We start from the raw sequence: 67344 nt of genomic DNA on the forward strand, positions 1-67344 counted from the left end.
TCCTGCAAATCACCTAGAGGGCTGGTTTAGTGGGTCTGGGGAGGGCCTAAAAATCTGCATTTCTAGTAAGTTCCGAAGGCATGCTGCTGATGTGGGGACCACACTTTGAGAACCACCACCCTAGGGCATCTGGTGTATGCAACATTTTATGTGATCTCTTACGCATCTAGAATTGTTATCCACCATCCTAGGGAGAATTGTGAAAATATTTACTATCACCATTTTGTGTTCTGTGGAACTTCAGGTAAAAGAAGCTGTGAAAGAGCTTCAGGACTCACTCTCTCTTTGTTCAAGTGTCAACTCCTTTGTGAGATCTGCCCAGATGACCCCATTTATTGGTGTGATCTGCCCATCTCCATTTTCTCGTTTTCTTACTTTTCTCTTTTTCCTCCCATAGCACTTAGGGCCTAACATACTGTGATTTACTTACTTGATTATGGTTTATTGTCTCTCCCCCTAATTAGACTGTAAAATCTTGAACAAAAAGCAAAAATCCCTGCATTTTAAAGACTGAACAGACATTTTTAAATATAAATGAAACATGTGAATTGAAAATGAGTTGAATCCTTTAATTTCCTCAGTAGGATATAAACGTTTTTTTAAAAAATGTATTAACTACACGTGTTCATTGGAAGAAAGCATAGTAGTGGGAAAAACAGACTTTTGAGATCAGGTAAACCTGGGTTCTGAAGTCAGCCTCACTATTCCCTACCTAGTATGTTCACAGGTTAATGTCACATCTCTCGGGCTCACTGTCTTTACTTTTAAACTGGTGATAACATAGATGATTGTTAGAATTAGACAAATGTATACAAAATATCTAGCACAGTCTTGTCACTAAAGAAGTGCTTCATAAATACTTTCTCTGTGATATCTCTCCTTTTCTAGCTCACATTTCATTTAAAGTACAAGCTACTTTAAACCCAGTCTTTTAGTTTTAGATAGGATTATATATAAAGGCACATTTTTAAAAAAATGAAAATCTCCAATGACTTTAGGTAGAACTCTTTTTAAACTTTACACTAAAACCTCTGCATAACCTTTCCATGATTATACTTTCAGGTGAAAAGTTTTCCAACAGATAATATTTTGCTATTTTATTGAAACTGAGAAAGTATTTCAAGTTCAACCTCCATAAAATGTTAAAATCTCCCCTGTCAGTGTTCATCCACAAATGTGTTTCTGGGCAACATGCTACTTGAGTCCTAGTAGCCCTTCTAAATGGGACTAAAACTAAACCTTCCAAGTATTTTAAAGAAAAAATTTTTTTTCACAAATGTGGATATTCTGTCTTCCTGCTTTAGCTGTAAATGCCTGCGTGAGAACGTAGCAACAATGACCACTTCCACGACTGTAGCGAGACATATACAGGGTGTTCATACATTTATGCTGCACATTCATGCATGACCTGATATTGCTGAAATAGTCTTTATTTCTGAACATTCCAAAACAGCAGTGTACACAGTAACAAATATTAAGTCATATACCATAAGAAAAGCATTCATTAGTGCAAATGGGTTTTGTAAAAGGTCTATCAAAAAGATTTATTTGCTTTAAAATGCATTCATCTCCAGAAGCATTGTTAATAAAACATTACAGTTTCATCCTCTGTAATAAAGTACTGAAAATCAGTGGTGGTACAGTAGCAAACATTGCCGGTAGTAAGTGCAATGAGCTTGTGACGCCTTTGTAAATATGAAACCCATGTATGACAATAAATTAACAATGAAAAAGACGAGACCATTTAACTTGCTGTCTGGCTACCTCCTTGCAATGCTTCAGATTACGCTGTGCTCATTCAACACAAAATTATGTCTCTGAAATTGTATGGTGGATTTTTGCTGATATATCCCTAGAGCTAAAAAAATAGTACCTTACCACAAAAATATTTTTATGGCACAAAATTTAAGTTGTTCCATAGTGGTTCACATAGGTGTATAAAGAAATAGGCACAAAAAATAAAATTCCTGTAAACTATAAAAAAAGTAAATTTCAAAGAATACATTGATCGAACATATTTGTAAGTGTGTAATGTATTAAAATACAGACCATGTAACGGGAAGATGTTTAGAACACATAAGTAAATTGAACAAGTTACTTTAAAAACTCATATGGCAAAGAAAGCATTATTGATATATCTCAGTTCTCTCAAAAAGGGTTCAGGTACATAGCAGTTCTACAAAAACTTCCTAGATCTAAGTGTCACAATACTGCAACCATGAATTTGAGAATGCTGCAGTATCCCAGGCAAATATTTAAGTGCAATAATTAGTCTCTGGTGATTGGTCCACTGAAAAACAATGCAGTAAGTGTGTTAAAATGCAAGGGAAAGAATATCCTGACATCCACTGTTACCCAGCCAGCTGGGTAATACAACCCTCATTTCCACTCTTTCCCATTCTCCCAGGGTACATAAAACTGCGTCAGTAGCAACCATCTCTCCAGTTTCCGTCCCTCAGGGTGCTGAGTGAAGACAGAGGCTTTGGAGGCTGAAGGAAACTAGAAAGGTAAGAAAAAGGAAACAGTGTTAAGAACCTTATGGGTCACATCACTTCCTTCCTTCTCCCCCACTCCAGTGGTTGGCATTTCCCCAGGTGACCCACACCCTGGAGCTTTGCAACATGCTCATTGGCTAGACACCCAGTGCTCAGCACAGCGCCATGCAGTGTGGGGTAAGTGAAAAGTGATCAATACCCTTAAAGTATAAAAAATATTTTTAATCAGAAAGAAAAAGGTAAACTCAATATAAAAATGGCCCCCAAACAGTTACTTCATTGACTATAAACAACAAATTAACTTGATCTTTTAAAAAATGTTCTTACTGATTTTTTAGAGAGAGGAACATTACCTGGCTGCCTCCTGTCCGCACCCCCACTGGGGACTGAACCTGGGCATGTGCCCTGATTGGGAATCAAACCGGGGATCTTTTGCTGTACAGGACGACTATCCAACCAACCGAGCCACACCGGCCAGGGTAACATGAAGAAATTTTAAACCTTATGAATATTCAAAGATTTGCCTATCAGATCGGCAAAGAATTTTAAGAGTATTTCCCAGTGTCTGGGTGTTTCAATAGTTTCTGAATTTCTGATCTGAGCACTGAGCAACTATTCTAATCAGAAAATTAAAAAGAAAAACGATTTATACATACCAATGCATAAAGAAAAATTGCTTGTTCCCACATCCCTTTCAAATTTTTGATTCCCTCCTTCATATCTCCATTTCTTGTAAGAGTTGTCTATATTTTCTGCCTCCACTGTCTCATCTTCCAAGCTCTCCCCAACCCACTTTTACAGATTTTTTTTTTTTTTAACCATGAAACACTCTAGGATATCTAGGTTCAAGCATGGTACCTCATGACCATAAGCTCATCTAAAATGTGCCCTGCGAGTAACCTAGAACTTTGCAGGGGGAAATAAAAATGTCACCTGGACCATAGCGAACTTTCCAACACCCAGCTGAGTATCACTAAGATGCTTTTTAACCGTCAATGTGAGGGGAAGGTGCATGTGTGCACCTGTGCCTAACATAGTTGAGCTCATTTTGATAGAAAAATTATAGGTTCTAAACACATTTACAGTCCTACTCTGTGCTGAACACAACTCTTGGCATTAGGGACATAGAGCAATGAGGCAAAGATCAACTACCCCACTTCAGGACGCCTGCATTCTAGTGGAGAGGCAGAGCCCATGAACTAAAGCAGGCTGTCTAGTCCAACAGAGGACGACAGCTGCTCCCAGGAGAAGTGGAGAAGCAGAAGGAGGGTGAGGGAGGCTGTAGGCCATGCAAGTAACTTGGGGGAAGGAAAACAAAAGGGTTCTGGAGGTGGGGCTTTCCTGGTAAATTAAAGCGAAAGCAAACGGCACCAGGAGTGAAGTGACGAGGGGGGAGGGAAGAAGATGAGATCAGAGAGGGGGACCTGACCACACAGGGACACCCACACCCATCACTTTCCAGAGAAAGCGGACACAAGTCAGGCCATAGAGGGCACTGTGACCTATTAGGGTTAGGCTGAGACCAAAGAAAAGGCAAGATGGTGCCAGGAGCAGTTTCTAATTTCAAACTGCAAATGAAGTCACGTAGACCAAGGAACAAAGATTCTTACCTTCTAACCGGCTGTGCAATTTTGCTTCGAGGCAGGTTACTCCCATTTATTGCCAGTGAAGGTCTTGGAAGTGCACTGCGGCCCATTATCCCAGGAGCGGGAGCTTTGTTTGGCGTGGGGATCCCAGTGTTGGAATACAGCTGCAAGCCATTGGAGAGAGGCACGTTACTGCCGCCTTGGACGGTCGGGCTCACGTAGGCTGTCGCCTTGAGGGGCTGTCGGACAGACACAGGGAAATGCCCCACGCTGTGGATTCTGTGCTGGAGCTGTCCCGGTGACGGAACTAGGAGAGAAAATGGTGATCATGTGAGAAAATTTCCATTTCCTATCCAACTTAGGAAATGTTATATTTTTTTAAAAAGCCTATGTTGTCTGACATTTGTATATATAAAATGAAAATTTTAATATATAATATATATAATTGTATTTCATTATACAGTGTTGCCTATTGACAGAATAGATGACTATTAGTATTGGAAAACCTAATTTTTATTGATTGATTTTGTGAGAGAAACATTGATTTGTTGTTCCACTTATTTATGCTTTAAGTGGTGGATTCTTGTATGTGCCTTGACTAGGGATTGAACCCACAACCTTGGTGTATGCGGATGATGCTCTAACCAACTGAGCTACCAGATAAAGGCCAGAAAATTCTAATTCTTGACAAGAGAGTCTTCTATTCTGTCAATCGGCAACATTTTTGAGTGTCTAATTATATTATTATAATATATTCTAAGAACCTCCATTACTTTAACAATCTGAGTTCTCACAGGACAATTTCTTCCTTGCTTGCTTGGAAGACATTAGGATTTCTACATGGTTACTTTGGGGATGATTTCATGAAAATAAAACAATTTAGCTGTAATTATAGAAAGAAAGACAGAAGTTGACATCAGTAAGTACAAAGTACAGCTAATTACAGATATACTTGTTTGTTTTAATATATTTTTATTGATTTCGGAGAGGAAGGGGGGGAGATAGAAACATCAATGATGAGAGAGTCAGTGATCGGCTGCCTCCTGCACGTCCCCCCACTGGAGATCGAGCCCACAACCCAGACATGTGCCCTGAATGGGAATCGAACTGCGATCTCCTAGATCCTAGGTCAGTGCTCAACCGCTGAGCCACTCCAGCCGGGCATTCTTCCTAGTTTTCATCATGACTTAATCTGCATGAAGCCTTACAGTGGCACCTGGCATGTCACAGCCACGCAGCAGGCGCTGATTGTCATTACTTTGATAATGACAGCAAAATCTATAAAACGAAGGGGCCTCTCTGGGGAGACTCAAACTGCACCAATGGACTGGCCCAACGTTGTGTATCATTTCACATTAAGAAACAACAAACGCTTTGGCAGGAAGTTTTAAATTTTACAATCCTTTCCTCCAAGGAAAAACCGAATCATAAATTTAACGGAAACTTATGCACACAACTCTGCCTGTTGTTTGTAACTGCACCAAGCCCTTGCTGCCTCGTACTTGCCATTCAGTTAAACAGGGACATGCCTCTGTTTTCTAAAAGAGTTTAGCTGATTTTGAAGTTAAGCATAGAATATACAATAAATATTTTTGAAATAAAAATGGGAATGTCTATAATTTTATTTAATACCTCTTGAAAATATTAAATTAGTTTTGCTCAAGAACATAGTAAGTGAAATCTACATCTAGGAATGCTGATGTCGTGTATAGTAGTCAAATTCAATAAAAAAGGTCTATAAGATTCTGCTGTAGTTCTGTTCCCATCAAGTTTTGGGGGCAGTAATCCTGTGTTGGTTGACAAATCATCTCTAAGATCCTTTCCAACCAATTCTACAATTCCTTAATTTAGTAGCTTCTAACCATGAATATTTCAATACACTGGCTTATTATTGTAATAAACAAAGCACTAATGCAAGATATTAATGGGAAACTGGCAAGGTAGGTAAGGGGGCATGTGAAGATATGTGGGAACTCTATACTTCTTGCTCAATTTTTCCGTAAACCTAAAACAGCTCAAAAAATAGTTTTAATTTTTTTTTAATTCAATATATGAATTTGTCCCTGTCTCTTATAAAACAAAATATAAAGTACATAAATGTTAAGTACAATGAAATTTCAAAGTGAACACACTAATGTAACCACTAACCATGTCAAGATATAAAACGTTACCAGCACCTCAGAGGCTCTCTCATGCCCATTTACTACTTCCCCCCAAAGGTAACTATTATTGTCACTTTAGTCACCACAGATGGGATTTTCCTATTTTGAACCTCATAAATGGAATTATATAGTATGTTCTCTTTTGTCTCTGGCTTCTCTCACTCAGTATGTTTTTGAGATTCACCCATGCTGTTGCATTGCTCTGTACTAGTCTATTACATGAATGTTACAATCTATTTTTCTGATGATGAAAGCTGGGTTATTTCTAGTTTGTAGTTTTATGAACATCTGTGAATATGTATTGGTGTTTATATGCATTCATTATATATTTCAAATTTGATAACTGTCAGGATAAATGAAGTTAGCAAAGTCATTAAATACAACAAAAAATGCATAAAGCAACTGTACTTCTAAATACCAGCGAACTAGTAGAAACTAAAATTTGAAAAAAATTTGAAAAATCAAATACTTAGGAATAAATTTAACTATAGATTTATAAAACCTCTATACAAAAAGCCACAAGACTTTGCTAAGAGACATGAAAGAAAATAGAAATAAATGATGGTATCCTACAAGACTTAATATTGTTAAGATACCAGTTCTACTGAAATTTATCTACAGAGTCAATGAAATCCCAATCAGTGCCCAGTTGGTGTGGCTCAGTGGTTGAGCAATGACCCATGCACCAAGAGGTCACCAGTTTGATTCCCTGTCAGGGCAAATGGCCGAGTTTCGAGCTTGATCCCCAGCAGGGAGAATGCAGGAGGCAGTGATCAATATTGATGTTTCTCTCTCTCTCTCCTCTAAAATAGAAATCAATAAAAACATTTAAAAAATCCCAATCGGTATCATTTGAAATATTACAAGTCCTATTAATTCTCCAATACATAATAACCAGTACTCAACCTATAAGATATCACAAAGAAACTGAAGATACAAATAAATGGAAGGCTATAACATGTTCATGAATAGGAAGAATTAACATCATTATGATGTCCATACTACCCAAAGAAATCTACATTTTCAATGCAATCCCTATGAAAATACCAAGGGCATTTTTCACACACCTAGAATAAGCCTAAAATTTAAATGGAACCACAAAAGACGCCAAAGAGCTAAAGCAATCTTGATAAAGTTGGCGGGATCACCCTACTTGATATTAAACTACACTAAAAGGCTATCATAATCAAAACAGCATAGTACTGGAATAAAAAGATCCATAGATCAGTTGAGCAGAACAAAGCCTAGAAATAAATGCATGCCTCGGGAGGAAAGAATATACAATGGAATAAGGACAGTCTCTTTAATAAATGGTGCTGGAAAAACTGGACAGATATATGCAAAAGAACAAAACTGATCACTTTCTTACACCACATACAAGAATAAACTCAAAATGGATTGAAGACTCAAAACCATAAAACTCCTAGAAGAAAACATAGGCAGTAAACTGTGTGATATTGCTTTTAGCAATTTTTTAAAAATTTATCTTTATTGTTGAAAGTATTACAGATGTCCCCTTTATTTCCCCACACCTGCCTGCCACCCCTCACATTTTTTTAAAAAATATATCTTTATTGATTTCAGAGAGAGGAAGGGAGAGGGAGAAACATCGATGATGAGAGAGTCATTAATCGGCTGCCTCCTGCACACCCCCCACTGGGGATGGAGCCCGCAGCCCGGGCATGTGCCCCGACCGGGAACTGAACCCTGATCACCTGGATCCTAGGTCGATGCTCAACTGCTGAGCCACACCCGGGTACCACATTTTTTATATGTCGTCTCAGGCAAGGGAAACAAATAAGTAACTGGGACTACATCAAACTAAAGAGTTTTTGCACAGCAAAGGAAACCAAGAAAACAAAAAGATAACATACTGAATAGGAGAAGATATTCACCAATGACATATCTGATAAAAGAATATCCAAAATATATAAAGAACTTATACAACTGAACATCAAAAAAACGAACAATCTGATTTTAAAACTGGGCAGAGGACCTGAATAGACATTTCTCCAAAGAGGACATACAAATGACAAACAGACATCTGAAAAGATGCTCAACTTCACTAATAATCAGGGAGATGCAAATTAAAACCACAATGAGATATCACCTCACACCTGTCAGAATGGCCACCATCAGAAAACCAAGTACTAGTGAGAATGTGGGGAAAACGGAGCCCTCGTGCACTGTCGGTGGGACTGTAAACTGGTGCAGCCACAATGGAAAACAGCACGAAAGTTCCTCAAAAAATTAAACCTAGAACTACCTTATGACTCAGCAATTCCACTTCTGGGTATTTATTTTTTTAAAATCCAACACGCTAATTCGAAAAGATAGGTGCCCCGCTCTGTTCTTTGCGGCATTATTTACAACAACAAAGATATGGAAGCAACCTGAATGTCCAATAGACAAGTGGATAAAGAAGATGGTACATATATACAATGGAATATTACTTAGCCATAAAAAAAAATGAAATCTTGCCATTTGAGACAACATGGGTGGACCTAGAGGATATTATGCTAAATGAAGTAAGACAGAGGAAAAACAAATACATGATTTCACTTATTTGTGGCATCTAAAAAAACAAATGAACAATCAAACATCAAAAAACACACAACTTATACAGAGAACAAACTGATGGTGGGGGATGCGTGACAAACATGAAGGGATTAAGAAATACAATTGCCAATTATAAAAATAGTCATGGGGATGTAAAACAGCATGGGAATATAGTCAATATTGTAATAACTATGTGTGGTGTCAGATGGGTACCAGATTTGTCGAGGGAATCACTTCATCAGTTATTTAAATGTCTAATCACTATGTTATACATCTGAAACTATATAAACTAGTTAATAGAGATAATCCTAATTTTACAAGTGTGAAAACAAGAATCAGAAAGAATACATAACTTGCCCAGGAGCTTCTGATTAAGCTCAAAGCTCAAATGTCGAACACTACAACCCAGCGTTATTCCTTCTGTATCATGCTTCCTTTCCAACCTTTCTGTCCTACTCCCTTCTTTCCAGGAGGTAAAATGGTCCAGAACTAGGAATCTTTATTCTGTAAACTCAGAATGTGTAAAGAATATTTGCTTTGGATGCTTAGGAATAAAAGTAAATGAGAGCAGAATCCTAAGATCTGAATCAAGTTTATGACTGACCTCCTATTATATATTAATACTTTTCGGTATTTTCCCCTCTCATTATGATACTTGGCTTACAAACAATGACTTTCCTATTTTCATTTTTTTTTAAACCTTTATTAATTGGAATTGTAAAGAATTTCCCCTATTCTCCATTTATTTAATTAAATATAGACCCATGGTTCTTATTTTAAGCTGTGGGTTATAATCCTTTAATGTAGTCATTCTACGCTCCAATTGTCCCAGGTTCTGTCATTGGGAGCTTCTTCAGGTGGTTTCCTACATCCTTTTGACATTTTCTCATTTGATCACTTCCATCAAAACTGGCCATTCTTTGTGGTGCACATTCTATTCTATTTTGGGTTACATACATTTTCCTGGCACTCCAATAGTGCCATTAGCCCACACTGAGTGAGAGTTAACAAGAATTCCTACTCATTACCATATCTGCTACTGTCAAACCATATTTCCCCATTCTACATTTATACAATTTACTGATGCACTTAAGTATAGGGCTGTATATTTATACCATCATGGTCTACCTGGCCCATGGTCCTAACCTCCTGCCATAACATTCGTTAGTAGTCCTTTCTGTTTCCCACCATTAGCAAATTTCACAGATTCTCTTCAGTGTCTTCACACAAGTCATTAGTTCAAATACTAAATCAAGCCAGAAGATAAAACCCAATATCGTTCATTTATTCATTCATTCAAACATTTACTAAGAACTCATTATGTACCAGGCAACATACCAGGCCCTGGGGACAGAAAATCAGGTAAACTACAGTCCAAGCCCAGAGGGAGGTGATGATCAGAATGAAAGATAAAAATAATGACAGTAAAGTACGACTCACTAAATAATAGGGGCAAGCACCAAACATCTCCAATCTAGATATGTTGCGGGGGCACATGGGACAGTCTATTAGGGTCCTCAGTGGGACCTTTTCAAAGTGAGTGGCATTCGGGCTGTATTATAAAGGCAAAGAGGAGCAAACTAGTTGAAGGGGAGAGAAGAACAGCATGTGGGAGTCAGAATAATAGAGTAGTCAAAGCATAAACTTGGGGGTAATCGGCACTGCTTCCATCTCTGCTCCTTCACCTGCATGGCCTTGGGCAAACTTACTGAACCTCATCTACAAAAATGGGAACAACAGAAACTACCTCATCTAGTTGGCAGGACTAAATAAAATAATGACTATAAGCCAGTTAAGCACAGTTCCTGGTGCACAGTAAATGTCATTTTGTCTTTAGGAATTAATCCAAAGAAATGAAAGACCAGCATGTGTTGGGGAAATACCACTTGAGCCCCAAAACTGGATGTGAGGGAAAAGGGCTATGAAACACCCTGGTTGGTGACTCCTGACCAGCACACCCTGAAGACACTCCAGGCCTCCCAGGTTTGGGCATATCAATACCCTGGCCAAGTCTGCTTCCCAGGAGCCAAGCTCAGACTTAACCACAACTACCCATCTAGACAACATGAACCCTAGGCTGAATGCTCACTGCTCTGTTTGTTGCTGGGTAAAACATAGAAAATGAATGTCAGACTGTGGTAAGCTGAAATAGAGTAGATAAATACTACTTTAGACACACTAAAATAAAACTTCATTTTAGAGGGGAAAAAAGCTGTGGACATGAAAAACACCACCAAAGTAACAGCTGGACTGAAGAGGCGTGCTTTCTTCAGAGAAAAGATATCAAATAGAAAGAGGCAGACCTATAAAGAAAACAGATTTTGTATAAGGCAAATTAATCACAATTTAGTGCTTCTACTGCTACTCTTGGATATAAAGGATTACATATAATTTACTAATTTTTAATTGGTAACAGGCGCTGATAAAAATACAACTCAATTTTAATGATGGGGGGGAAAGGTCACAAGAGAAGAAGTTTCCTGGAGCGTTTCCGAGAGAGAAAAAATAAATGGAAAAGATTTTTGCTTTATGGTGTTACAACTAATTTAAAATTATAAAAAAGATTTGTTCTACTTACTACAAGACTGTATTCTTGAAATCCCATTTCCAGCTCCATGCAAGCTTGAGTCGAAGCTCTGACTATTTCGCACGGTGACTGGAGAACTAACATTGCTACTAACAGCCGTGGTACTTGGCATCCGAGCTAGGTTAGGCATACTTCTTCGGAGCTTGTCTAGAAGGGAGAAAAATTTTACTGAGTTAAAAATAAACTTTATGCCTACTAAAACACCAGTTTTCAAAAGTATATACAAATATATATCATATTTTTCTCTAACAAAATTATGTACATTATAAATTATAAAAAGCTAGTGGAATTAACCTTCTGTATAGGAAAACAATATCTCCAGAAAGGTTCAACCACACAGACTGTTAAAAGAAACATGAGTTCTATAAAAAGAGGTAGGGATTAATCAATTATCTATTTGTTCATATACAATAAGTGAATAAAATTGTATCTAAGTGAGGTTACAAAATCTTAAAGCCATTTGTTTTCTGAAAACACTAGCAATTGTTACATGTTAACAAAAACCTAAAAGGGTGAAAACCAACACTGGATCTTTTGCTAGCATATAAAATAGAAGAAATTATTAAAATTCAAACGAGATATTTTGAGAAATCCACTGATCACATCAATATAACTATATATCTTATGAAAAGTTAATTATCATGAATACGCCACCAAACCTTTGGAGGCTTGAAAAAGAAAAGGCTTCCATTTCTTTCTCCTTGCTAAGTACATCTTCTGCCACTTAGGGGCAGCAGAGGCTCATGCAGAGATTTCAGTGTTGCTGAGATGAGCCACAAGACTGCATCGCTACAAGATAGTCTTCTCTTTATTAACAGACTCCTCCCCTCCCCCCAAAAAACACAAATACATATATCAGGTCACTCAAGCTCAGATAAAAGGCTATATTTAAATACTAAGCCAAAACCCGTTCAAGTACAAAACCGGATTTATTTCTCTGTGTTTCGCACACAGGTCCTTCTACATTACTTAGGTCTGTTGATTGTAGCCCTGTTCGGAGTCACTTAATCCAGAAGTCTGGAGATGGCCTCCTTTCTCCACCAAGTCCTCGTAGTTCTGCCTCATAAATATTTAATGAGTCTTCCATTACTACCACCTAGTTTGGGCCTCATTATTTATCACTCACTTTTTTTTTTTAAATCCTCACCGGAGGATTTATTTATATTGATTTGAGAGAGAATGGAAAGGGGGGGGGGCATCCATTGGTGTCCTCCCGTACCCATCCCCACCTGGGATCGAACCCGCAACCTAGGTATGTGTCCTGACCAGGAATCAAATCCGAGCAACCTTTTGGTGTACAGGATGACGGCCCAATCAACGGAGCCACCCAGGGCCAGCACTTATCACTCACATTTTCACAAAACCCTCTCGTTTCCATGGACCCTGTCTTGTTCCTCCGACCTGTCTCCCATATGGCCACTTCCATTCTTCCTCTTCCTCTCCCTCACCTTCATCTGCAAGTCCAAGCTCCTAGGCACGGTCTAGAAGAGACTCTATAAGGTATCAACTCTACATACATATTTCTCCAGCCTTATCTCCTGTTACTCCTGTCTCAGCCCACTGTCCAACCACAGTGGGTGAAGGAAGCTCCCAAACACTCCACACATTCTTGTGCCTGTGAGCATGCTGGTCCCTCCACTTGGACACCCTTCCCCACTTTGAATGAATGAATGAATGAACGAACGAACAAGTACTTATTGTGCATATACTACATGCCAGGAACTCCAGATGCTGGGGATACCACAGTGTATTAGACAGATACAGTCCCAATTTGCACTGACTTTATTGTCTAGACCAGTGTCTCTCAATCTATTTTTCTAATATAGATCCTAAGGAGGAAAACTAAAATACGTTTATCATTAAATTTAGTTTCTCCAAAATAAGAAATTAAATAATTTAAAAACAACATTTTGAAAGATGGGGTTGAATTCTGGAGAACCACAGACAATTATAACATCTCATGTTTTTCCTACATCTCTATTAGATATTTTTATCTTTACTAATACCTTAAAAACACTACTCGGGACACTCAAGTTTGTGGTCATTTTCTTTCAAGCTAAATCAGAAAACAAATGACACCCATGAACAGTAATCCAAAATGTGCTCAAGGGCAACACTAAACTCTTCTTTGCCCCCTTTCGCACTCTGCTTGTGGCAGGCTGCTGATACCATTCACCACAGCCCCTGCCCAGCAACTCTGCCTCCTTGGGTGGTCTAGGGAAAAGACAGAAAATTAAACAAGAATATACTTACATACGTATAAAAGTATAATAAACTGGAAAGAGCACTACAATAGAAGACCAGAAAAAGAGTATTATATCCAACTAATTATTAAAGAATTGGAAATGATTTTCCAAATACCGCCTAGCTGAGGTAGCTCCCCCTCACACATTTCCTCACTTCCTTGTGCGTATTTCTAGTGTAAAAATGCTCAAATACTGCTAATGACTATTATATTTCTTGGCCATTTTCCTTGTCTCCTTGAGGCCTATTTTAACAACCATATGCCTTGTATTCCTACATTCCTATTCAGGTTCCTAGCCTCCAGCAGCAGCGTTTAATACATCCAGCAAATATTACCCATGGTAGAAGGCGTGTGGTCGGGGGGGAGGGAGGAAGAGGGAAGGAGGGAGGGGGAACAGTCTCAGCGCCCACATCTAGGTCTTCTGAACGTCGTAAGGACTGGCATGAAAAAGGGAGCCTCTATCAGTACAGTACGAGACTAAATTACTTTGACTGTTTAAGCAGCAGGGAGGCACAGGGAAATAATTATGTGCTATGATTTAGAAAATGAATTGAGTTTCTATTTTTATTAATTTCCAAACTCTTTACTATACAAGTTTTCATATATAGAGAAGCGTTGTACAGTAGCATCAAAAGCATTGTGTTTTCCACCTAGATATACTAGTTTTCATTTTGCCACATTTATCTCCGTATACTATGTAGATACGTGTCTGCTATTGTTAAGCAACATGAAAGCTACATACTTCTTGACACTTTAACCCTGAATGTCCTCTCCCTGTTTTCATGACACTGACTTTCATTAAGCACATGGAATATTATGAGCTTTAATAAACCAGTCGCTATGACATTTAGCTGCAACTGTTTTCTTTTAAATTTGAAATCTTAGGTATCTCCTAACAAGAATTCTATAGAATCACAATACTGTCACAAAATGTAAACAAATTGACAATACCTTTTAATAATCCATACAGAAAATTTTCCAGACATCTCAAGAGTGTCTTTCATAACCTTCCTCCTAAACCACAATCCAATCAAATTTCACAGGTTAGACTTGGTCCTTATGCCTCTAATCTCTGTTAATCCAGATGTATCCGCCTTTAACACCTATCTTTACTCATATTTAAGCATCAAGTCAGTTTCACAAAGATTTGAATCTGAAATACGCTCTTAAAAATAAAGGCTTCTAAGTGTAAATATGTAAAACACTACTCCCCTGGGAGCTAAACTGTGATCTCCAAGTTGTGTGAGGGACCATCTGGAAATGAAGTTACCTCTTCCTGTTAAATAATTTGGAATATTTTAGTGTCCACATTTACTTTTGCTCTTGGACTGAACGGGTCTGCTTGCATGCATGCATCAAAGCCCGTAAGACACAAACTGGAGTTTGCAGCCAAGACGGTAAGGATTTGCCCTGGCCCGGTAGCTCAGTTGGTTCGAGTGCTGTCCCCATACACCACGGTTGCAGGTTTGATACCCAGTCAGGGCACATACAAGAATCAGCCAATGAATGCATAAATAAGTGGAACAACAAATCGATGTCTGTCTCTCTCTCTCTTTCCCTCTTCGCCACCCTCTCTCAATTTTTTAAAAATAAGGATTAAGGAGATCGTGCCATGCCCAGAGTCATAGGTAGCTCATGCTTGAAGACCAGGCTCCTAATGGCTTCCAGGAGCCAGGAAATGGATTATATAGGGGAAAATATCATTAGTCATGGTGACTAATGGAGTTAGTATCGTGGTCTCTACTGATTGATCGGTGCTAGGATGGGGGTAGTGGATCACTGCATCTGGTCCTGATATCAGCCATGGCATTGCTTCATGTGGTTTCACAAGGATGTGGTCAGTGGGGTCTTTCTGGAGCTGAAATACAACTGAGGCGTAGATGTTATCCTCTAGTTTGAAGGAAACTGTGGTCAACAGGCCCAAGGCTTTGTTTCTGAAGACTACTGCATGCTGACCAGAATCTCACTGTCCTGAAGGCTTAATGATTAAGCAAGGGAGAGGGAGGTGGGTGAGTCAGGGTGCTGGGTGAGGCCAGTTTGAGTCAAAGGGAAAAAAATCAAAATAAACGGCAGATGAAAGGAAATAAGGTTCCTGCAAGGTTACACTATAATATTCAAGGAATTAAAAATAATGTTCTATCTTCACAAGAAACCAGCAATTTATCCTCAAAGACTGAGATGCAGCAGGAAACTGGAGGAACAGACCAAGGAAAGCTTTCAAATGACTTTTCTCACAGGAAAGCAGCGGCAAGACCCACCACTCTGAAATAAAGACTAAAGAATCTTAGCGAATAAGAAAATACTCAGTTACCCGTCAAACAGATCTAGCCTTCCAGTCAATATAGGGTCCAGAGAGATCCTCGGACTAATAGTGATTATTATATCATGCCACCAATAACCCCTCCCATGCCCTAAAAATTAGTAAACATTCTGCAAGACTTAGTAATTTTTCATACCTGGAAAATTACTCCCAATATGCTTCTTTTAATTATATGACCCCTAGAAATATTCCAACAACTTTTAAGATCCATCTCTTTTGAACCTAGACCATATAGGAGCTATAGAAGCAATAAATATAAATCACGCATTTACTTTTAATTATTTTAAAATGCATCAATGATTTAACAATTATTTTCTGTCTATATTACTTTAGAAAAATATTTGATAGCTTAGTTTCAAAGTTACCATTCCCATTTCACAATTCTGTTCAAATAATATTCCATGGTAACAAACGAAGGCTCTGATATCTGAGTCATATGTTAATAAAAGTTTTTTTTTAAGAGGCTGGGGAGAGAGAAATGCGAGAGGGGGAGAGAGAGAGAGAGAGAAATGCGAAGGGGGAGAGACAACATTTATTCCCTTTCTTCAGCACTTTTATTCCTGGCAATGTAACAGTCATCATTTCCCTTAGGTTGGGAGAATATATATACCAGGTGGTATATAAGAAAGAAATATTTTCTTCACAATTTATAGCCAGGAAAATCATCAGTTAGAGCCAGGAGAAACCTGTAAAAGCTTTGAGTGGTGGGCAGGACTAGAACTCAGGGTCTGTTGTACTTCAGAGCCTGTGCTTTCAACCCCTAGGTGAACCAGTCAGAAGTTAATGCAGAAAATTACGATGGCATCCCATTTTCCTCTGTAGGAAACCAGACCTTTTAGGAACCATAAACCAGCACAGTTGGACGCTAAGATGTGATATGGCTCCACTTTCCTAACAGGAATCATCACAGCACAGGTTCAGGGAAATCTAATCCTGTTCATAACGGTGTTTAACGTAAGTTAAAACCCCTTTTCTAAGGTGAGACAATGATCCCATTCGGCAGCACTAGTCAAGATGCAGGCTAGCACCTGCCTGACAGCTAGGCTACGACGTCCTCAGACACCTGACAACAAACCTTTGGAGAAGCAGTGCTGGGTGCCCTCTCCCTCAACTGTAAAAGACGGCTATGACTTTCATTAAGCATGTGGCATATGTTGTCTTCTGATATTAAGAGCTTTTATAAATTAGTATGACATACTTTAGCTGCCACTGTTTTCTTCTAAATTTGCAATCTAAAGGTACAAAAAGAAATTATGACTAAAATTTTCAGTATTTAAAATCATCTCTCAATTAGCACTCATGATACAGGTACACAGAAAGAAAAGGTAGAAACTAAAAACAGATGACCACAAATATAATTTATACTTGTCTTTGCAATATTATAAAATTACCTGCTCGAGCACACTTTTTTTCTCCTGCTTGGAGAAATGGTGCCATGTAATTAAAAGCTGTTACCTGTGTAAATCTGGTTGGTTTCTCCGTATTACATGGATTTGCGTGTGACTGGTCATTAGTACAAAAACATACCAGCCTTAGAATGTTACCGCTGCTCTCCCTATAGTTTGCTGGAAGTCAAGGAGTGTAACTCCCACGAGTGGAGAAGGAAGACAAATGAGGAGACAGACAGACAAATGCACATGAGAAAGACACACATTCCAACCCACCGTGCTGACATTAGGGCAGATCGACTTCCCATTAACACCCCAAACACTGGCCCCCATTTCCCTGCTGTTACACGGATCTTAATTCTAGACGTGAGGATCGGAGGGAAAGACACGTCCCAGCTCCCCCTACACCTGATGCGACAGGCAGTGTCCTCTCCACGCACCGTCGGCCCACCGTCCACGCTAAGCATCCCGTGTGCTAAGGGGCGGGCAGTGAGAGGCTGGAGGCTGGAGAAGGGAGGGGAGGCAGCCCAGCCTCGGCTCTGCGGAGACGCACAGCCTGCCCGCCCCACAGGCGAACTGGCAACAACGTAAAGACGCCCCGTGCATGGCTCACTCTGTGCCAGCTCCAGCACATGGCGTCCCTGAAGCTCTACGTCTACAAATCTGGGACATACAATCAGAAGTCGGTAGATTATAAATTTAAATTTAGACCAAACGGATAGGCTCTTGAGAGTGTACTGAATAAATCCAGGAAATGTTTACCTACTATTTACATTGACCTTAAAACCATTTAAAAAAAAACACAAAATAAAAATGTATCTTTATTGATTTCAGAGAGAGGAAAGGAGGGGGAGAGAGAGAGAGAAACATCAGTGATGAGAGAGTCATTGATCGGCTGCAGCCCACAACCCGGGCATGTGCCCTGACCGGGAGTCGAACCCGTCGCCTGGATCCTAGGTCGATGCTCAACCTCTGAGCCACGCCCGGCCGGGCTGACAACCATTTCTTGAGCACATCAAATACCAAAAGGGCACCATAACTTACCTCCATTGGTCCTATTTGGTTGCTGATCTGGAGTTTGGGCTTGAGGTGAGTAGCACTGTGGCTGCTGGTAATTATTTGAGGGGAAATACTGGGAACTGGGGCTCCGCCTGCACTCCCGGATGCTGGAGAAAGTCTGTGAGTGGGGAATTCCTCTTTGGAAAGGCGAACATCTCGGAAGACGCGGCTGAGGTGGCGGCAGGTGATCAAATTCTTCTTCATCCTCTAGACTGAACCGATCATATTCTTGATCACTACATGTCCCTTTTTTTCCTGAACTCAGTGACACACTGGAACTGTGTCTTGACACGGATGCTGACGTGGAAGCATAATCTTGCCTGAGACCTACAAAGTAATAATAAATGGTATTATCTTTTTTAAAAATGTTTCTATTGGTTTCAGAGAAAAGAAGGGAAAAGGAGAAACATCGACAATGAGAGAGAATCATCGATCGGCTGCCTCCGGCACGTCTCCTAGCGGGGATCGAGCTCACAACCTGGGCATGTGCCCTGACCGGGAATCGACTCAGGATCTCCTGGATCACAGGTCGATGCTCAACCGCTGAGTCACACCAGCTGGGCAAGAAATAGTATTATCTTAGAGATGTTTTCAATCTAGCAAAAATTAAGTTCAAATAGTAGAGGAAAATTTGTGCTCAGTGATTCAAACAGAGACCCATTATCTTGTTCTTAGTTTATTAAATCCCAAGAAAGTGGAAACACTTACCTACCAAACAGGTGTCTAATATTAAACCATTCTGTTTTACAAAAAGATTGCCCCAATTGCACTGAAGATTAAATATATACTGTTATAATTCATCAATCAGTTTCCCCAAATGATCCCTTCTGAACTTGAGAGAGATACATAGGAAGGCTGCTTAGGAAATACTATTCATCATCATTATAAATCATTTGCTATGAATTAGACAATTAATCAGATCTCTGCCCAAGTAGGAACTCCTGCTCCCAACCCCAACTCTCAAGGTCAAAGCGAAGTTCAACATGTGTGGTGCAAGTATTTTCTAACAAGGTCACCTCTCTTTTGTTCTTTTTGCTACTAATATTATCTTTTTCAAAGCATACTGACACTTCAATACTGCAATAGTTTTGGGTCATCCTAAATGATAACTGTCTAAAAATAGTCAAACTATAAGTTTCTAGTTATTCACCTCATTGCACAATTTTTTTAAAAGTAGCCTCTCTCTGACTACTTCTGAAAACTGATATCCAATCTTTTAGCCATATAGATGTAGAAAGAGTTGCTGTTTACTGTTACTAAATAATGACCAAAAATAATCACTTTTGCCCTCAAAATGTATCTTATTAAATCCATGTCTCTCATAGTAGCCTTGACTAATTCTGAAAGCAGGAAATTGTTAGGCATAAATGATACTTGGTGTTTCTACTTATGTTGACCTGAAAAGATAGCTGCAAAACAGACCTAGCCCCGTTCTGTGATCTACATCACATTGTGCCTTTTTATGCCATAAATATCCTTGAAGTGTTCACTCTCAGATTATTTATTATAACTTTATTGCAGACCCAGGAATAAATTGTTCCACTTCCAATTATCTTCTCTTCCATAATTATTCTGAGAAGTATATCAATGCATTTTAATTGAATTTTTATCAAGATAACTAGAGACTCACAGGCAGTTCTAAGAAATACAGAGAGAGTTCCCTGTGTGCTTTGCCCAGTTTCCCCCAATGGTTACATTTTGCAAAATTATAGAACATGCAACCAGAATTGACACAAACCCATCTTAGGTGTTTCCAGACACACACTCATGTGTGTGTCTATGTGTTAGTATTAAGTTTTATACAATTTTAAGTGCCTCCCCCCCCCCCGTGTGAAAATACTAAACAGTTCCAAAAACCCACAGAAATCCCTTGTGTTGCCCTTTTACAATCACAGTCATGTCCCTCCTGGGATCCCACACCCTATCCCTGACCCTAAGCAACCACTAATCTGCCCATTTCTAAGATTTTGTCATTCTAAACTGTTATATAAATGAAAATATATAGTAAACAATCTCTTGGGATGATCTTTTTTCACTGAGCATAATTCCTCGGAGATTCATCCAAGACGTCACATGAATCAATGATTCGTTCCTTTTTATTGGTGAGCGGTGCTCCACGATATGGAGGTACCACCGTTTGTTTACTCCCCTACTGAGACATCAGAATTCATTTCGCGTTTTGACTATTACAAATAAAATGCTATGAACATTCAGTATAGGTTTTTGTATGAACACAGATTCTCACTGCTCTGTGAAAAATGCCCAAGAGTGAAACGTGCTGGGCCTTGTGGAAAATGCATGTTTGGTTTTGAAGAAACTGACAAACTATTTCCGGCAATGGTCTTTGTATTGATGCATTTTGATCAGAACATGTCCTAACACGATGCTCATGAGAATGTGAGAAGCATTAACTGCTCCACCTACAGAGTAGGACAGAATGCAAGAAAGAATCTGTTTGCCCATTACCTGGGAAGAAATACCTGAAAACTCCCCACACCCTTATGTTTCAAGTAGAAGCCTCTAGTTTAAAATTTTTTCTGGTCTAAAAAACGTACTTTCTTCTTGCAGACGAGCCATGATCTGCACATCAGTGAGGTCCTGTAACTTATATCCCATGGAGATGGAATCGTCTTCCAGTTCTGAAGTGCTCAGCTCACTGTCTATAGAAGACTGGGGACTGAGAGGGGAGCCCCTGGAGGTGTAACCTAAAAAACAAAGGACATATATTTATTATTTAGTCTAGAGAACTAATATCTTTATGCTTTATAATTCATGTTATCAACAATCAGCAGTTTTTGTCCTGTTTCCATAATGTCACCAAAAAGCGACCAACACAAACTATAACGAAGATAGATCTCGTTATGGTGGGGGGTTTTTTTAACCACAATAAGAAAGAAAATCATTAATGCTAAAATCTGCATATATCTGAAGGCATTGTATAAGAATACATATCCACATTCACTTTAATTAATAAGCAGATATACTTGTCTCGTCAGTAATTATTATATATTTTAAAATTAAATTTTAATCTGGTCCATTTTTTAAACAGTGCTACCATCAATAGTGCTACAAATGAGTAAGAATATGACATATAAAAGGCAAACATGCATACACAGAAGCATCTACACAACCTTCGAAATTGAGAGTAGAGCAGTCAGGTGACTTGTAGTCACTCATGAAAGTGAAAATGCAGTGGCTCGAGATAAGAGAACGGAGGAAGAGAGGACCCAAAGGGGGAAAATTGCAGGAATGGAACTGAGCCAATACTGAGACAAATAAGGAAACAGCGAGATCTTCATCTCATAAAAAGCTAAGACATCTATTTTCCAGGTAGCCCGGGCTGCAAAAAAAACTGCCAGGAAAATAAAATTTAAATGAACAAAATATAAAATCCTTATATTCTTGAATCATAATTAAAAATACTTGAATTGTACTTGACATTTCACTTTAAAAGCACATTCAGCACTTGGCAACGTTTTAACTATACACATATATTTTTGCTAACTAGGGAAGACCGACCGCCTTCCACCCAAAGGAGAGCAGATTAATGGTGCTCAGGTACAAATTAACATTAGCCTTTTTTGCACCCAAAGTAAGTGTGCAGCACAAACTGTGATAAGATTACCTACCCTCAGGCTTTTCAATGAAAGATGGATATTTAAGCTGGGTTTGGTAACTAAATGGCAAAGCAAGCAGCTAGTGAAGAAGCTGAAATATTACCTGTTCTTTCAGGTGTTAGTATTGCTTTATTTGAGGTTTTAGAGAAGCTGGGAGTATTAATGCCATTGCTATAAGGGCTGAGTCTTGCAACAGGACTATAAGGAAAAGCCATTGAGACATTTGAAGAGAAGAGACTCCGCCATCGGCTAGCTGTCACAGAAGCAGAAACAAACAGCAGCGGTTAGCGATATGCCAGGAGGCCAGAGGGAGAGGAAAGAGGTTAAGAAAATGAAAACACAAAGCAACTTTTCATGACTATCTTAACTGACTTCCACTTACCTAAGGGAAAAGTATGTTTTAAAAAAAAAGGCAATTTGTGAATTACGGTCATATTTATACCTCCTTTAAGAAAAAGTAAATGTCTCACCTTGAATAAACCAACATTCCTGTATAACAATGAAAATTTTAAAAACTCAAAGGAACTTATCCTCTTTAGATACTGTGGGAAATGTTCTTAATATTAACTATATACAGTCCTATATTTTTCCTAAGGTTTACTTTCAACCCATTTAATTTCAGAAAATGTTGATAAAAATTTTTATAGAAACTGTTCTTAAATTATGGAAGAAACTTAAACTGACTAGTGTGTTTCTGAATGGCCTTGAGTCCAAAACACGACTTATGCAAAATGATACAAGGTTACAGAAGGGCATATACAGCGAAATTCACTGACAGCTATTCTTTTTTTTTTTTTAAACATATCTTTATTGATTTCAGAGAGAGGAAAGGAGGGGGGGAAGAGAGAGAAACATCAATGATGAGAGTCATTGATCGGCTGCCTTGCCCACAACCCGGGCATGTGCCCTGAACGGGAATCGAACCCTGATCGCCTGGATCCTAGGTCGACGCTCAACCGCTGAGTCACACCCGGCTGGGCACTGACAGCTATTCTTGATAGCAAGTATAGACACTAAGTGGTGATCTACTGGATTCTTTCTTTTTATAGAAATATTTTCCAAATTTCCATATTGAATATAACTATTCCTATAACATTTAAAGGTGGGATTATACATATTATTACTTTAATACTATAAGGAACAAAAACTAATTTTACCTGCAATGGGCAGATAATCTAATTCTTACATTATTTCATCTGGCAAATTAATGCACTTCCCTCCTCCAAAATTACCACACCCTTGCTACTGCAAAGTTCTCAGGATCATGAAAAAGACCCCAAACTGTCAAAACCTGAGTTAGTCACACCAAACATCACTTCCTCTCCCTTCAAGGGATACAAGTTACTGCACTAGTCAAAATCCACTTTCCTAGAAAGCAATCATTTAGTCATGTACTCAGCAGGTTGAGAATAAATAAAATATATAAATTAGGTTATATTTAACTTCACCTTTAAGCAATAAATAGGTTTATATTTGCTGGAAATTTGACAAAACTTGAAGAAAAACTTACAAAAAGGGTTGCTTTGAAATGCATTTCCCAAATCGCTTTTAATGAGCACTGCTAATGAGCAAACAGTTGAAACGTGTTTAAAAATGGGCAGTGGGGTGGAAAGATAGAAACCACGGGATGTGGTTTGTCAGGAAAATAATCAGTTCCAAAACTGGGATTTTTAAGATCCTTGCAAAATGTCACCAAGGTTATTTAAAAGAGCAAAATGTTTCCTTTCATTTCAGCAAGATTCTTGAGGTTTAAGTACCATCCCTTTACAACAACTACATTTAAGCAAAAAGTCTTTTCCTCACATAGGTGAAAGAACTACCGTACGCAAGGAAGCATCTACATTCGCAATGATCACGCTTTCAGAATTCATACGTTTCATGGAGGGGACACTGCCGTGAAGCCTAGTTCCTCGTCGACATGTCATGTCACTTATCCAACATGTAATTAACTGTGGTTAAGCCGCTCTTCTCAGTCTGAGCCAGAGCAGAGGTGTGCGGAGCAGGGGGGCCCCAGCTCCTTAACTTCTGGATACGTAACCTGATCCCGAAATGCACGGAAAAATAGGGGTTAATATGTAACAAATACTTGGTAGCTGTTCTCACATCTTCAATCTCTATTACTAGAAGTTTCTCATTAAAAATTCTATGTTAAAAGAAATCAATGGTGCTTTGTGACTGCTAACTTGCTTAACAGATACTGTTATTTTATACCAGTCTGATCATTTGCCAGGCAAATTACAGTGACTGCGTGTTCTCACCCGCAGATGCAGGCAACGTCGCATCCCCAGTAAACAGCATTCACTGCTCAGCACAATAACCACTGTGCCCCAGCCTCCCGGCACAATGACAGTGATCCTGGCCATGAAGCAAGATCCCAGCGAAGGCACAATTAGTGCCTATTGCCAGGGAGAATGCTCCGCATTGTCCTTTGCCTGGGAGGCTTTTAGGAAGAGGGAGGAGGGTCATTGTGCGGGCAAGGGAACAACACCACGATGTACATCAGTGCCCAAGGTGGCCCTGGAGGGGAGGAGGGAGCGGGAGCCGGCATCCCACTCACTTTCACTGTGTAGCTGAAGACCTGTAACAGGGAGCATTTTTACAGAGAATAAAACAAAAAGAACTTTTCATAGGGCGATTTTATGTTTTCCAATCAATGAATTTAACGGTTGGTGTTTTTACATAAGGATGTTAAATTTTTTGAGAGGCTCAGTGATGACCAAAATGACCCTAAGAAGGAAGACAACTCTGCTAAAGGGGAAAATGGGTGATAAACTTCTGAACAACTGTGATGGTTTCCTCGGCTCCTAACCCAAAGTTCTGTCTTTGTAAAGGCCTTCTCGCACTTGGAGGTGGATGGACTATGTGCTTTTCATTTAATTGTGACCCCTAGAATAGGAGAGAGTTGGGGCCAAACATAACGGTACACTGCTTAAACTTCATACCACACTCGGCAAGGTTTTCTTTCCCAAATGCCTGAAGTTAATCTACCGCCCAGAACACGGCTTTCTGTCTGTAGTTCTACCGGAGCTTCCCTAAGACACTCGGTTTCTCAGTGGACTCCCAGCCTCAGCACTGCCCTCACCACGCCTGTTTTGAACATTACTACCAAAGCTGTGTTACTCATACATTATTTTAATTCTGTTACTTTCTTCCATTTAAGCACTACGGTGGCTTTTCAACAAATACAAGATCTGAAAGGTGCTGCAGGTCATCTCACTAGCACCGGTAAGCACTGCTGTGTATCCCATGCCCACCTCTAGAATGTTTCCAAAACTTCTGGGTTAAGAATTATCCTCATATTGGTTAAACTTCCTACTTTGCCTCCCTTGCTTAATGAGCATTTTCTATTAAGATAAATGTTATAAATTACTAAATTGTGCAATTTTCTGCAAAAAATAATTTGAGAGTGTCTAAAAGTCATTAATTTATAATTGTACATCTTCAAAGTTGCCTCACCTGAAAAATAACATATCTATGTAGTTATTTTTGTACATCATTAAGCAAGCTATTACCCTCCAAAATGGATTTGATAGACACTCCAGTGATGATAATATCAAGTGATGAAAAATCACAAAGGACAGGTGACATGATAGGTTTAACAAAGAATCTAAATTTCTTTAATTCCCCACACTGAAAATTATTCTTTTGGCCACAAAAAAAAGTTCCAAGACCACAACGAGATTCCTACCATGTCTTGATCATCTCTGCCTAGATTCATAGTAAATACAATAAGTATTCAAATTCTTGTTGCATAGGTCCCTGTGTTAATCAAAATCAAACTTAAGAAAGCAGTATATGATCATTCACATAGAAGGAAAAATAACTGATCTAGTGAAAACCTTATCCAAAGGTCAGTACTGGATCAGCTAAAAGTTTAAAAATAAAGCAACACTAACATATTCTAGAAACAATAATTTTCACTCTTATCACTATAGAAACAGCCAGTTCAGTACCTAATAGACACAATGTCTGGCGCACACAGTGCGCAATCAACAAATGTTCATTGTGGTCAAAGTCTCAACAACTTCACCAACATTTCCTTACTTCAAACCATTCCACCAATTCCTACCTTTACATCTAAATAATTTTGCCCAATTTCTTAAACTTACTGTAACTATAATTTAGTATCTTTGAAGGCAAAGGTTAGTCGAGACATTTCAGGCCAGCTAGAGGCTCAATGAAGAAAAAACCTCTAGTAACTACAAAATTGTTGACCTTTATGTGTGTGAATCTTCTGAATTCTGGCTAAATGATTTTATATTATTAATGGCTAGGACCTGTGATTGGTGTAACTGAGGCATCAAGATTAAACAGGAGTCACCATCTAGGATGAGCTAGTGCCTACTACGCTGGGTTGCACAGTTAAAGGGCTGTGCCAAGAACACTAGTTGGCAGTAATCCATGCAGGAAGGCAACAAAGTTTCCACAAAGTCTTGAAATGTCAACATTTCTTACAATCAAAGAAACTGTTCACAAAACAGCTGAAAGTGTGTTTAGCGAAATTTCCATAAACCTGTTAATAATGTAGCATCCAAGTTGGTCTGAGTTGAGTGAGGACGTCCTGGAGAGCACCACTCTTACTCTTTCTTGAGGCTCCGAACACTACAGCCATATTTCTAATCAGGGTGGGAAGGTTTGAATGTTTGAGCCCCACCCCAAATTTGTATGTTAAAATCCTATTGCCCAAAGACAATGGTGGAACCCTCATGAATGGGATTAGTGCCCTTATAAAAGAGGCTTCACAGTGACCAAAAGGCCCTTCCTCCACGTGAGGATATGACAAGAAGTCTACTCCCACCTGCTCCTTAAAATTCATTTCTCTATTCATCTGAGTAAGCACCCACCAAGGTGCCTACAAAGTACCAGGTGCTGCAGATAACTGAGATGTGTAAAATATGGTGCTCACCAGGCCATGGTGGCACCGATTTCAGACTTCCAGCCTCCAAAACTGAAAACTAAATTTCTGCTGTTTATAAGCCAACCAGTCTGTGGTATTTTGTTATAGCAGCCAAACCAGCCTAAGACACAGGGAAGTTATTGTAGAAAACAAGCCCTACTTTACCTCTACCCTTTTTCTCCTTTCTACTTAAGAATAAGACTCTAAAAGGCAAAGCTGCAGCTCACAGAGACTATGGCTCGCTCTGATCTGCCACATCCTATCGCCTGTCTCACGCAAAGCAGGTGATCTGCAGTCACCCCTCCAGAGGGGTGGAGTGATCCCAGCAGTGAGAAAAAATTAGTGTGAAGCAGCCCTATAAATGTTTCCTTTCTAAGCCTGATGAAACTCATTAACAGCAAATTTTAGATTTGTTTTACTAAACTTCACAGAAGTTTCTAAATAAGTCAGTTTTGTATCGCCTTGCTCATGTCTCTCCCCTTGGCTACCCAAATTCACATTCTCCTTCACCATTCCCTACCCCAGGCTCTGCATTGAGGAACTAGCCAACCATCATTTAAATCTTCAAAAGCAAAACCTTGTGTGTGTACCAGAGCAAAAAAAGAGCGGTGTATTCCAGAATGATTTGGAAACCCAGCATTTACAGACACATGCAGAGTCATGCCTTCATTCCACATTTACCAACAGATACCAAAAAAAAAAAAAAAATTAAAGTCAGTCTCCAGTAGTTATCCAAATCCCTTTCATAGATGCACACGGAACACAGTTATTTCCCTGCTCCTCGGTCACTCTGGGAAACCTGCCTAGCCCTATGCTCCCACCTGCTCCCTAAAATTCATCTGAGTAAGCACCCACCAAGGTGCCTACAAAGCACCAGGTGCTGCAGATAACTGAGATGTGTAAAATATGGTGCTCTTCTCCCCTTCTTCCCATTCCGATTTCTAAAGACCAGCTAGTGCAGACAGGCAAGGAAGATATGAGTGTGATGTCATATGGTAAGCGCAGTGAAAGCCCCATGAAGTACTCCCAGAGTGAAGACAACGATTGATTTTGAGGGAATCCAAAGACTTCACCAGAAGACATACATGTCTAACATGGTTCTTGAAGGCCGAGGAGTCTATCCCGCAGGGTACACCACCATCCTAGACAGGAGTAACACGTGTGAAGCCACGGAGGCATGCAAGAGCAGTGCCGGGTCAGGGACAAGCAAAGGTAGTTAGGACTGGAGCACAGGGCACACGTGAGAGGGTGAGGGCCGGAGAGCCTGGGAGGCTCAATCTCTACTGTCACTTACAGTATAAGCTTTAGTATCCAATCTGTGTTTTGATCTTGAGACGGAGAAAGGCTTGACCAGATAAGTATTTTATGAAGACAACATACACAGCCATGTAGACAATAAACTAATTGGGCAGAGACTGATGACTGGGAGACTAGTTAGAAGGCTTCAGAGCAGAGCTGATGGGACATCACAAGATACTGAACTAAAGCGTTAGCAGGACATTGGGTGAGAACATGTTAAGCCACATCTGAGCTAACGTGGAGACATCTGGTGACCCAATGAATACAGGGAGCGGAGAAAAGGAGGATTCCAAAGCTAACGCCACGGTCTCTAAGACACTGATGCCATCCACCCAGAGCAGGAGCATAAGATAAACATGTTTAAATGAAAGAAAAAAACAGTTGCATCAAGATAGTTACAAAGCATGCCTATGTGCTGGTGTCCAGTAGGGAGTTAAGAGTTCAGGGAAGGGGGCTAGAGAGATCAGGGTACATGGACAAACAGATGTCAAATGACGCCACAGGCATCAATAAGTCACCCAGGGAGAAAGTAAAGGAGAGAGGAGGGCCATAAGGAAGAAACCTGCAAGCGCGGATGAAGGGAAAACCAGCAGATAAGACTGAGCCGGGTCACAGACAGAGAATTCAGGAGGCCCAAGGGTGGGTGGAGCCCAATAAGAAAAAAGATAATGAAGAGTTTTGATATGAAAGTGACAGTTAATAGGGGGAATTACTGCAGAGACATCCTATAGGATGGGGGCTAATAAAACAGGAGTCTAGACAGTTGAGCGCAGATTCAACAGAGTTACAGCAGGAAGCAGAGTTAGCAGGTCAAACAGACACACGAGGAAAAAGAAATGACTCTCTTTAGAGAGATTTGGCTATAAGAACAGAATAGGGTTGTAGCTTGAGGCGCATGACACTGAAGGGGGGAGAGTTTTAAGGATAAAGGATGCCTGCATATTTTTAGAATGAGGAAAGGGGGAGTGTACGGCCTGGAGCTCAGAAGGAACGGGACAGAGCGATGGGGCGGAGGGGAGAGGGAAGGCAGAGGGGACACCTTGGGAAAGGGAGGGTTATTTCTTCTCTGAAACAAGCAAAAACAGTAGGGATACAGAGAATGCAGGAGATGGAGGTAGGTTTTATGGGCTCTTATCTGTAAATTAGCAGGCAGTAAGTATGCTGTGAAGACAGGGGCTGGAATAAAGAACCTGTGAGTAGGACTGGCCTGGCCACCACTGGGACAAGTAGCAGTGATTGCCTAGGTGAGTCTGGAGAGCATGCCTCTAACGACACTAAGCCTGAACAAAAAATTTGAAGATGTTAGCAAGTGTCTGTTTTATAATTCTGCAAAGGGAACTTATGTCTTATGAGTTTATGAGATTGTTGAGCTGTGGTGGGCGTGTTGTTTACAGAGATGTCAAAGTGAATGAACAGCTTAGTCATAATTTTTTTAAAAACCATCGTGACTGAAGGTATTTTGCTGCTAGGAAATTTTAGAAATCTAAGATGAGATCTTGGTCAAAAGAGTGAGATAGGGGTCTGTAGGGGTTAGATGGCTGTATTCAATGCCAATGAAAATTAAAGATCAGGGCAACAGGCTAAAACAAGAGTCAGCAAATGTTTTCTGTAAAGGGGCAGCCAGTTAGTATTTCAGATTTGCTGGTCGGCTGTACCGTCGCTGTTGCAACTACTCAACTCTGCCATCACAGCATTAACAGCATTAACGCAACCGCAGACAATACAGAAATGAATGAACATGGCTATGCTCCAATAAAACTTTATGTATAATGAGAGTTGAATTTCATAAAAATGATGAGTCATGAAATATTATTCTTTTGATTTTATTTTCAACCACTTAATGTGAAAGGGGCCATACAAGAACAGGCAGAGGCCAAATATGGTTGTAGTTTGCCAACCCCTGGCCAGTTTTATAACATTCACTCTGAAACATGCACAGGATTAGAATTTTATTGCAAGGGTATGTCAGGTGTTGGGACGTCACAATGATGGCTGATAGCATACTTCAGCACTGCAATTTCTCATAACGTATTGTAATAAAGACCAAGAAGAGACTAAAAGGACATTGGACTAAGAATCCAGATACCAGCGCTCCAGTCTCCATCCTGCCATATGCTGGTGCTCAGAGTTGGAGCCTGACAGGCTAACATCGGAGTGTTGCAGTGTTCTCACTTGAAAAAAGATGTTTGCCACAGGGTGATAAGCAGGGCTGCAGTAAATATTACACAAAAATGTGCTACATGCATCCTCAAACTATGAAGCAGTTCTTAAAAACCACTGAAAAGTTACAGTAAGTTGTAGCAAAAATATTCTATAAATTCTGAAGAAATGTTCTAGAAGCTAGGTGACCTGCAATATTAGTTTCAGGTATACAACATAGTGGTTAGACGTTTATGTAAAATATGAAGTGAATCCCCCAATAAGTCTAACTACCAACCTGGCACCATACATAATTATTACAATATCACTGACTATATTCCCTATGCTATACTTTATATCCCCATGACTATTTTATAACTACTAATTTGTACTTCTTAATTCTTTCACCTTTCACCCAGCCCTTCAACCCCCTCCCATCTGGCAACCATAAGTTTGTTCCCTGTACCTATGAGTCTATTTGTTTTATGTTTATTTTGTTTTTTACATTCCACATACAAGTGAAATCATACGGTATTTGCCTTTGTCTGACTGACTTAATTTTACTTAGCATAATACCCTCTAGGTCCATCCATGTGGTCACAAATGGTAAGATTTCATTCTTTTTATGGCCGAGTAATATTCCATTGTTACATAGATACCACATCCTTTATCCACTCGTGTACTGATGGACACTTAGGTTGCTTCCGTATCTTGGCTACTGTAAATAATGTTTCCATGAACATAGGGGTGCATATATCTTATCTAGACAATTGCACAGACTTAGTCTTTCCTGCAATGTTACCAACTCAGAGGCAAAGAACTGAACCTTGGATTTTCAACAATTGATCAGATTAGGTCAACTGTTGTCACTTATTTATCCAAAGACTATCTCAGAGGAAACAAATGTCCCAATTGCCACATTTTTCAGAAATATGGCTTCTTCAAAACCACAGCCTAAGGTCATATCTTTGCGTCTTACCAGAGTCCTGGAAAGTAGGGGGAAAGGAAGCAAGGAGAGAGTAACAAACTTTCAATCCTTTTGTTCTTTCTTTATACAACAGGTATAAGTTCTAAGTCAGTTCTAAGTCAAACAATTAGAGGAGTTCAACTACATGGCCCTTTACTAACAATGGTTACAGAGATCAGTGAAGGGACGGGAGACATCAGCTAATCTTTTAATACTTCTTTTTCTCCCTTATACAGGCAGGAAGTTTAACCCAGACACAGCATTTTTACCTAAACCCACAAACCACCAGGGCGGGAAGACCTTAACTTTCACAGCCAGGCTTTCTAACATAAACTTCCTAGGTGAGCACACTACATCTTTACCTACCTAGGTCTACAGAAATGCTTGGCTCATAGATGCACTCAGATGTTTGGGCTAACCTTCGACAAGGGAATTAAGGACCTCAGGCAGACAGTATTTTCCTGGTTCACTCTTATAAACTCTGCACAGACAGGTGTAAGTTTTCTGGAGAGACTACAAGTGTACATTAAGCAAGCACGGCTGACTCGGCTCCCACCTGAGCAAGCCCCCTGGAGCGGTAGCATATGGCTTGCAGCTTATCTGATCCACTATTTTTCTTGGGTAAACTTGAGCAGCATTAGTTTCTCCACAGCTCCCCAGGACCTGATAAATAAGCATATGGGATCTAGGACGCCCATCCCATTACTACTTTAAAGCAGGTGTTCATAGTGTTCTTTCCCAGGCATACACAAAGTAAAGAAGATTTAACTGGTATGCATTCGCCAGTGTATTCATATAAAGAGAAGGGCTAAGGAACTAGTAAACGATGCTCCTAATTGGTATACTTAGTATTTAACCAGGGTAAATTGGTCATAATCCCTGAGTCTCTCAATCTTCAAATTATAGCTAGAAAAATCTAATGGGTTAATTTGAATCTTTTCCCAGTTCTAGTTCATTCGACCTACGATGACAAATGTAATGATTTAAAATTAGTAACCATGATATATATTCATGTATAACCCCAGAACACTTACTCTATATTTTTTAACGTCCAGTCTCACTCAAAGTGTAATAATTTACAAAAATATGACTTCATACCACCTTTAAGAAACATCTAGTAAAAGCATTCACATATCCATTTAAATAATACCTACAGCTAATCAAGAAAGTCACTTTAAACATTAGGATTAAGTTTTAAAACATACTAAGTTTGAAAGTAACTAAGGGATTATATACTTCCAATGATGGGCAGATAAATGCTTAATAAATATTTATTCAATGAGAGTTACAAAATTTCATCACAAAGAGTATTGCTTAATAAGATTTATTCCATAGGGATCAGAGTTTTATAATAGTTCTTAATCTGAATTTAATAGGCCAAATGTTTCCTAGGTCTTTACAGTTAAAGTAATCTTACTGGTTAAAGTATGTAGTCATCATAATTAAAGCATTAAATCCCCTCTACTTCTCAGACCTTAACCAGTCCCAAGACCACCTGCCGAATGCTCTTCTCTCACTACCGCTACTGGATCCTTTGGTGGGTCCTCTCCAACAGGGACATGGTCTAAGAGTAAAGCTGAAAAGTGCAGGCTGGAAAGGGGAAACTCTATGGACTGTCCACTTGTTTTCACTTAATTGCTGGTCAAACTGAAGAAGAACTTTAAGCACACACGGACCAAACACAGTGGCGTCCAGGACCAGAGTGATCTCTACTGCTTCACAGGTCACCACCAGACTTCCCACCTGCAGTTAATAAGGGAGACTTTTTAAAAAAAATCTAACTTTAGTAGTAATTACACTTCAAAGGCATGTTTAAACACTCCCTTTTACAGAAGCCATTTTCCCCTTAGGCTGACTGCTAAGGCTTAAATCAAATTTAAGGACAGTGAAAACAGTCACAGAATGTGACAAGGGGTATGTGAGAAAGTAGTAACCTACCCTGAAAAGAACAAGGGAAGAGTGACCTAATAATCTTACAGTGATGTGATGTTGTCATGCAGATTCTAGACAGCTGCTTTCCACTGGACTATGGCCACAACGCCAGCTGTGACACCCAGCTAGAACAACATCCAGGTTCTACAGTGCAATGATGAGTTAAGAAAGATGCTACAGAATCTACTTCTATGAAGAAACAAGCTAGATTATCTCATGTCTCATAGTAGTAGGTCCCCCTTCCCCTCAAAACTAAGGACAAACCAGATAACCAGTAAGAGTCTCCTGATCTTGACCATGCACAGTGTGGTAGGAAACCCAAGCCCTGTAGGCTATCAGGATGCACTAGAAGTTCCTGAATAGAAGACAAATTTGGATAATCCTTTCTATTCAGCACCTCCTGGGCAGTGGGGGACACAAGGCATGCATGAGGCTTATATTATAGTGGCAGAAAAGGCCTCTGATCCATTAATCTTGAGAGGTGGTAGAAAGTAAAAATAAATTAAAGAGTTTTGACACACAAAAAGACGCCTTTGGGGGGGGCCCTACAACTAACCACTTTCATGATTTTATTACAATATCTGCACATAGAAGAACATTAAAATATACATAAAAGTCTAAAACAGCCAGACTTGCTTTCCGGGAATTTTGTCTTAGAACTGGGGGGCAATTATATAGTTAGTGTCTAGAAGTGTAACTTTAAGGAGAAAAACCAATACCACGTTGCTGGTAGCTGACTCCCCACAGTGCAAAGGTTAGACACTTAGTACACACACACTCTTACCTGCCCCTTCCACCTCCAGATCTGACAGTTCTACTTTCGCATGGTCGCGGATTACTGCATTCTCAGTCCATTCTATAGTTGTGATTAGGACAGCTGTAAAGTGATCATTCGATGGTGAACCACATAAACGTGGCTTTTCAGTGTTTTGAGGTAGTAAGTATCATTCCCTGAGGAACTTAATATTGCAAAAGGACCAAGGGGAAGAAAAGCAACTGTTTGGCACTAGACCCTCACCGCTAGGTGGAGAGCATCACAAGGCTACAGATGCAACGCTTTCCTTATTTCATCTTTTGGCGCCTCCAAGGTCATCTCGGTGGCCACTGTTCTCTAGATCTCAGGGATCTTTTTCCTTGTACCCTTCCACCATCATGAGTTTCTTCTGCACCAATAGAGTACACAAAGTAAAATTTTCTAAGTCTCTGCAGAACCAAAAACCCCTTCCATTTGCTGCACAATTTATGTTTTGCCTGGGTATAGAATTATAGTTTGAAAGTAACTTCCTTTCAAAACTTTCAGAGAAAATATTCATTTTTTGTCTAGCATCCAGTGTTGCTAATGAAATGTCTGAGGTCTGTTATCCTAAAAATGTAGATAATCCTAAAAATGTTCAAAGGAAGAAATAGGTTTTCTCTTTAACTTTAGAAAATCTGAAATTCAACCAGGATGTCTAGGTGCAGGTTTTTCTTCATCTATCCTAGTTCATGCTGAGGACTTGCCTTTCTTCAGCTCAAAGAAATTTTATTTATTGCTACTTTCTTCCTCTCAATTATCTGTTCCTGCTTCTAAACCTATTTAAAATTAGAGGTTCTGCATCTGTCCTCATGTCCCCTAACTTCTCTACTTTTTTCCCCTCTCTTTTTGGGAGATCACTTTGACTAATTCAGGTGAGCAGGTTGGTTTTTAGTCCTGTTCATTCTTTTAATATTTCCTAGAAATTAAAAATGACTTCAAAATGATTTGACTGCTTATTTTCCCAGCAATATGTTCTTGTTTTAAAAGTGTATCACTGTCACCCAGCTGGCCATGGCCCAGAGGTTGAGCATCGGCCTACAATCCAGGCTGTCGCGGTTCGATTCCCAGTCAGGGCACATGCCTGGGTTGGGGGCTCAATCCCCAGTAGGGGGCGTGCAGGAGGCAGCTGATCAGCGGTTCGATTCCCAGTCAGGGCACATGCCTGGGTTGGGGGCTCAATCCCCAGTAGGGGGCGTGCAGGAGGCAGCTGATCAATGACTCTCATCACTGATGTTTATCTCTCTCTCTCTCTCCCTCTCCTTTCCTGTCTCTGAAATCAATAAAGATACATATTTTTTTTAAAAAAGGGTATTACTGTCTTAAATCTGAGCACACTAATTACTCTGCACTCCTAAGGTGCTCATTTCCTACAAAGTCAGTGGCTCTGATTAATTTTTCTTGCTGTTAGTTTTCCCAAAAAGGAAGTAAGACCGGTTACTGGTTTATATTTATGAATAAAGACTAAGTTCATCTTAGCGTTAACTAGCATGAGTTTCTTCTGCACCAATACAGGTATTACCCCAATGGGCCTCTAACTTAGAAAACTGGCAACGGGCACAATGTAAAGGGTGGGTTATTCCACAGCAAACTTTCCATATGATGCTGGACACGCAACACCAGCGTGGCTGAAGATCCCCAGAATATAAAGTAGGGAGGGCTTTACCCTAGGGGTTGGGCTGCTTTAGACATCCATCTACTACTTCTCCCAGACCCTGCTCAGTCTAATGTGGGCATCTGAAGTTAGCTCGAGCACTGCTTCTCAAGCAGTGGTAGAAATCCCACACTTAGATCTCTCTACCTTCTTTGAAAACAGGTATCTCTCATTTCATCCTGAAGACTGGAGAGCCCCGCCACTTGCAGTCATGATCTGTAGCACATGCTAACAATTCCTACTGCTAGAAAATCCTGTTACTGACCCAACATTCCTTATCTTAAAATGTTATAAAAACGGCAGATCACACACAACCACACAGCATGTACTGTATACACACACAAGCATATGAATGCACACATGACTATAAATCTGAATTTGAAAAGACATACTTTTATACACACACACACACACACACACACAGCATTCCTTGAACTACAATCTTACAGCTATGACAGCAGAAAAAAATTAAACTCACAAGAGCTCCAAAACTCAAATACATGAAACTTGTTACTAAATAAAAGTTTAAAGCTCCATGTATTATAAATAAATGTATTATAAATAAATGAGAATATCAAAGCCTTATGTTTTCAAAGTAAATTAAGTATCATGCAGAGTTTGGCCATATTTTAAACCACCACTTCTCACATGAAATCATGCAAGAAATTCAGAATACTAGTGATAAAAACAAAGAATTTCCAAGTTTATCTAAATTAAAGAATCCCCCTTTTAAAAATACTGAAGCCTAACTTTACTCACATTCCAAAAAAATTCTAAAATCACTATTTCACTCCCCACATCTTTGCAGATTTCAAAAAAGGTTTAGCCACATAAAATTCAGACAATACCATGTAGCTCTCCTATCCAGAATCATGTCACTTCCTTGCTTAAAACTATTTAGGGGACTCTCAACCATCTTAAGGTAAAGTCCAGAATCCTTAACTGCCCTGAAAATCCTGCGTACTTCTCTACTTTCATGTAGAGCCGCTCAGCTCATGTTTTCTCCGTCTTCATTTCCCTCCATTAAACTCCCACCACAATGGTCTGCCAGTTCCTCTCACATCATGAGTCTCATCCCAGCTCAGGGCCTTTGCACATGCTGTTTCTGTGCTCTGAGCTGTTCCGCTCCCTGCCCCTCTTATAGAGGTGCCTGCTTATCTTTTGATGACTCCTCAACATGTCATAACCTTGAGAAAGCATTTCCTGGCCATACCCCTCAGACTCGGGTCTGTTAGCATCATCATACTTGTTTTAAAGAAAATGAAGAAAAAAAGAGCAAGTGCTGCTATATTTATAATGTTTCCTGTACTAGACTGTATGCTCCAAAAACCAGGCATTGAGTTTGTCTTGCCACTGTACCCTTAGTATCTAGCACTGTGCTTGCACCAGCAAGTACTCAATGCATTTATTTCATGATCTAGCATTCGAATCATCTCTCTGATCAAGGCCCAATGTTTCAGAAAAGGAGTACAAATTCTTGCATAAACTAATTTATTTTGTAGGGGTCCCAAATAACAGGCATGAACAGCTACCAAAATAAATTCACTGCCATGAAGGCTAATTTGATCAATTATCAGAGTAGTATGAAAACAGTAAACAACTACTTTGAGAGAATCTCTATTGTTGTTTTTTTTTTTTCCTTATTGAGGCAGATAACAAAATAGAATATCAATTATATATATTCTTATGTGTACTCCCATAAGTTATTGCATTTTTTAAAAAGATTTTTTGTAGATTTTTTAGAGAGAAAGAGAAACATTGATGTGAGAGCAGAACATCAATCAGCTGCCTCCTGCAAGCCCCCTAACCAGGGATCAAGCCAGCAACCTGGGCACATGCCCTGACCAGGAATCGAACCAACCTTTTGGTGCATGGGACAATGCCCAACCAACTGAGCCACATCGGCCAAGGCAAGTCATTGCTTATTTTAATAAACACCTTCCAAATCACAGTAGAAAGGCAAAACAAAAACTACACAGAAACACGAGATGGAAACTGCAAATTTCATAGGAGGACAATCTCAATTATTTGTTACTATCTGCACTAACTAACATTTCCAATAGTGAAGCAAATGCACTGGGGCTACTCTGAACATAAGAACAAAGAAAATGTGTGACAGAATCTCACAGCCATGAAAATGTGTCTTCCATTTCCAGAACATGGGAATAATAGCAAATGTCAAGAGACCCTGTCTCTACACAAAAATTTTAGTGTGGTTCCAGATTACTTTTCCAATGAGAAAGGGAATCCTTTACAAAGCTTACCTAAAATGAACTGCACAGACTAAGTTTTAATTTTGTGTTCCAAATTTGACAGAGTACCTCAAGACTAGAAACATGAACTGATGGAGATAGTATCTTGGGCCACGCAAGGAGAGGCTGGACAGGTTCCAGGAGACGGACACTTAACAAGCTTCTTAATGTCTCAGTTTAATCTATGTGGCTTTTACAAATGAAAAGGCCACCTTCAGAGCACTGGATTAGTCAACAACTTTCTTCTTCATTGGCTAAATTTAGAGAGAAATACCCCATCATAATAACCGAGACAAGAATGGGAACAGGTATCATGGGAAGATAAACAGAAAAACTCAATAACGAAGTAATATCTATTCACCCTTGCTTAGCGTAATCCCAGAGGAGATGAGAGACAGTCACAGGGAAACATGACCCACGATAGTAATTGTGCAGGGCGACACTTTTTGTGAAAACTATACCCACACTTCTCAAACGTGACCTGTCCTGATTCAATAGTTATGGACATTCAAGTATCTTAAGGCAAGATAAGCTTTTATTAACTGGCCCCAAATTAACTGAGCCACATATTGGGTGTTTCAAATTACTCAGATAAGCTTTTGGATCATTATTTGGTTAACATCCCAGCCTCATGACCTGGACTTAGCAAAGACTCTAGGTTAGTCTTATTCCAATTTACAATATCAAGTGAGTTAATGCTATTCATGGAAGTTCTACGGGTGTTTGTTACTTATGTTCTAAAGGGGTAGAGGAAGTGGGGAAGAATATAGAAAAGCATGTCAGAAAATACATATAGACCTAAGAAGAAATAGATTAACGAGGTTGTCTTGAATTTTCTACTATTCTTAGATAAACTACACTCATAAAATTTTCCATTTAAGATTCCTCACTCTATTTTTATTTATAGGTACAGAAAACAGACACCACCCACCACCCAAAGACAAAAATGCTATTAGTTTTCTATAAAGTATAAATAGCTAAATGAAGAGGACACCCTGTATATTTTGGTTCAGTTTCTGAATAAAGAACTGTATATTAGGAATGTGTCTCTATATTTATATAGCACTTCACATTTTTTCAAGTAATTTCACATTTGACATTTCCTGAAACCTTTCTAATAGCTCTGTGAAGTCTACTCAACGTCCCCACTTACTAAGTAAAACACAAGAAGCAAGTGGCAGGCTCGTAATCACGCAGCTCAGTAGAGATGAGGCGTTATGGGCACTAAGTCTAACTACTAGGTCAAAAACTCTACGCCATATCCGTTCATTCAATAATTAGCATTCAGCACCTACAATATGATAGGAACTACTCCAGCCACTGAGAGGGGGAGAGTGATGAACAAATCAGACTCAAATCTCCACCCTCAGAACTAAGATTTGAATGAGCACCACCATGTGATTTTTTTTCTTGGCTCAGCTACGCGCATACCATTTACACCACCAAATGTTCAATTACTTTCTTTGCTCATTTAAGGAACTTAAATGTAGTCAAATTAATAAATCACAAAAACCAAACATTCAGAACTTAAACTTGTTTGAGAAGTTATTAAACACTGGCAATTTAGAATAAAATGGAGGAATAGGCCCCTATCCTCAGATGCTTCCAAACAAAACAACAAACTTTGTTAGGGCCATTTTCAAAAGAGAAAAAAACAAGCAAGATATTGAGTTTTGTCTAATATTGCATATTCAAATCAGGGTTCAGTGGTTTTTTGGGGGGGAAGGGGTAATATATCATTCTAGTCTTTCTTATCTAATTTTATACCAGTGGAATGCAGACTTAGAAGTACCAAAAGATTTAACTTTCAACAATTGGTTAATTTACTTCTAACATTACTTTCTCTACATTATCCAAAAAAGCCATTTACATTGTTCAAATATATTAGGAAAGAGACCTAAAATTTAAGCCTTTACTATGTCTGCCTTACAAACATCTTTATTTAATCCCTCACAACTCTATAAAATATAAATGTACAAGAGGCAGAGAAAGCTTAAGGAAGCTGACCATTCTGACTATTTGATACATAAGACTTTATAAATTATGAAATTTTGGCATTAAAACACTGGTTTGGAAAAGGGAAAATAAGTTTGGGATCCACAATAAAAGTTTCAATTTTATTAATATTCAATTAATTTTCCCTATGAGAGCTTAAGGGTACTGAATACATATCAGTCATCTGTAAGAATATATATATACCTTTATATACACCCACACATTTAACCAATCTGCAAAACTGTAGCTAAGACAAAGCACTCCTCTTAGTAATATCTTAAAATAGCCATAATACCCGTGCTATCTCCCTATAAAATTAAGTCTTACTAAACATCACTTTCTTGAGAAAAACAAACTTCCAGAAGGACAGGATTTTAATAAGCCTGTTCTCACAACCTCAAGACAAACCTTGACTACTTCCCTTACATTCTCCCAAAACAGATCCACAGTCACAGAGTAGTCAGATACCACACGAAAGCTACCGAAGATTTCCCCAATGAAAAACATAGGCAGCAAAGAGACCTAGAGGTCCTTCAAGAAGTTACAACCCAAATGAGCTCACCAGCAATTACACAATTAGAGAAAACCCTGGGAGGAAGGTGCCTACGGTACCTGCAGAAACTGAGCCTGCCAAACCCTTACTCAGATGAGTTCCTGGAGAATCTTCCTTAAGCAGGAAAGACAGCGAATTTGCAAGCAAGAAAACAGCAGAGGCTAAGTTCCTAGGGTTCAGAGGGGGCAAGAAAAGAATGGGACTGCCCTGGCTGGTGTGGCTCAGGGGGTGGGTGTCGGCCAGGGCACCGAAAAGTCGCCGGTTCGCTTCCCGGTCAGGGCGATGCCTGGGTTGCGGGCTCTATGCCCATAAGGGGGTGTGCGGGAGGCAGCCGTTTGATGTGATGTTCCACTCTCACCCCAATGTTTCTCTCTCTCTCCACCTCCCTTCCTCTCTCTCTAAAAATCAATAAAAATATTTTTTAAAAAAGAAAAGAAGGGGATGGGATGTAAAACCAAGGAACCAGAGGGTATTATAATAAGGTCCACCCACCAGATACCCTTTGGCTCCTCATAGCTATGGCCCCTTCAACATGTTCTACAGGGAATTAATCTTTAATTCGTGATTAATTTTCTCCCCCAAATCATCAGGGTCAAGAAATAGAAACCAAATATCTGAAATATATGCTAAGAAGCAGCAACTTAGTGAAGCCCCAAGCTAACACTAAAGAAGATTTACCTACCCTTTGGCAAAAGAGAGAGTGTGTGTACAGAGAGACAGAGATGGAGAGGATGACTTCACCCTTTCTTCAGACTGAATCCCTAACCACTCCTTGTCATGGCAGTGGACGGTCCTACCAAACAGTCTTTAAATTCATGGGAATTTATACAACCACTGGTCATTTTGCAAAAAAATGCAGTAAAGTAAGTAAAAACGGATTACTTTAAATTAAGCGTGCCTGTGAATGGGAAAACAATGCCACAAGCTGACAGTTCCAGTGACGCCAGTCTCTCTTCTGGAAGAAAGAGATGGCTAGTAAGGAAAGTGGTGCAGACTCCACCCCATCTTAAAACATTCAAAACCAAAACTGAAAGTATAACAGTAGTCACTGTGACATTGGGTTCAAAAAGAAATAAAAATGCATTTATTTTAGCAACAGCGTATATGATAGGTCCGGTTCCCTTCTAGCTGGTATGATCAAGAAAACAAAGGCCCTGTCCTTGTGAGCAATTTATACTCAAATGAAGGGAAACAGCCCTGGTCTCAGAGAAGATGCTCAATAATATCTGTTCCTTGAAAATGCTGATTGTTGAAGAGAGAAATGAAGTCTAAATAAAAAAGAAAATGCTTTATCAGAGAGTTACTTGAAATTTCTAAAATATAGAATGTTTACATTATTTCAATTGAATATTTATGCTATATTATGAATAAAAGTTAAGTTAAAACCATAATTTCTGATGTTAATTAGCTATCATTGACAAAGGATCCCCTTAAGTGGGAGCCAGTAAGGATTCTTTGATATGGAGCACTAAACATGAATTCCTACCTGTTATTCTCTTACAAACCCACACTAGAATGGCAGATGGAAGACTGAATAGGATAGGAGACCCTATCAAACTAAGTAAAGTCATTTCATTCAAATTTTTTTAAATATGTTTTTACTCATTTTCTTTTTAGAGAAAAAGGCAAGGAGAGGGAGAGAGAAACATCAATTGGTTGCCTCCCGTATGCACCCCAACTGGGGACTGAACCCACAACCTGGGTATGTGCTCTGACCAGGAATCGAAACTGCCACCTTTTTGGTGCCTGGGACAAAGCTCAATCAACTGAGCCACACCATCCAGGACAAAGTCATTTCATTAGGAAATGAAAAAAACAGATGAAGATTAAGTAACAAATTTTTTACTCACTGCTTTAAGGGCCCATAGTGAGGGGTAAGCCAACAAGGACCCAGAAGGGCTCTAGAATGGAAGGTGCAAGGTACCACAGAGGGTAGGGATTCTATGGTGAAGACAAAACAGGATGACTGTCTCAAAATCTATAGGACTTCGGGCTCCCTCCCCTGCCCCTCTCCTGCTTTTCTCAAAGGCAGGTTTTATTACGTAAACTGAAACAAAGCTGCTAGATTTAAGATACTTTACACAAATAAGGGTACTTTACACAAAAACAGGAGTAAGTGAAAAGTCAATAATACTAGAAGGTAAACCCAGTGAGGGCAGGGACTTAACATCTGTTTTGATCACTGCTGTATCCCCATCAACTACAATGGTGCCTGGCACATAGAAGGTCCTGAATAAATATGCAGCAAAGGAGTTTAGAGGAGGGTTTTTTTTGGTTTTTTTTTTAATCTCCAAGAAAGCAGAACATCAAAAAAAAATTAAAAATCAAAGATAAAAAACAAAACAGGAAAGAACATTAAAAAATGGGAAAAAGAATCCAGGAGATTCGACATCTGACTAAAAGGAGTAACTGGAAAGAAAGAACAAAGAAAACTGGAGGGGAGGGAAGAATTACAAAGAAATAATGCTTGAAATTTTGCAAAGCTTAAGTTTCCAGGTTGAGCTGCCCACTGACTATCTAGCACAAAAATGAAATTTCAAATACCAGGAAAAAAAAGATTCTAAAATACCTGGGGTATTTTAAGTAGGAAGGTCACAAGAATCAAACGAGAATGGAACAGGACTCAAAAGCAATCCTGACCTACAATATAACAGAATAATTCCTTCTGAACTCTGTTGGAAAGGGTTTCCAACCTAGAATTCCATACCAAGCCCAAATAACAATCAAGTGTAAGAGTGAGGGTACAATATAGGCACTTCCAGACATACGAGGTTCTCCAAGTTTACCTCCCACGTGACCTCTACCCTCTCCTATTCCCCCCAAAACAGGAGAATGTATTCTACTAAAAGAGGGAATATAAGGAAGTCTCCCCATCAAGGAAACAAGTGGCACAGCACTGAAGAGAGGACAGGAGAATTCCCAGGATGAGAGCAGAAGTCATCCAGAGGCCTGCAGAGAGCCAGTTCCGTCTGGAGTGGGACAACAGAGGACACAAGCAGGAGGAATAGTTTAAAAAAAAAAAAACAACCTTAGTGGCTTTATATGTCTAACCATACAAAGGATGGTTCATATGGGGAGTCTGGGGATAAATTAATGACAAAGACCAAAAAAATCAAGTAAGTGCCTTTTTACAATTAACTATAGGAAAAACAAAAAGTCAGATGAGAAAAGAAACATGATGATAAAATACTGTGTGGCTTAGATATGACTATGTCTATTATAATCAACTGATGTATCCCAAAATTAATAAAAAGCTATATGGGAGGAGAGGTAAAAAAAAAAAAAAAAAAAAGTATAAGGGGGGAGTGTTAAAAAAAAAAAAGTAAATCTTCACCACCCAAAGCAGAAAGCCAATTGTCAACTCAAGCAACAGCCAGATGGGCATGGAATTTATAAACAGAGGCAAACAACAAAACCAAAATAAGGAGCTTTTAAGTAACTATATCTAGGTAATAAAATGGGCATGGGGGGATAGAGTAGAAATTTGCTATTTTTCTTATAGTACCCATAAGACTAATACTTTCTGAACTATAGACATATTGCTTTATAAAATTTAAATTTCAAAACAAAAATTCATCCAGTGAATATTCTACGGGGTTACTTCTTATCTCACACTGGAATGATAGGATCTTTGGAACAAAAGTATCTATTCTCACAGCAAGAGGATTTAGATTTATATACAAATTTAGCAAAAGACTAATTTTGGTTTTGAAATGCTAGTTCTCTGCTTAACCTCTCTTATATGATATTGAATAAATTACATCATGAATAAAATTGCACTTGTCAATTCATTTCCTCCTGACCTCATAATTCTGCTTTAGCCCCTTGTCAATGAAAGGAAAATCAGATAATTACGCATTTAGTCTAAAATCTTAAAAGCCACCAGCAATTAGGACTATTTAAGTCAAATGAACAAAAGCCTCTCTGCTATTTTTTTTTTAGACCCACCTTCTATGTCAATGTACCCTGTATGCAAATGAACTAAAGTGGCAGTAAGCAAACTGTGGCCTGAGTGTCCCAAATCCAACCTACCATTTTTATAATACCCACCAGCTAAAAAGGGTTTTTACATTTTTAGTGCTTTAAACAAATAAAAAGAATACTATTTTGTGACACATGGGGGAAAAGAAAAAAAAAAAAAAATCACATGAAACTCAAATCAATGTCTGCAGATAAAAATTTATTGGAACACAACCATGTTCATTAATGTCTGCATGTATGGCTGCTTTCTGGTGATGGCAGAGATTGTACGGCCTGCAAAGCCTAACATATTATTGCCCAGTCCCTTTCAGAAAAATGTGTGACCCCTGAGCTAAAGAACCCTACTTCTGAATTTCATTTGAATTTTATTTTAAATAAAATTAAGACAAACTCATATACTTGAAACAAGGAAAAAGAAACTTAGCGATGGTCTAAACGACCTTGAAAGAGAAAAGTCCAGAGGGATTAAATGGCTGCTTAGGGTCATCCAGGTAAAAGGGAACAGAATCAAGACTAGAGTCTCCTGACTCTGAGATAGCTGTTCTCTTAGATAACCATCTGTGGCCATCGTTTTAACCCGAATACTCCTTTGTTCCTAATTCCACTCTTCAACTTTCTAATACTAAATAACTTATTTCATTTTAGTTAAAATGTGAATAAAGCATGCTTTTTAAATTTCGTCTTCCCCAAGTAGTTAACAGATTTCTCTTGAAATTTACTATGACTATGCCAAAAAAGCACCGCAGAATGCCGGTTAAGAACAACAGTCTTTGGCACTGAGGACACCCAGGCTCTTGGCTCTACCCCCAGGGTATCACTCTGGCCTCATAATCCTCTGAATTTCTCTAAACTTCACTTTTTTCTCACCTCTAAAGTGAGTGTAGTACCTACCTCAGATGAGTGTGGTGACACTGAATAAAATAAAGGACACCAAAAATTTAATGTACTGATTGCCACAGAATTAAAAGCTCAAATGTTACCTATTATACTTTGTCTTATGTCCAAATATTTTATAATCATCCACAATCCCTGTCTATGAAGAGCTTCATAGGCAGTGTTCTCAAACTTCAGTGCCCATAAGAACTGGTGAACTTGTCTATGCAGACTCTCTTGGCCCTGATCCCAGCTACACTGATTATTTAATCTGGAAGGGGCAGGATTCTGCATTTTCAAACTCAAGTGACATTTGGATTCAGGAATAGAAACAGTGTTCCTAGATAAAGAATTAGATACCAAGAGGTTAAGAGACAAGCAAAAGCCTAAATAATCACAGCTTTAATTAGTCTACTTAATCAAAATAGCAAGAAGCTGAGCACTACTCATCCCTTTTGCCATGTTTTCTTTTATAACAGTCCTAATTTTTTTTAATTTAAAGTTGTGTTGGGCTCCATAAGTTAACTAATGGTACATACAATACAAGATTATTTTCCAGTTTATAAAGGTTAGGACTTCCAGTTATACAACCAACTAAATATTTAAGGAACTCAAACTGGTGAGTACTCAGGCCCCATGGGAACCTCAGTTTCTTTACCTTGGAATTCAGCCACACGACCTTGTTACCATCCCCAGAGAATTTAAGACTGACCCATTTCACTTATAGTATATTTACAAACAGAAAGAAAAAAACCAAAAATATTATGTATTCCTACTTTACAATACAAACTAAAAATCTGGCAAAAAACAAGGAGGAAACTAAAATATATTCTAAATTAAGAATTCCTGATGTATAATACATGTGAAGTGAGTTGCATGCAATAGCCACACTGCAGGGTAACGTTTTTCCATTTAAGTGTCTAATCTAAAACCAGCAAAAAACAGCGTGGGCAGTGGCAAGAGTCTGTGAATGTAAATGCTAAGGTTTGCAATTACCTTGCTCCAGCCTGTGGCACAGGGAGCGCCTTGCTGCTTCCATCTCCGGAGTCGGATTATCGAGGACGTGTCTACACCACTGCAAAGGGCTCAGGGATTTCTCTGATGACGAGAATGTCTTTGAAGAGCCAACGTATAACCTTAAAAAGAGAAATCTACATTATAGGTATTATAGAGGTATATAGAGATGACCTGTCTTCTAAAGGAAATAACATGTATTTAACAATTTCTACCAAAACAGAACTCACATTTGATTAGTTCAAATACCAAAATTACTTTCTAACAGGCAAACATCCCCAAACAGACTATGACACTTTCCGTAACTTGGTGGGAAGGACTCCAAAAAACTGTGAAAGGATGCCTGAGAGTCAGAGACTGGAGGCATCTGTTATTGAACTAACCTTGAACAGATACCACGATGATCTGACTACCTTACTTCTATTTCTAGAAATGAACATGTTCACCTCTTTCTTGGCAACAGAATCTTATATGAACTTGGGCTAACGTATGTAAACATGACATAGTAAACAAAGCAAATCTTATGCGCTTTTTAAAAGTGAATGTCAGTTGTTTGTTGATTTTCTCAACTTTCAAATAATCAGGTATTTCTCCAGTAGAAGTCTATACTAAATTTGGTAATTGCTCCTTTCTCATTAAAGCCAAACAAGCAGCTTTCAAAGGTGTGTTTTAGGAAGAGTTCACTTCTAGCATCTATACCATTACATAACAATGGGTAGGATTAAAAATAACAATGAGGCACTGTAAGTTAAAACAAAGATTTCCTCTCATTTATATACTGTGCTAAGGTAAATTTTAGAATTTCAGTGATAGGGTTATATAAAAAGGTTTGTCTTAAGAATTAACCAATAGTTAACTAAAAAAAGGAAAAAAGAAAATTATGATCACTGACTCTAATAATTGGCCTTACTTTATAAAGCTGTATTCTAATTACAAATCTCATTAAAGTAATACTTTTCAAACAAAGTTACCATAATCCTAATGAGTGCACTTTCTTAAAATAATACTTCGTTACTCACTCTTTTACTGCTTATAGTCAGGACTCCCACCTATTAATTTATCATTTATCCAAGATGGTTGGGAAATGTACTATTCTTTGGTAAATTATTCTTTTAAGTCAGGGGTTGGCAAACTTTTTCTATAAAGGGCCAGCTAGTAAGCATTTAGGCTTTATGGGCCACAGTCTGTAGCAAACACTCAGCTCGACTATTGCAGCCCCAAAATATCACAGATGATATGTAAATGAGTAAGTTCCTATAAACTTTACCTATAGACATTAAAAGTTGCATTTCCCATAACTTTCACATGTCATGGAATAGTATTCTTCTGATTTTTTTCAATCATTTAATAATGTAACAAACAAATATTGACAAGGATGTGGAGGAAAAGGGAACCCTAGTACGCTGCTGGTGGGAATGTAGACTGGTGCAGTCAGTGTGGAAAACAGTAGTGAGTTTCTTCAAATAAACTAAAAATGGAACTGGCTTTTGACACAGTGATCCCACTTCGAGGAATATAGCCTAAGAATCCTGAAACACTAATCAGAAAGAATTTATGCACCCCTATGTTCATAGCAGCGTTATTCACAATAGCCAAGATCTGGAAACAGCCCAAGTGCCCATCAGTAGATGAGTGGATAAAAAAGCTGTGGGACATTTACACCATGGAATACTATGCAGCTGTAAAGAGGAAGGATCTCGTACCCTTTCTCGTATCCAGGAAGGATCGACCTGGAGATTATGCTAAGCAAAATAAGCCAGTCAGGGAAAGACAAATACCATATGATCTCACTAATATGTGGAATCTAATGAACAAAATAAACTGGCAAAATAGAACCAGAGGCATGGATACATGGAACAGACTGACAAATGTCAGAGGGGAGGGGGGTGGGAGGAACCAGATAAAGGAAGGTGAGGGGATTAGCTAAAGAACATATATGCCTAGCCCATGGACACAGATGACAGTGTGAGAAGAAGGGCCAGGGAGGGGCTAGCAGGGTCTGGGTGGAGGTGGACAAAGAGGGGAGAAATGGAGGACATCTGCATTATTTTATTATCCATAAAAATAAAAAATTTAAATTAAAAAAAAATAAAGTGAGTCTCTTGTAGGCAATATAAAAGTAATACGAATATAAAAATCTAGCTGACCAGCATACAAACCAGGCAGCAATCCCAATGTACCCATAGGATACCATTTGCTAACTCCTATTACAGATAAAGATTCTGAAATAACTGTTTTAATTTCTTTAACAGTAATTGTAATCTATCATCATTCCCTGATAATGTGGACATGGTCCTTTCTTCATCAAGATTATATTGATTAGTAAAAATTTATATTCCTGGGCCCCACCTCAGTCCATTAGAACAAGATAATTACCTACCTATGTAAACCCACCCCATTCACCATTCCCTGCTGAAGGACCCAGCCTGAACGGTGCAGTACTAGGAAGCTCTCTAGACCCCCAAGTAAAGGTTAGTCTAGGCCAGTTGTTCTCAATCTTTGGTGCATCTAAATCTCTTAGAGGGCTTGTTGAAACAAAAAATGCTAACACCTGATTGCAGGCAGGTCTAACCTACCCGATTCGGTCGGTTTGGGGTGGGGTCAAAGAATCTGAATGTCTCACAAGCTCCCAGGTGATGCTGATATTGCTGTGTGGAGACGACACCTGAGGATGGATGCACTGGGCTAAGCCAATTATTGTAATCCATTATTCCTGTTTGCCCAGTGACCGGTTTAGGCACAAGCCCTAGACACAGTCCTAACCAATTAAAAACTAAGGGGAAATATTCTGATGGTTATGTGGAAAAGTTTCTCCTCATTTTCAAAGGGGTCACAAAAGACCCAATTATATGCTGCCTACAACATATACACTTTAAATATAAATACACAGGTTAAAAGGATGGAAAATTACAAAAAAAATAAACTACCCACAAAGAAAAGTCCAGATCCAGAAGTTTTCACCACTGGATTCTACCAAATATTTAAAGAAGAATACCAATTCTTCAAAAACTCTTCCCAAAAAATCAGAAGAGGAAGAAACACATCCTAACACATCCTAACACATCCTATGATGCCAGGGTTACTGATACCAAAACCATACACGGACTTTATAAGGAAGGAAATTAAAGATCAATATCCCTTGTAAACATAGAAGCAAAAATTCTAAATATTTTAGCAAACTGAGTCCAACCATATATAAAAGGTATACTTCATCGTTACCAAGTGGGGTTTATCCCAGGAATGAAAGGTTAGCTTACCATTCAAACATCAGCATAACTTACCGTATGTACTAAGATAGAAAAACCATATAATAATCTCAATGGACAAAATCCCAATCAAAATCTCAGAAGGTGTCCAGCTGGTATGGCTCAGCAGTTGAGCTTCCAACCTATGATCCAGGAGATCGTGGTTCGATTCCCGGTCAGGGCACATGCCTGGGTTGGGGGTTCGATCCCTAGCTGGGGGCGTGCAGGAGGCAGCTGATGGATGCCTCTCTCATCATTGATGTTTCTATCTCTCTCTCCCTCTCCCTTCCTCTCTCTGAAATTAGTAAGATATATATACACACAATTTCAGAAGGGTTTTTGCAGAAATGTAACAGCTGATTCTACAATTTACATGGAAATGCAAAGATCCTAGAACAGCCAAAATAACCTTTAGAAAACAATGAAGTTGGAGAACTACTGTTGACTGAGACTCATTACAAAGCTATAGAAATAAAGTGTTTCAATATGGCACAAAGATAAATACGTATATCAATGGGCAAAAAGAGATGATCCAGAAACAGAACTACACATATATGGAATACTGATTCTTGGAAAATTACAAAGACAATTCAATGAAGAAAAGATAATCTTTTGAACAAATGGTGCTGGAACAAATGGATATCCATCTGCAAAAAGTAAACTTTGATCCATACTTCACACAATATCCATAGTTAACACAAAACAGATGACAGGCAAAAATGTAAAACCTGAAACTACAAAATTTTTAGAAGAAACCACAGGCAAAAGTCTTTGTATCCTTTGGTTGGCAAATATTTCTTACATACAGTTTCTTATACTGAAAGCATAATCCATAAAAGAAAAAAATTATCAATTGAACATCAAAGTTAAAACGTTGCTCTTTGAAAGACACTATTAAGAGAATGAACAATGAATCACAGATTGGAAGAAAATATTTGCAAATCACATATCTGATAAAAGAACTTGTATGTAGATTATATCTAAAAACTCTGCAAACTCAATAATAAGCAACCCAATTTTTAAAAATGGACAGAAGAACTGAGCAAACATTTCACCAAAGAAAATCTGTGGGTGACAAACAGCATACAGAAAATACGCTCATCATTAGTCATAAGGGAAATGCAAACTAAAACAGCAATGAGATACTGCTACACATCTATCAGAGTGGCCAGAATGAAAAAGACCAGCCACGGCAAATGCTGGTGATGATGTGGACCAACCGAACTGACATAGTGCTGGTAGAAATGTAAAACAGCATAACCACTTTGGAAAAGGTTATGGCAGCTTCTTAAAAAGTTAACATACACCTGCTCCTTGTTCCAGCATTCGAAAGTCATTAAGTAGTTAGCCTGAAGACATGAATGCATGTGTCCATAACAAAGACTTACTTGTAATAGCCAAAAATTGAAAATAACCCAATATTCAGTAAAAGATAACTAGGTAAACCATTGTTATGTCCATGTCCACACAATTGAACGAACTATTGATTCATATAACAACACCGATGAATTTCAAAATAATTATCTTGATTGTAAGAAACCAGACCAAAACAGCTACATGAAAAAGTGTACATACTATATGGTTTCATTGCATTAAAAGCAGAGAAAATGCAAACTAACCCAGAATGAAAGAAAACAGATCACTGGTTGCCTGGGTTGGAGGCAGGATCAGGAGAGGGATACAAAGGGCCACAAGGAAACTTGAAGAGGCGGGATAGAGCCACCATCATAATTGTGGTGATGGTTTTATGAGTGGGTCCACATGTCAAAACCTATCAAACGGTTCGTTTTAAATATACGCAGTTTATATTTCACTTATACCTTAAGAAAGTTGTAAAATAAAAGTCACAAGACAGGAACCGTCCCTCAATGTTCTTACAACTTGAGACTCGAGTTGCCATCAACCAACCACACAGGTGAATCAGACAGAAGCAGGTGCCACAGCCCTGACACAAATGAGCCACAAAATTTGTCAAGTGAGAAACATCCTTCTCTTTAGACTTTAAGTTAATAAAATTTCCTCACTGTTTCATACACATACAAATCACGTCACTGTCTCAGCTGCACGTGAAGCTACCATCTGAAGCACTTTCTGCCCATTACCTCTAGCATCATGAGGGACACCTGCTCATATCTTCTGCTACTAGTAAGCTTTCACCAACCAGCTTGCCTCAGGATTTCAGATACTCACACCATTTTGGGGGGGTAGAGTTTTTTATTTTTGCTTGTAGGGGAACTTCAAAGGAAGGTTCCGTTAATCTCTCAGAGCCTATGTAATATCGTTCTTTCGTTTGACCCCACAGCCTCACAGCATATTCAAAAGCAATGCTCACTTCCCACAGGCATAATTGATTACTAAGTAACCCAATTACTTAGTTACACTCTGACGCATTTATGTATGGGAACTTCTCTCTTTCATACTCCATGTCCATCCTTGCTATTTGGTACTTATGTCTCACCCCCACTGTGAAGTTCATAGAACATGGGGATGATCATGCGACTGAAAGCAGGGAATTCAGTTGAAAGTCTGCATAAGGAACAACTGGAACCCCAGACGCCCTCCTCTACCCCATAACAGCCAGTCCCACCACCCCTTCCCCATTGCAGCCTAAGACCAGAGGTTTACTATGTGGATAGACTGATCCAGAGAAGCTCTGACTTCAGGCACACCAAATTTAGTTCAAGGAGGAATGAAGAACCTTACTGAACCAGAGAAACTAAACAAAAGTCTACCTGCTGACTGGTTAGAACCCTAGCCCCGTGTCAGCCTTTACATTCCTAGAATGGTTGATCACCTTACTTCTATCTTCCAGGAGGTATAGGAGGTTTAGGCCTGGAAAAACAGACGAACTCAAGAGACGACCCAAAGAAATTGAAACTTGAACTGCTACCCACGCAATCACTTAGTAAAGTGTACCAGTCAAAAACTCCACCCATGCAGAATTTTAGATCAACTTTAATACTTCCTTTAGCTATTAACAGACAACCGATGATACCAGATATTTGGAATATTCCTTTTAAATAAAACCCTGAAACTAAAAATAGAGGGCAGGGGGAAGAAATGAAACAAGCAAAGCAGAGAACAGACAAAAACTCCAAGCAACTATAAAAAATTATCTGAGAGAAAATGTTGCATTCATAAAACAAAAACAGGATATTAAAAAAGAAAGTTTCTTCATTTTTGGAAAATGCAGAAACAAAATATTCAGTAAGTGAGTTTGGAAAATCAAGCTGAAGAAATCTCCCAGAAGCGAAACAAAGATGCAGATTTACAATGGGAGATAAGAATATTAAATGGCTGCACCAGGTGGGTCTAGATCTGATTACAAGTTCTAAAACAAACAGAAACACACACACACACACACACACACACGCACACACACGAAGGATATGTTGTTAAAAAAAAAAAAAAAAGGCAGAAATTTTCTGAGTTAAAGGTTAAAGTCAGGTCATTGAGTTCTAGGATGAAGGCACCCACAAATGTCCAGTACAATAAATGAACAGAGAGGCATACCAAGGTACAATAAGACATTGCAGAACATAAGGGATAAAGAAAGCTAAAGAAAAGTCAGGAAGGATTATATATCCAAACCACAGTGCACTTCAATATCTAGGAAATATTACAAATTAGAACAAAATGGAACAACGCCTTCAAACATAAGGGGGAAACGATTGACTTATCTTTTATACCCAGCCCAACTATGAATCTTCTATGAGGAGAGAATAAAGACATTTTCAAATCTGCAGGATTTCAAATTGTACTTCTCATACATGTGCCCTTTCTCAGAAAGCTAATGAAGGCTGTGCCCCACCTACAAGAATAAATGAAATTGGAAGACAAATAATTTTAAAAATAACATATCCTACATAGGCAAGAAACCTAAGGAATTACCATGACAATAGCACAGGGCATCCAGACTAAGGAGCAAACAGTAAAGAGTGGAGCAATGGACTTAAGAGTTCCAGAAGGAATGGCACTACAAGATACTTTTTAAAGGGTTAAAAGATTATCATCCCTGGTCCATGTGATTCAGTGGTTAGAGCACCAACCCTTGCACCTGAAGGATCGTGAAATTGATTCCAAGTCAAGGGCACGTACCTGGGTTGCAGGTTCGATCCCCGGCCCCAGCTCGAGCACTTGCAGGAAGCAACAAATAGATGTGTCTCTCTCACATCGATGTTTCTCTTTCTTTCCCTCCCTCCCTCCTACTCTTTCTAAAAACCAATGGAAAAAAAATATCCTCAAGTGAAGATTAACAGCAGCAACAAAAAAAGATTATCAAATGTGTTTGGCCTTATTGAGGAATTTCATGACTCCAGTAGTGTTTGGATAAATAATCAGTAATAACAGATGAAAGAAAGTTAAGGGGGAAAAGAGAGGCCATTATTAACTCTTGGAGGAACAAAGGGATTAGAGAAAACAGATGTAACATACAGGGTTCAGCTAATAACAGTTATAATCATAAGACAAGCATTATAATGACTTAATACAAAAATTATGAAAAACATGAGGAAGGAAAGGAGATATGTGGTTTGGGGTTGAGGGGAAGAGAGCTTAGTCTTCACCTTCCAAAACAAGTCTACAAATGTCTATGTTCATATTGCTTAAAGACTACTGAGAAATAAAGAACAAAAGAAACAGGTAGAGGAGCATAAAGCAATGCCTATGTGGAGGGCTCAGAGGTAGGAGAGAGCAGAGGACTGCCGCTTTCTGTAACAAGCCTTGCTACAGATGAGCTTCGAACTACGTACATCCTATTTATTGTATTACTTTGATAAAACATTTGAAGCACTATGCATATATGATATTAAGAAAAGTGATTATTTTCAGTCAGTCTCCAAACAGCGTACCCCAGGCAGCCCTGAGCCTACTATTTCTATGGCTAAGGCCTACAGCTGAACTTAAATAAAGAAGAAAAAGGGCAGTTAGAGAGATCATGTAGCTACAAACTCCCTGAATACAACGTATCTCTAAAATTGGATAAGCAAAGAAAAAAACCTGTATTTCTTCTCCTAAATGGTTCTAATCTTCTTAAAAGTCATTTTAAAAATTACCTTATTCATTGTCATTACAATTCCAGCAACTTTTGCAATATCCTACTTTGCCATCATTAATACACCACCTTCCCAGTGACTTACAAACTACTCTTTCAGCTTCTAGAGTTTACTTGATGGTGTATTTGAGTCTGGCAAGAATATCTGAAACATCACACTATCATTTCTTTTCTATCATAACTTTTCTTCAGTAACTTCCAAAAATACGACTAGAAACATATCCTTCTCATAGTCTCCTCTTCCCGATGTATTTCCTATTCTGAGCCCCTTGATGTGATGCATGTGCTAACACTGGGAGGTCAGAAGCAATACAAAGTCCACCATAACTGCACTGAATGCTTCCAATGAAGTATTACAACTGTCCAGAAGAAGATCTCAATTATCCTCAAGTAAATGTTTGGGTCTAAAGTCATCCTTCTACAGATAATACAAAAACAAATCATTCAGCAATGTCTATCTATATCTATAATTATAACACACACACCTGTCACTAAAATGTAATATGTAGCAATTTTCAAAGTAATTTTAAGATACTTCAATCACCACATGTTTTATTTTAAGGAAAGTTAAAACATCAGCACTAATAAGCAAAATCAACCAGTCTCTAGTCAAATTAAAGTGTTCAGTTAAGAAGCACCTGGCAAGGGTCAAACTGGTCAGCCATTGCCAAAGAAACCACCGCTAAGCTATTAGAAGAATATACGAAGTCCAAATTTTAGTTATTGAACTATCCTATAGCAGACTCCCCCCTCTCCCTCCACAGTTAGGTCTAAACTTCCATTTCAGTGCCTCCCTGCAGTGCTTCAAAGGTACTCATTTTAAAGACACATCAGCACATACTTCAGTCAAACTCCTTTGGCGCCTAGAAAAAAAACACTGCTGTTTTCAATTAGCATTGTCAGAAAGTGAAGCACCCTCTGGTCTTTTCACTGAAAATCAATTATGCAAAAAAACAGTTTAGGTGGTCTAATTTAGCTGTACCATATGTATAGTACAAGGTGTTCAACAGCTTTGATGAAGAATTGGCAAGGATTTTAGCCAGCTGTCTGGGGTCTTGGTGTTACACATGGAAGATGAATATTCATTCATTAAATTTTCTTTAATTTGTATACATCACAATTTTTCCTTATACAATTATGAACTTTCCTCCTGTCCTTTCCATTTGGACAAGTTTAAAATCCCTGCCACATCCCTTTACACAAGTCTCAATATTCTGCTAACTGCCACTCCATTAAAATAAAGGTCTCCTTATATGACTGTATTTTATATACTAGCTGGTATGTTTTTTTTATCCTGGCATTTTCTGAATATAGACTTGTCTTCCTGGTTGAGGCATGCAAGACCTGATGTTCCCCAGTGCTACACTATCTTGAGGGAGCTGTGCTTTCCAACCTGTTTTCCCCAAGCCCATTTTGTTTTCAAACAGTATAAACTGGAGTTTTTCTAATGCTGACTATAGTGCACAAATACATTTACTATTTCAACCCAGGTCACACACATGTAAAACTAAAATAAGTTTACCCAAGACAAGTTTGTATTGTAAGATATAAAGCACTCTGATTTTATATTCTACTGCACTTCATTAAAAAAAAAAAAAAAAAAGCTGATCAATCCACTAAACTGATTTTATAGCCCACTAATGGGTCCCATCAAAGCTGAAGGGAAATATCAATGGTGTAAACACTTCTGAATCTGTGTAAACAATCTGGATTTTGGTCTTAATTCTTTCTGAAACTGGAGGAACTTACATAAGTCATTTCACTTAAGAACTTCCGTCTCTTAACAGTGAAAAAAGAAAGCTGAAATACTGCAGGACTATAACAACTGGATCTAAGAATTAAGGTTCTGGAACCGCAATTAACTTGAACTTTCTGAGACATTTAATTCTAGCAGCACTGTGCTAAGATAACCAGGTAATATTATGGCAAAATTAAATACTTTAAATACAACTGAGATAAAACATTTGAAGAAATAAGACTATTTTGTTTCAAAGCTTTTCATCAAAATGAAAAGCAAAACACATCATTCTTCTTACATTAAAATTTTGTTTTGTTTTGTTATAGATAGAAGATACTTATAGGTTAAATAATTGTTTGGGAAAAAACCTAAGAGACTTGATAGATCATTCATTAACCAATGAAGTATCATCAAGCAAATACTGACTCTACAAATTCACTCTTTTCCTTCTACACATTTTCCTTAACCAAGTGTTGTCCAGGTTGTTACTAAACAGTGAAGTTATACTATTAAGATTTTATTAGAAAAAATAAATTTACATGAAAGAACTTCTAAAATGTTCAATGATTAAACTACATTTGTGAACTTTTTCCCCCCCAAAGAGAGGACATCTTAGCAGAAAGTACTAGTGTAAATAAATAATCAAATAGCAATTTTGTTTAACTCGTTAGGATGAAATCATGGTAAAAACACCTGAAAAACTGTTGGTGATAGTTAACAGTAACTTGGTCCTTAATATTTTTACTCTAACAATAATGTGATTGTTACAGGGACACAAAGTATCCCAGACAGTTCAATAAAAGGTAAGTATAGAAGTAAAATGATGTGTATATATTTGCATACTGGTTTGTATAATTATGTTTTTATCTTGAAGGATCAACAGAATGTTAACAGGGTTAACTCTGAGTCATGGCAGTAAATTGAGGATAAGAGGAAAAGCTCAACTTTATACTCCTGTGTTTTGTCTTTTTTTTTTAAAAATAAATTTTACATTTTTATTGTTAAAGTATTTTTTAAACAATCAGGTACATATTATCCACTACAGCTGTTTCTTAATAAACAGGAAAAATAAAAATAAGTTGTCTTCCTGCAAACATACCAGGGAATAGCAACGAAAAGTACCTGGTTTATGAGACCAGTCTGCAGTGATGAAGGAACTTCAGAGAGCTCTGCAAGCATTAATAAGCGGGTTAAATCTGGTGATTATCTGCTCATCAACAGGCCAAAATATTGCAATACAAAAATATTCCAATGCATAAAATGCTAATGATAGAAAGTCTGTAAATCGGGTGACCTTAAAAAAGATGTTTACATCCAGCCCACTAAGATTAATGATCCCTCCCTGTTTTTCCACCTGGGATTCTATTCCCAGGTTTGTTTTCAGGAAGATACAGTGCTCTATAAATACTACACCATTTGTCTGTAAAACCATTTGTAAAGTGTCAAGGTATGATTTATTTATTCACCTATATGCTGAGTAAAATTAGTAGAAACTGCTAGAATTTAGATTTACTTCAAACCATCTGAAGTGTTAATAGGCTAATCCGAACTAAGTAGGTGATTTTTTAAAAAGTTATTTCAATGCCACTTGAATTAAAAAATAAACTACAAAAGTAAAGACTCGATATCAAATACAATAGTTGGATGATAACTAAACATGGCAGAAGTCCGTTCAAAACAGAAAATATTAGAAGTACATTAGCTATGCATATACTATCAGCAATCTATACTTATGGAGACTAAATCTATCTAAAATAATATGAGAGCGGCATGTGGGCTTATAGTTAGTGATGACCTAAGAACCACCAAGAGAGCATTTTCCATCCAGTACCATAGTCAGGCTGAAACTGAGATTACAACACAGCCTGGGCTCCACAAAAATAAAGCTGCAGATTCTAAAAAGAATGGCTTCAAGTTCCAGAAAGAAGTTGTTTTGATTTTTACAACTTCAGCCACCTCCGAAAAGTAAAGTACTAACAAGGAAGAGGAATGTCTTATACGTGAATATGCTCCATACATTTTGATTCTCAGGATCAAACCAGTGAGTTAATGTGCTTTTCCGAGTTCTCTCAAGAGTAAGGGAAGAAGAGCAGCCCAGTTCCCAGAAGGTAACCAGCAAGGTTCTCATTTCCCACTCCCTCCTGTGCAACCATGCAACAGGAACACAAAGGAAGTAAGGTAAACCCAGCTTGCAAAAATAGGAAGAGTCTTAAATAAAAGAACCCAAGATGAAAGAGGGACAACTATTCTTGTCACTGCTATGTGGTCAGTGCTGTTCATTTCCCTGGCATCAACCTAAGTTCCACCCTATCTGAAGCTGCTACTCACCTGACCATAATTCCACCACCTCTAGTGACCGAAGAAAGCATATTATTATTACTCCACGAGCAAGAAGCATGAAAAATAAGTAATAAAAGAAGAACCCCCTCCAAAGTTGCTCGTTGATGGAAAGTAGAAAGAGCTAAACAGATTTCAACCGAATAAATGCTGCCAGCCTCGAATTTTCCGATAAAGTTTCTGAAAAACAGAAAGTTCCCCTAATCTCACTTTTCTCCAATCACCAATTTAATTTTAAAAATTAACGAAAGTTCCTTGGTTCCTGGGCAATCGAGTGCCTTCAAGCTGCCCACTCCATTCCCTGAAGAGCACCCATTTCTGACATTATCGATAGGAAAGCCAGTGAGGTCAGCACATTAAAAAAAAAAAAAGTCAGTGTCTGAAATGAGAAGCTATCAATGAAAACGCAGGGAAATGGGGCCGTAGGACTGCACAACCCGAAGCGCAAGAAGGAATCTCCAAGGGGAGCTCCGGCCAGGCTGCGCGGGTCGCCGCGGGAGGCGCAGCGCGGAGAAGCCGGCGCGCGCTGGGGGGAAAGCGCAGCAACAGCCGCAGGCGGAGGCCACCCCCTACCCATCCCCCGTCACCGCCAAAAAGAGACCGGGGGAAAGCGAGACTGAGTAACAAAGAACACAGCACGGGCTCTTCAGTCAAAGCGAACGAGGGAGCTGGGGACCCAATAGTCAGCGGAGGGCAGGACGCGTGGAGACGGAGGGGACCGGGTCGTCCCCGCCCGGGCCGTTCTAAGCGCCTGGGAGCAGGTTTCCGCCCTCACGCGGAGCCTCCGCTCATCGCCCAACTCGGCACCTGCCAGGCCACCACGTCCCGGGCGCCGCGAGGCCCCCTTCCTGCCCACGCCCCCCCCCCCGTCCCCCGGGGCCTCCCCGACCCGGGTCCCGGGGCGGGGAGCGGAGCTCGGCAGTACCAGGTGCAGTCGTCCGCGTCCCGCCAGGCAGCCAGGCTCTCCAGGTCCAGCGGCTCCACCTCGTCCAGCAGCGTGGGGGGCGGCGAGGGCGGCGCGGGGGGTCCCGCCGGAGGCGTTCCCGCGCCCCCCGGCTCCGGCGCGCCGCCGCCCGCGCCGAAGAAGCCCGCGGCCGGCTTGAAGTAGACGAAGGGCGCCTCGGGGGGCTGCGCCAGGCTGCAGAGCAGGGAGGGCGCCGGGCTGGGCAGGCAGAAGGTCCCCGGGAACGCTGGGCTGGTGCCGCCGCCGCCGCCGCCGCTGCCGCCCAGCGCCAGCCCGAGCCCCAGGCCCCCCGGGGCGGCGGCGGCGGCCGGGGGGCTCCGCGGACCCAGCGGGCTGCAGGCCCCGGCGGGGGGCGGCGCGGCGGGCTGCGGCGGCGACAGCAGCAGCAGGTGCGGGGCGGCGGCCGCGCTGGCCGCCCGGCTCCGCAGCTGCTCGTTCTGCTTCTCCAGCTTGCGCACCAGCTCCTGCAGCTTCTTCACCTCCAGCTCCGCGTTCACCACCGCCCCGGAGCCCGCTCCGGAGCCGCCCCCCGCCGAGGCGCATTTCACCTGCTCCGCCATCATCGTGGGCCCCGGGGGCGCCGCGGTCGCCCGGGGCTGCGGACCGTTGTGCCGGCTCCTCTGCCCGCGGGGAGGCTACAGCTGCTTCCCTGCGTCCCGGGCCCGGAGGGCCGACCTCGCTGGGGCTGAGGCTGCGTCGGATGCTCGCATCAGCACCGGGGCCCAGCCTCCGGCCGAGGCAGCCGCCGCCGAGCAGCTCTGCACATGCTCAGAGCGCCTCTCCAGTCCCCTGGGCGCCGAGGCGGCTCCGGGTTTTAGCCGCGGCCCCAGGGCGGGGCGGGGCGCGGGCGCCGGGTGGGCGGGGCCTGGGTGGAAGGGGGCCCGAGGAGAGCGGGGCTTCAAGGGGGCGGAGCCTGCGCCCCGCCCACGCCACCTAATCCCAGGTGCCTGATTGGACCCCGCCCGAACTTTCCCGCCAGAGGCGCGGCCGCGGCGCCCGCGGGGGTGCGAACCGCTGGCACCTCCGAGCCGCGGGCGCGTTTCCCGAGTAGCGGCCGCCGCAGGTGCGAGCCGTGGGGGGGGCGCCCTGCTCCCCGCTGGCTCGTTTCCTTCCGAGAGCGCTGTTAGACCTGACGTTGTCCGCGAGCCGCTAGTTACTGAAACCCATGGGAAACCAAAAGGCAAGGGAACGTTATCCTAAGGACCAAAAAGTAAATGCAGGGAACAGAAGGACTTGGATGCCTTCGGCCCGCTAGCTGCTGGTGCAGGCACAAGATGGTGGGAGAGGGGAGGCCAGGGGAACGGAGACACCCCCTCATTATGGGAGGGAGGGTGGCCGGCTGCTGAACAGCCAAGTGTTCAGTTCATTCAAAAGTAAAACGATCGTTTTCCCTACTATATACATACTCATATACTCATTAAACAAAAGACTGAGCTCCAAGCTCCGCGCTTGACACGGTTCTTAGACGTGGCCGCACAAGCGGCGAACAACACAGACGGAGTCATCACGGAGACGCCTGAGTAAAGCTGTAGCGCTCCCGCCACCTGTTAAGTAATTTACAAGCTGTTAAGGTCAGACTCGCTGCGGGACGGAAGAAAAACAGAAAACCTCAGAACTCTGCCTCCAATCTCCTAATCTCACCTGCAAACCTGTTTCTTGCATCTTGTGGAAAATATCAGCAAATCTGCTTTAAGATGGGGGGGTGGGGGATTTTTAAGCAGAAGAACTGAATCAAGTTCTCTCCCATTGCTGTTGACTTAGTATTTTACATGTTTAACGCAACCAGATGGAACTCATCGATTTTATTCCGAGGAAAGTCCGCCCACCTGGCTCCCGTCCTCTCTGCTGTCTCGTGCAGGGCTCGGCTCAGGCTCTGCGACTTGACATCCCAGTGCCGGCGACAATGTAGCTCAGGGCTCTGGCCCTGCAAACACCTTGTATCAGTTGATTTTAGACGCGGCTCAGCGCCTCCCTGCTCAGAAGCACTTGTGTCCGCTGAGTGTCAGCCTGTATCTCGAGCTCGTGTGCGCAGGGGTGTCCTGCACCGAACCTGCTCGGCGGGAGCTGCAATGCATCGGACGAGCCGGCGCGGTAGCTACGCGAACTCCCGCCCGCCCCGCCACCGCCACCACCTGTATCACCCACCACCTTTCCGGTTTCGGTTTATCTTCTGCATGCTCTGGTTATTGCTAAAACCCGGAGGAGTGGAATGAGACTACCGAAAAGTCCTAAGTAAAGAATCTGTGGAAGGATTTTTCCGCATGCTCAGTGGCAGATGCGGGTGGCAGTATCCCTGCAACACAAAGAAAGGGAGACGACGGACACAATGAGAACAAAGAGCTGCTGGGCTCCGCATGGGAAAAGAAACTGGGAACGGGCGCCGGCTGGTGAAGACAGCAAGAATTTAGGTGTAAAGAAAAGCAGTCACTCGGCTGCGAGATGTGTCCACTCTGGAAACGGAGAGGAATAAACAGCCGGTTGGTTCCTCCCCCATTCACACCATAGGGTCTGCAGAATACATCCAAGCAACCAGTAGTCAAGCTTTAGAACTGTGCTTTCTGAGTAAAACTTATTATAAAATAAAATTTTAAAAAATCTTTGTTTCTTAACAAGAAAGCATCCATTGAAATTTAGACATAAAAGAGAGATGAAACATTCTGGCCTAAATTTCTATTCTGCCTCCTTCTTCTGAAAAGACAGATTTGCCCTCTTCCTAACTGTTTTAAAAGTGCGAAGTGATTCATGTCCAGGGAAATTTTAAATCACTTCTTTCCTTCCCGTTAAAGCACCTCTTCTTTACCCCTTCTGTGAATTACTCATGTACACACACCAGAGACACGCAAAATGCACTCTGATTTTAAGTTGGTATCCCCAGGATGCCAGTCTCTTTAACACGTAATTAATGAGGTTGATGGTGTCAAGGTTTTAATTAAGCAGTCTTGATTTTTTATTTTGATGCAAATTTGTAGGCTTTGTGTTTTGAAAGAAATTCCATACATAGTTGCTCAATTTTATTTTTTTTTTAATTTTTAATGAAATACGCAACATGACTCCAGACTATTACAAGGAAGATAGGAAAAATGTAAATACATTTCCCATTAAAAACTTCATGCTTTACGGATGCATTTGAAACACCATAGGTCAATGAGAAACATCCATATACCACACATTCTTTTTAGAGAGAAAGTAAACTTATTTTGATTTGTAGCTTTCACATATACCTCTCATAGACCTACAGACATCAAATTGATGCAGCCACAGAATTGCAAAGCAGCATAGTTTCTCCTTGAATGTGTAAATCTAATTCTTCGAGGGAATCTAGGAACAGCTGGTTATTATCCCAGTTTTACAGATGACCTAACAAGGTTAGATTACTCGCCCAAGTTCAGTCATGAAAATGACAGTTCCCAGCAGTTTCTAGTGGTCTAGCCACTCCTTTCCTTATACCTTTGTCTTGGAGTACAATTCCTCTAAGAGTAAGCGCATATGTTTGAAATATGTTTTCAATCAGTGCAGTGGACATACCTTAACGTGAGCACTACATTCATTCCAGTTGATAGATCCAATTACAGTAAGAGAAAATCACCTAACCTGTTAAACTAAGATCAAAGATCCCCAACTGTTTTCTCGTTGATTCAGCCCAGACTAGTGATTGCTTTTCTTCGGAGTCTAAATGGAGATTCCCGTTTATCCACACAGAATAGGCTTAACTAGTGTGGGCCCCCACTGTCTTTGTGCAGTGCCTAGCACAGTGTCTAGCACATAGCAAAGAAACATTGAAATAGGTTTTTAAAGAATAGATGAATACATAAATAAATCTCCAGGTTCTAGCTGAAATTTAGACAAGAGCCTAATTATTTCCATAAACCTCATTTATCAAATGGTAACAACGCGGGAGGCTCAGAAGTCTTTTTGCAGACACCCTAATAATTATTTCTCATCTCACCCATTTAAAAGCTAGAGAAACATTTGCATCTAATGTGTGTATTTTCATCTAAGGGGATACTGCAGAGAGAAAAAAATACATGGAGCCAGAATTTATGTAAATACAGGCATACCTCATTTCATGTGCTTCGCTTTATTGCACTCCACAAATGTTGCTTTTTTTCACAGCTGAAGGCAAGACCCTACCAGCAAGAAGGTTACATTTCACTTCATTGCCGTGATCTGGAACTGAACCCACAACATCTCCAGGGTACGCCTCTAATCTTTGTGTGGTTTGCTCCATTCTGTCGCCACCCAGCTCTGCTACTCTAATTCATGCCAACAGCCCATGTAATTATGCCCTGAAAAGTCACATGTAGTGCTGGTTATAATAACAATAATAGTAATAATAATAATCCTGTTTATTTGACAAGTTATACTTGTCAGAGCCCTTTATAATAAACAGTTATTATATGTCTATTATGTTCAAGTCACAGTGCTAGATGCTATTTTCAAAGTGACTAAAACAGTGTCTGTGCCACCAAGACCTTATCTAGTTGGAGACAAGAAGCACATAAAAGACTAACTACAGCACAAGTCTTAGCGAGATAAGTGTCATTATGAAAATAACATAGAACAGACTGACGGCTGTCAGAGGGGGTGGGGTTGGGGGGGCTGGGGGGACTGGGTGAAAAAGGTGATGGGATTAAGCAAAAAAAAACCCACAAAAAACAGAAACAACCCAGACACAAGCAGCATGGCGATTGCCAGAGGGGAAGGGGGTAGGAGGAAGTGGAAGAGCACAAAGGGGAGATAAGTGGGGGTGAAAAGAGACTGGACTTTGGGTGATGAGTGCACGCTGCAGGTGATGTGTTATAGAGTTGTGCACTTGACACATGCATGGTTTTGTTAAACAATGTCAAAATTCAATTTTTTTAAAAAAGATAAGTTAAAAAGAAAATACAAGTCAACGGCATAGGGAGTGCCAAAGAAGGAGCAATTAATTTGGGGTAAAAATTTGGGGAAGACTTCATGTAGAAAGCTGCATTGGTTCATGTGGATCTCCTTACCGAGCTTCGAGGCTTGGGGCAGGTGTGATAGTCACTATTAGACCGGCTATCGAATGTATTATAGCAAGGACAGGTCGAGGGCCCAGCACCCAGCTCTAATTCCTAGTTAATATTATTTCCTCTGTGGTCAGTTCATTTTGTTTTTATTAATAGCTCACATATCTACTACTCCCATTAAAATACAATTTATCTTAATACTAGCTATTGGTGCTTAGTAAATGCCAGCAACGATTCTAAGCCCTTTACTTGTATTAACTCATTTAATCTTCAATCAACCCTTTGAGGTAGTTTGTATTGTTATTCTGATTTTATAAATGAAGAAACTGAGGCAGAGAGGGGTCAAACAATCTGCTCAAAGTTACCCAGCCAGTAAGTGGCAGAGTCAGGATTTGAAGCCAGGCCATCTGGATTCAGTGTTCAAGCTCACAAATTGCAATATCTCTTTTTTGGTCTTAGGCAGCAAAATACCCTGCTCTGGTCTTAGTGGTTTATCAGTAAAAACTAGCGACTATGCCTGGCGGGTGTGGCTCAGGAGTTGAGCATCAATGTATAATCCAGGAGATCGTGGTTCAATTCCTGGTGAGGGCACATGCCCGGGTTCCAGGCTCCATCCCCAGTAGGGGGCGTGCAGGAGGCAGCTGATCAATGACTCTCATCAATGATGTTTCTCTCTCTCTCTCTCTCTCTCTCCCTCTCTCTCTCTCTCTCTCTCTCCCTCTCCCTTCCTCTCTCAGAAATCAATAAAGACATATTTAAAAACACACACATACACAAAAAAGACTAGTGACTAATGCAAAATCAGTAGTCAGGAATGCCTGGAACAAAGTCTGATTCATTAGCAAGCAAATATTATTGAAACTTTAAAAGTCACCAAGCACAGATTAGAAAACAGTAGCTTTCTAAGATCAACAAAGTTGCCAGGGCTGGTACAATATTACAATGGCTATTCACTCAATACTTATTTTTGCTCAGATGACAAAAGAGCATAAACCACCACCTCTTTATTTTGCATTTCTAGCCATTTGGATTCTTCAAATGCCAATAACCTCTCTCACAGCCTGTCAGGCCTGAACAGATCCCCAAATGGTTTTGGAGGTATTTTAAAATTTTTAAATGTAATAAATTCAGAAACTTATTTCAATATCTTAAACTTTTTTACCCAAAACAGATAGACATTTTTGATCAATAAGCATGTAGGATTACTTAAACTTTGAAGAGTAACTTCATATTTCAAAGCATTTTTTTTTTAATTTCTTCAAAGAGAAAAAATCTGGTAATTTAAACTACCATCACACTTAGTGTCTACTCTAGAGCTTTTGGAAGTATTTGGATTTAGAACAATCTATTTTCTTGGTTTCCTCAAATGTTTTATCATAAATGTTAATGTGGTAGAGTTTTCTTTCTTCAATTCAAAAGGATTTTCTTTGATCATTTCAAGAGCTTTTATAAAACTCCCTTGCAAAAAAACTGCAGTCACACTGGAGTATTTACCAACCAAAGTCAGAAATCATTTGAAAGTCTGTGTGACAGGACAGGGCAAGGAGCCTTCCTGTGACAGTGGATCCCTTCGTTCCCCTTCAAGCGACCAGCACAGCCGCACGCCCGTGGCTGTCAGGATCGAAGCTCACAGCCGTGGAGGCAGAGCACGGAAAATAGATGCATTCTCTCCATCTAATCATCACAGTCTAGAAGTCATGAGCCAGCCTCAAAGAAGTGACTGCAAGTACATTCAAAACAAATCGTCAGTGAGGACCTCATCATAGTCTGTGCACATAATTAATTTTCAGAAAAGAATAATAGTTATATCACAAAGGACTGATCTGTGTTTCAACTATAATATCTTGTTCTAGATCCTTCAGAGAAGCAATGATTATAATTGTGTCACAAAAGGATGTGATTACCTGATATGCTCTTATTTCGTATCTTCAGGAATATTTTTGTTTGTTTACCCTCCAAAAGGACGCTATGTGTCAATTAGCAGAAAATACTTTTATTAAAGATATGGTTGCCTTTGCCAAAGATGAAAGCAAAACGTCTAAAGATGAATGTGCTCTGGAAACTAAGGGAGTGGGATGGGGGGAGGGGAGGATAACTACTGGGACAGTTTCCCAGCTTTATCACCAGGTTAAAGCCTGTTTTCAGACTCTGGGCTTTATTTGATTGTATTTGTAAGCAGTTTTTTATTAGTCCGTGGAAAACTGTGTCTGAAAGTTCCCAGAGGCTACTGAAAAACCGGAGATAGAGTAAACAAACAACAAAGCATCATTTTAAAAGATCAGGCCCATTAGATGATTAGGCCAACAGATTGCAGATGCATCTCCAAAAAAAAAAAATCTAAAATAATTTAGCTTGTAGAAGGCAGAAATCCAGGTAATACCGGCGGAAACCTAACCTGGAAGCGAGATGGTGGCAGTCTGTCCCCATGATGCTGTTGCAGTTGGCATGTGGACAAACAGGAGGACAGCAGAGCCGGCCCAGAGGATGCCGCCCTCCTCAGGCACCCGGGCTCCGGGAGGCTCAGCTCCAGGTTTCCTCAATTGCCACGGTAAGAAAAAGGGTCTGGCCAATGTATCCTAACTCATAAAGGCCCTGCCTAAAACTGGCACAAAAGTCCTTCTACTCATTTCAGTGCCCAGAGCAAGCCAT

The 67344-nt window shown here is 39.9% G+C and overlaps 1 protein-coding gene across 2 annotated transcripts; it reads right to left on the bottom strand.

Moving 5' to 3' along the window:
- Positions 1–1409: 1409 nt before the first annotated feature.
- On the bottom strand, positions 1410–60459 carry SLAIN1 (SLAIN family member 1). 2 transcript variants are annotated; one of them, XM_087814287.1, is made up of 8 exons: positions 59666–60459; positions 46350–46489; positions 22122–22271; positions 20957–21106; positions 18387–18728; positions 11381–11536; positions 4106–4388; positions 1410–2499 (listed from the first exon to the last, which is right to left on the bottom strand). In XM_087814287.1, exons 1-8 carry the CDS (start codon positions 60265–60267, stop codon positions 2424–2426), a joined length of 1899 nt encoding a protein of 632 aa, XP_087670413.1. In that variant the 5' UTR covers positions 60268–60459; the 3' UTR covers positions 1410–2423. The 2 variants fall into 2 exon arrangements, with proteins under 2 accessions (XP_087670413.1, XP_087670412.1); XM_087814286.1 differs by lacking the exon at positions 22122–22271.
- Positions 60460–67344: the final 6885 nt, after the last annotated feature.

This window comes from Miniopterus natalensis, chromosome 2 (genome assembly GCF_054644295.1).
Source record: "Miniopterus natalensis isolate mMinNat1 chromosome 2, mMinNat1.hap1, whole genome shotgun sequence".
Classification (NCBI taxonomy): Eukaryota; Metazoa; Chordata; class Mammalia; order Chiroptera; family Miniopteridae; genus Miniopterus; species Miniopterus natalensis.

What these genes read in the sequence shown, in the direction of transcription:
- SLAIN1 (XM_087814287.1), bottom strand. Translation starts at nt 60,267, where the DNA reads ATGATGGCGGAGCAGGTGAAATGCGCCTCGGCGGGGGGCGGCTCCGGA. An exon ending in GACGCGGACGACTGCACCTG is followed by an intron (nt 46,490 to 59,665) that starts GTACTGCCGAGC and finishes TCTCTTTTTAAG; the next exon opens with GTTATACGTTGGCTCTTCAA. An exon ending in GGCTCGTCTGCAAGAAGAAA is followed by an intron (nt 18,729 to 20,956) that starts GTACGTTTTTTA and finishes ATTACTTTGTAG; the next exon opens with GTCTCAGGCAAGATTATGCT.